Source organism: Patella vulgata, chromosome 6 (assembly GCF_932274485.2).
Source record: "Patella vulgata chromosome 6, xgPatVulg1.2, whole genome shotgun sequence".
Taxonomy (NCBI): domain Eukaryota; kingdom Metazoa; phylum Mollusca; class Gastropoda; family Patellidae; genus Patella; species Patella vulgata.
Window position 1 is genome coordinate 744,243 of NC_065884.2, and position 72,089 is coordinate 816,331.

Sequence of the window (72,089 nt, forward strand, 5' to 3'; positions counted from 1 at the left end):
TGCAGAAAAGCATTGTTGGTTTATGTACCGGTACAAGAACCTTTAATTTTCCAGAAAATCAGAGGTTAAAAAAATATACGATAAGATGGCCTGCTGGTAGTTGCCATAGAGACTTTGGAAGATTTATATTCCAAATGGAGCCGCTGTGGCTAAGTGTTTAAGACGTTGGCTGGCTAACCTGGTGGTTCCGTGTCTGATCCTTGTGTTGACCGAGAAAGTTCATCCTGTACACATTGGTGTGCACCTAAAAGAACCCGGTAAAATTTTTCCTCATAGCAAGGTGCCACACCCCGAGTTTGAGTCCGAGTCGGGTCCCAAGTCTCCTTAACGAGCCCGAGTCGAGTCCCAAGTCTCCTTAACGAGTCCGAGTCGGGTCCCAAGTCTCCTTAACGAGCCCGAGTCGAGTCCCAAGTCTCCTTAACGATCCCGAGTCGAGTACCAAGTCTCCTTAACGATCCCGAGTTGAGTCCCAAGTCTCCTTAACGAGCCCGAGTCGAGTACCAAGTCTCTTTAACGAGCCCGAGTCGAGTCCCAAGTCTCCTTAACGATCCCGAGTCGAGTACCAAGTCTCCTTAACGAGCCCGAGTCGAGTCCCAAGTCTCCTTAACGATCCCGAGTCGAGTACCAAGTCTCCTTAACGAGCCCGAGTCGAGTCCCAAGTCTCCTTAACGAGTCCGAGTCTTCACAAAGCCCTAATGTGTCAACACTGAAGAATAAATTCAAAAACAAAAGATCAAGAATAGTTTGTAAATGAAATGAAATGAAATGGGGTTTAACGTCCTACTGTTCTGCTCCTAACTCGGGCTAATGAAGACGGGCATACGCCATACAGTGTGCTATGAGGGAAATTTTGCCCGGGCAGCGCCACTATCGCCTACTCTTATATCGAATTCCAACTGCCAAGGGATCAAGAATAGTTTGTATTTTTTAAGCATTTTATTTAAATCTATAAAGTAGTGTAAAGTACATAAATCAATGAAACGGTATCAAGGTGTGGTCGTTAAACATCAAAGAATATATTTACCTGGTCAACTACAATATTGTGAAAGTTGGATCTCTCAATAGTAATATCAACCCAATAAATGGTTCAATTCCGTCCAGAGAGAGATAAATGGGGTTTCACGTCCACTCGACACAGACTAGGTCATTTCGGGACCAACACATGGCTCAATTCTATTTCAATAATTCGCTTGCGCGTAGGGGTCTTCAGTAGTGGGAGGAAACCGGAAGACCCAGAGAAAACCCAAGAGGTTGGACAGGCGACCCTACTCCTTGTCACGTACAACTGGGGAACCGAAACCATGCCAGTTGACTTAAAAGTATAAAAAGCGAGGATAGACTGTCTCAATTACTTATCTCGTGAACATTGTATAGCCATTGGGCTGGGCTGATCAAGACTGATAGCCTACTGTGTCACATACGCCAGATTTAAATCAATGGGGGTGGGGGGGCGCAAAGCCCTGAAATTTTCGACCTTAAAAAATATAGATATACATTGTCCGTCAGTTTTACAGCACCCCCAAGAACACTTCCCGCCCCCCTCGTAGCTCTGAGCTAGTTACAGCCCTGGCCATATATGGAGTCTATCTATTATCGACATTGTGTTGGGCAACTAATCTTATTACAGATTCTTGCATACTTTCCGACTGTCACTCGTCATGTTTATATTTGTTTTGTCTAATGGTACCTCTGATTAATAATCTACAGGTGAGTTGTAATTATAGGTAAGGCAAGGTGTATGGATATGTTATCGTTCTCCAAATAAGGCATGTCGTGCAATTCGCTGTGACCATTTCCATAAACAAAGTTATTTATGAATATTTAAGAAGACAACAGAAAGTGAAAGTACAGTGTTCTAAAAGCAGGTCAGCTACACATATTGACATCATTGAAAATGGAACAAAACATTAAGTTATCATAAATAAACAATGTTCAGTTATCATAAATAAACAATGTTCAGTTATAGTAAATAAACCATGTTCAGTTATCATAAATAAACAATGTTCAGTTATCATAAATAAACTATGTTCAGTTATCATAAATAAACCATGTTCAGTTATAGTAAATAAACCATGTTCAGTTATCATAAATAAACTATGTTCAGTTTTCATAAATAAACAATGTTCAGTTATCATAAATAAACAATGTTCAGTTATCATAAATAAACTATGTTCAGTTATTATAAATAAACAATGTTCAGTTATCGTAAATAAACAATGTTCAGTTATCGTAAATAAACTATGTACAGTTATCGTAAATAAACAATGTTCAGTTATAGTAAATAAACCATGTTCAGTTATCATAAATGAACTATGTTCAGTTATCAAATAAATTTTTTTATTTGTGTTATATGCTTGATAACGACTTGTGAAATCTTGTTGAAACGTCGCAGTGAAATAAACCACAGTAATTGTTATCCATAAATAGTGTGTTATTTGATTATGTTCCAATTACTAAATGCCATTTAAAGAATATATGTTCAGTTATCATAAATAAACTATGTTCAGTTATCATAAATAAACTATGTTCAGTTATCATAAATAAACTATGTTCAGTTATCATAAATAAACAATGTTCAGTTATCGTAAATAAACATGAACTTATTGTACGGGTAATTATCATCGTAAACAAAATATTAACTTCGTTATCGTAAATAAACATGAACTTATTGTACGGGTAATTAGCATCGTAAACAAAATATTAACTTATCGTAAAACATTAACTTATCATCGTAAACAAAACATTAACTTATCATAAAACATTAACTTATTGTAAATAAAACATACATTAACTGTTTCAATAAAACATTTAACTTATCATAAAATATTAACGTATCGTAAATAAAACATACATTATCATAAATTAACAATACATAACTGTAAAAACAATTAACTTATCATAAATTAACAATACATTACTGTAAAAAAAATTAACTTATAATCAATAAATAGGCTTAAACATTTACAAATGTTATCACAAACAGTATTTCTATGTCAATATTTATTTCCATTGGGTAAAATAACAAAATATGTCTCGTTTGAAGGGAGGCACTTGTACTAAACTATAATATAACATACAGGCTAGTATTGAACTATAACATACAGGCTAGTATTGATCTATAACACACAGGCTAGTATTGATCTATAACACACAGGCTAGTATTGATCTATAACACACAAGTTGGTGTTGCACTATAACACAGAGTGATATTTATATCAGCTTTTTAAATTGGGATGGTATAAAAGTACTGAATTATAAATGTAGTATAAAATACAGATGACAGGTCCTGATTATTATAACTGATGACAGGCCCTGATTATTATAACAAATGACAGGCCCTGATTACTATAACAGGTCCTGATTACTATAACAGATGACAGGCCCTGATTACTGTAACTAATGACAGGCCCTGATTACTATAACAGATGACAGGTCCTGATTACTACAACAGATGATAGACCCTGCTTACTTTATCTACATCTATTATGGTTATTTTACAACCATACTTTATCAAAGATTTATATAAAAGATTCTAAAAACATACCAATACAATGGTTATTTTACAACCATACTTTATCAAAGATTTATATAAAAGATTCTAAAAACATACCAATACAATGTTACAACGAAGATTGAGAAGTTTTATCTTATAGAAACCGATTTTGTAACCAGAGATTTTATTTAAGATTTTACTCCTTTTTTATACGTCCACATTCATAATGTGAACGTATTATGCCGTCGCCCCTGTCTGTGTGTGTGTGTGTGTGTGTGTGTGTGTGTGGTTCGCCTACAGGGCGCAATTCTTCATGGATTTTCTTCAAACTTGGTATACTTATTCCTTATACCCCAAGGAAGATCCCTATTGTTTTTGGTGCATGCCCGACCCCCCGGGGCAGAGCCACGCCCATTTCTAGTATTTGTTTGTTTGTCGTCTACAGGCCACATTTCTTAACTAATAATCTTGAAACTTTGCATACACATTCTTTGTACCCTAAGGAACATCCCTATCGTTTGGGGTGCATGCCCAACCCCCAGGGGCAGAGCCACGCCCATTTTCTTTTCGTGTGTCTTTGTGTCGCCTACAGGGCGCAATTCTTACTGGATTTTCTTCAAACTTGGTATACTTATTCCTTATACCCCAAGGAAGATCCCTATTGTTTTTGGTGCATGCCCGACCCCCAGGGGCAGAGCCACGCCCATTTCTAGTATTTGTTTGTTTGTCGTCTACAGGCCACATTTCTTAACTTATAATCTTGCATACACATTCTTTGTACCCTAAGGAACATCCCTATCGTTTGGGGTACATGCCCAACCCCCAGGGGCAGAGCCACGCCCATTTCCCATTTTCTTTTCGTGTGTCTTTGTGTCGCCTACAGGGCGCAATTCTTACTGGATTTTCTTCAAACTTGGTATACTTATTCCTTATACCCCAAGGAAGATCCCTATTGTTTTTGGTGCATGCCCGACCCCCAGGGGCAGAGCCACGCCCATTTCTAGTTTTAAAAAGTACCATATCAATCAAAGCAGGAATGTGGACGTATATTGCAGCGGTAGCGATGCTCTTGTTATGACTCCTTGTAAATAATGTTAATTCATTCAAGCTGTCTATAATATCTTCTTTCTAATCAATCTGTCTATAATATCAACTTGTAAATAATGTTAATTAAATCAACCTGTTTATATGGATGTTAAATTTATAATAAACAACAACAATTGTACATCTATACAGTAAAAAGGTCGGAGTATCATGAAATATAAGATATGTACATCTATATAGTAAAAAGACTGGAGTATCATGTAATATAATATGGGAGTAACACTAAATATTTCCCAATAAAAATTAGACAGTGTATTTTATTGCTTAAAATGTTCATGTGCATGTTAAAACACTGTACATATGATGCCTGTGTGAAGAATCTTGAATGTTGTGTACATAAAATGAGATGAAGTGAGGGTGTTGCCGAGGGCTTGGGTCACTGCTTTCTCAACTAGACCATCGCAGGTATGATTCATATGGTAGTCTAATAGTAAGTGCAGGGGGACTGCACCACACATAATTTACATAAAAACAAATATACCAACAATGCATAATATGCAGAAATCACAAACAAACAAACATATCAAATAAAGTGAATGGATCCGGGGGCTAGCCGTAAGCGTCCCGAACCTTTGAAATTTGAAAACAATCAGGAATAAAACCCAGGGAAACCATTGTGTAATGCCAGCATGAGTCATGATCTGCTATATGTTATAGCATAGGAATGTTCAAGCAAGCCCTGTGCTGACTTGAGCCCCTTACCGCCCCCCTCCCCCACCCCTACACTGAGATGGATTTTCTAATATGGAATTAAAATACAATAAAACAAGATATCAATTAAAGAATTAAATATACAAATAAAATTATAAATTGTTGGCCTTGGCAGTGTTTGAGATTATTACTAATATTGCTGAATGTAACCATGATGGTAACCAGGCCATTGGGTAACCATGATGGTAACCATGACGATAACCAGACCATTAGGTAACCATGACGGTAACCAGTCCATTAGGTAACATGATGATAAAAATGTATCAACACACAACCTGGTTGTGATTCATAAACGTGTATATAATAGTGAGATTCAGTGGCATGCCATCACGCTTTTTATTTAATTATCCAGCAACACCTACAACACGTTTTTTTTTTTGCCTCTTTTACCAATGGTTTATAAGCTTAATGTGGTTACGACTGTATCAGACTGACGAGTCAACGTGTTTCAGTAGACATGAACCAGACAGGTCCCATTATATTTCTACACAATAGGCTTGAGGTGTTTAAATATTAGAGGACTGAAAGAACCGAGGAGGACAGTGATCAGCCAACCCTTTACCTCAATCATTATCTTCTTTAATCATATTCATCATATTATATTATTCATGAAATGTGGGGAGCCATTATAAACTGAATGGACTGTGCACATTATTGTTGATTCAATGACAGACCTTATGATACAGCGCCCACACGTTAACCAATTTCCCCCCCCCACCCCCACCCCAATTATCTATTGATACTAATACATGAAAGCATTAATTATTTAAAATAACGTAAAATAAATCGTGTATAAAAGCACCCATTTCATGTTATTGCTAAAGTAAATATTACAAACATAAAATATAGCATTAATGTTGCTGATCGTCATTCCAAGTCGAATCTCTAAAAAGGAATATCATTACAAAAATTCTATCTTCATCAGCCCAGTCGGGACAGAACAGTAGGACCTTAAACCCTATTTTATTTCAAAAACTCTTGAATTCCATTCAGCATAGACAAAGATATATTGAATAAAAAACTTTCGCAACTTTCGTCATCCTCGGCAGATCGTGTAAATACGACAGTTCCACAATTAAATATTTGGTAAAAACAATGATAGGTTACCAGGCAACGAAACATACGCCCACAGTAGCTAAATCGTCCGGGCAGTCAACAAGAGTTGTCGCATATTTTTACTTTTTTCGGTAATGAAATATTTATAATACACTAAAATCTGATAAAGAGCAACCTCTAGAGCGTCCACAAGATTTTTCAAAGTGATCAAGGGCCATAACTCTGGCAGTAATTATCGGAAATCGCTGACGGATTCTTCGTCTCATGACCTTAAACACTGTGTATAAATTTCAAGTCAATCGAATATGTACTTTGGCCTCTAGCGCGTCCACAAGATTTTTTGAAGTGATCAAGGGCCATAACTCTGGCAGTAATTATCGGAAATTGCTCAAAAACAATTGCTTGTGGACGCCGGACAGACGGACCAGGTCGACAACAATATACGACCACATTTCAATGTGGGCGTATAAAAACCTTTTGATGGACCACACTTTTTAATCTACTGTTGATTTTTGTTTTAATCGTAATTGAATTTTAAATAAGAGAACTGAGTACATTTAAATGTGGCTTAAACCGTGAGAAATTAGATAATTTCCAAACCATGCCAATGAAGATCAGTGGCCCGAAACATGGAAATGACAATCAGAGAACTGAACCATTCAAATGAAGATCTGTAACTCGAACCATTCAAATGACGATCAACGACCCGAACCATGGAAATGACGATCAGCTGCCTGAACCATGGAAATGACGATCAGCGACCTGAACCATGGAAATGACGATCAGCGGCCTGAACCATACAAATGAAGATCAGTGATACAAACCATACAAATGTTTTAAAACATAAACATAACAAAGATAATTATCATTAGGTTGAAAGCTATATTCATGCTATCTGCTTATAAAGCATTATTTTGTTTTGATATTAATACTTACATTCATTAGCTATATATATGGATATATAAATAATGATGAATCAATTCCAAATCTGAACTCTGAAACCAGGAACCAGAGGTCAAGCATAAATTTGAAACTTGAACTCCAAGAATCTCACTGATCAGGCCTAAATGAATGAATTAATCTCCATTTAGTATCATTTTCTTAAACAATACTTTTATTCAGGTTGTCTGAATGAGATTGGGGAACAGGCTTAGCCTATGTAAAACCCCTCTCCATTTCATTAATTTCTAAACTTCAGTAATTTCACAGACTTATTTCTTCATGTTTGGAAAGAAAATTAAAATTGAGCACTATTTAATCAATTTTTGTAATGGCACCAATAAATTCCCAATATACATTTTAAAATATCCGATGTTGAGCATTTGTATAATTTAAAACCCCAACCAGGTATATCATCTATACCGTATACATCATACTGTAATAACTTTTATTACAATCAAATCTTAAAGAGGAATTATACAAGAGCTAAATCTGTCTGTAACAGCTGGATTTTCTAGCTTCAAATCTTTTATAAATTATTATCTAGGCATTATGTAAGAGCTAAATCTGTCTAATGCAGCAGTTTTTTTCTGGCTTCAACTTATATAAAATATTATCTAGACATCAGTTAACATGCCAAGCCTCAAATCAACTCTCTAGGACATTTGGATGGCAGAGATTTAAATGGATTTGAACCCCCGTAAGATTAAAAATTTAAAGATAAAATGGATAATCAAGACTTAACCTTGGTTGTCAAGTACCATTGTTACGATAATCTACGCTACATCTTCAAACACTCATAACATCGCTCAGAATAAATTAATTTGAATTAAATTTTCAATATCTTCATTTTTCATTATCTATTATTAAACTATTATAGCACAAATGGACAGCTCTTTCTTTATCTAAATCTTACATAATCCTTTATTAACTTAACATTTGGTCTAAATGACCATACTCAGCTGCGATATTACTAGATTTGAATACGTTTTGTGATGGATGATTTAACATAAAAATGATCAATTGCCACTTTATTTATTATGGTACCAATGCTAGTAGTGACGATTGAGGCTAGCCTAAAATTGAATCGCTAATATCTAGGTTCAGAGTGAAGCAATTTGACTGAAATTTTCAGCATATTTTGTTTACATTATCTATTATAGTGTAACTATTATAGCGAGAATTGTCAGCTCTTTATCTAATCTTACCTAAAGCTCCTCTAAGATTGCTCTGTTTCATTTCTATTCTCTATAATTAACTCTAATTCTGGTTGGGATTTTTAAACAAAAACAGTAAATAAATATCATTATATATAATAAAAACAACAAAGCAAAAAAAGTCAACAAAAAAACAGCCAAGGATTAAATATCCAATTGTTAACAAAAAACCCCCTGATAATTATCAAAGTGTAAAATATTGTACCATGTTATATTATAGAGTTTCCTCCCCTTGTTGATAATGGTCGTGATCTTTTTGTATTGTGTTGACAATCGTGATGACATTACGCACGACCTCGAGTTGACTTTGTGGTGAAACAGATCCTGTTTTTCCATTGGATGACGTATGATCTTTGAGATATTTTTCCTTTTCACTGAAAAACAAATTGAATTTACAGTTGTACTGGGCAAGTAACTGCCTGGTTTTCAAGTATGGGATGGAGGGACAACATATCGTCGATCGGAGAAAGTTAATCAGGTCTTTCCAGCATGGTTCCGTGGTGCTGGACAATGTATAGTACTTCAGAGGGGAGGTAAATTCCAGGTCTCGTGTTCACATTGCCGTGTAAACAAAACAATCCTTGTCAATTGGAATTTGAAATAACAGTAGGCTGTAGTGACAGAGTCTGGGCAAAACTTCACTCAAAAACATATTGCATGATGTATGTCCGTCTTCATTAGGTCAGTTGGAGCGGAACTGTAGGACGTTAAAACTTTCATTTCATTTATAATGACCTATGGACAAAAGCCATCTTGAAAAAGAAAAATTATGTGACCATGAAAGTGAGAGAGAAATGACACAAAGTAGGTCATTCCAAGACTAACATATGGTTCAATTTTCATTTCACCAAATCCGCTGATGTTTCATTAGCAAATGGAGGAAATCGAATACCTGGACATGTCGCACAAGGTTGAACAGGTGACCTTACTCCTAGTCACGTACAAGTGGGGAATCGAAACTACTCCTCTTGATGACAGACCTTATGATCCATCAGGCTTGCTTTGAAACAATCGTCCACCCACCCCTAACCCTAACCCTGTACTTACTGTAGTTTATCAAGAGATTGTGAAAACTGAGATAATATAATCTGTGCTTCACGACCCGTGTCCAGTGAATCTTGCCAATCACCGATAATGACACCATGGTACGTCTGATTACAACCAGGGGCTGAAGAAAATAAAATAAACAAAATTTCTGCTGTTCAGTAGGTAATTGGAGTTATAACATGAGAAATTTCCACTGGTCAGTAGGTAAGTGGAGAATCACAGTTACCTCCCTTGTAATACAGATGATGAATAATAGCTAAAGATAATGATCTGATGAATAAATTCCAATCCTATTTCGCTTCGTTTTACTTGTCTTTACTACACTAGGATCTGGAAAAGTTGTTTTATAACATGCTTTCTGGTTGATATGAAGGATTAGCCATTGAAACGGTCTGTTACAGTGAGTTCTTGGCGGTTGTAGTGGAAGGTCAGGTCAGAGGTCATACGAGCGACTCTTGACCCTATGATGTCGGACATTTGATTAACCAATCAGCATTGATGTTTCTAGTGGGTTACCCACAGTTTCGTGCTCTTCACGCCAAAAACTCGCCTAGCCTAAAGAGACCGTTTTATCGGCTAATCCCTCACATCATCCAGAATGCAGGTTACATAACAACTCTTCCAGATCCTAGTGTAGTAAAAACAAGCAAAACGAAATTTTGAACTATAAAAAAATGAAACGAAACAGGATCTGGGTTTTAATCAGATTGCATAATATTAAAAGTAAACCTATATGCATCTTCAATAGAAGACTCGATCTTGCTTTAACTACATACATCTTATCAAGGCCTTCACGTAATACCCTGCATTCTTCGGCACTAATTACGATTGGGGATTCACCCTGCTTGGGAGCCTATCAGATTCCTCGATCATCACAAATACCAAGTCTCTTGCTTTCCAGCTAAAGTGTGAAAAATGTGATAATCGAGGTGCAAAGTTCAAGGTTCGTTCAATGTGAAGGTTTCTGTGGAGGTGGCTATGTCACAACCTCTGATTGGACGCTACTGTTCATATGTCTACAGATAATGTAGCTATAAGTTCGTGAATTCTAGCAACATCTAGATGCTACGGTGGCTAAGTGGGTAAGACGCTGGCTTGCTAGCCTGGAGGTCGCGTGTTCGATCAGTGCATTGGCTAAGAAAGATCAGCTGTCTAGTCGTTCGGATGGGACAAAAAACCAAGGTCCCGTCTATACCTTGGCATGCACGTAAAAGATCCCTTGGCAGTTGGAATTTGATATAAGAGTAGGCCATAGTGCCGCTGCCCAGAAAAATTTCCCTCATAGCACACTGTATGGAGTATGCTCGTCTTCATTAATCCAGTCTGAGCAGATCAGTAGGCCGTAAAACTCAATTTCATTTCTACTCTCACCACCTCAGTTGTCGTGACTGACAGAACTATGACATGACTGAATTCCACGTCACTTGATGGTAATGATGTTCTTTGAGGACAGTCTGGCCTGACAATCAAACATCCCCTATATGCTTACACTGGATAACCTGATGTACTTGTGAGAGAGAGAGAGAGAGAGAGAGAAATGGGGTTTAACGTCCACTCGACACAAACTAGGTCATTTCGGGACTAACATATGGTTTAATTTTATTTACATAATTCGCTTGCGCGTAGGGGTCTTTAACAGTGGGAGGAAACCAGAGGCCCCGGAGAAAACCCACGAGGTTGGACAGGCGACCCTACTCCTTGCCACGTACAACCGGGGATTCGAAACCACGGCAGTCGACTCAATGACAGACTTTATGATACAGCGCACGCACGCTAACCATTCAGCCATCCAACCGCCCTGATGTATTAGAGCAGGTTATGATATAAATAAAGGGAGATAACTAACCTGTTGATTTTATTTTATGACAACAGGACCACTTGTCGTTTTTATAAACACCAGGATGGTAATAAGGAACAAGATATTTATTATAATGACAAGTTTTACGTAAAGTTGATATCCAACTTGTTAGTTCATTCACATCCTGAAATATATAATATTCACAGAACACCTAGTACCACTCCTAACCCTATATAGTCAACATCCTAGATATATCAGAACCTTGTAGTCCACTTAGTTGACACCACACTGATCCACACTACACGCAAAACAAAAATCTACAAGATAAACCTGCGGACAACACAGAAAATATACATTGCACCAAATAATTAAATATCAAATGAAGTGAATGGATCCGGGGGCCAGCCGTAAGCGTCCACTGCGCTGTACAGTCCCGGGCCTGTAGTGACACAGACTTCACTCAGATTTGAAAACAATCAGGAATACAAAAAAGACGTAACATAAATATTGCGCCCAATCTTGACACACACTGATCAGCAGTGAATTTTCGCTAGGCCGCTACAATCACTGATAAGGATGACATTGATGCGACGTAATGAGCCACAAATATTAACTTTATTCCTCCCTCAAATTAAATTCTAAACATTTTTTTATGTCTTAGAAAAATAATTAAAGAAATATTCCCTATTTAGTGTAAATGGGTATTAAAATGCGTAAAAGGCACCATTCTGCCCGAACCCGGGAACGTCTTATGTAAAGCACGCACGCTCCATTGAGCCAATGACCTGGAGAAAACCCACAAGGTTGGACAGGCAACTCTACAAGAGGGGAATTGAAACCATGCCAGTTGACTCAATGACAGACCTTATGATTTAAACCACAAGCACAAAACAATTAGACCCCTCCCTCTCGTTTTTAACAAAAGAATGAAATTTTAATGTAAACAAACTACTTTTAAATATAAAACCATTTGTTACCTTGGCATGAAAATAAATATAAAACCATTTCTTACCTTGGCTTGAAAATAGAGAATATCCTGGTCCCCTTCCGGTGTTTTTAGGATAATTTGTCCAATATTAGATTTTCCCAGGGCTCCATAATCTAACTTTTCTACGGCACAAATCATTGTAGCGTCAAGATATTTCGATCTACGGACACCCTGTAAAAAATATCCTGACATTTATAAGATAGAGATTATTTTTTTAAAAAACCAAAATTAACATTATGTTACCGTATATTTCTTTAAAACATAATACACAACTTACATCATCAGCCGATGTTTTAGAATAATGTAGAGAATTTCTGGTCAACCAGAAAAAACGTTTCTTGAACACGAATGACCGTAGCAGACGTTTTGGATGGTATCGACATTTATGTAAAACTCCCTGTCGTAAAATGATGCTGTTTTCTTTCTCTGTTAAAGATCGACCACTTGATACACCTTCTGTATACTCTATAAATACACAATATAGAAACAGTAAATACGGTAGTCATGATAACAACTAATGTAATTACAGTTGTCACCATGGTAACTACAGTTGTTACTATGGTAAAGAAATGTATAACCATGGTAACTATAACTAATGTAATTACAGTAGTTACCATGTTAAATATGGTAGACATGGTAACTAATGTATTACAGTTGTTACCATGGTAAATGCGATAGTCATGGTAACCATAACTAATGTAATTACAGGTGTTACGGTGGTAAATGCGATAGTCATGGTAACCATAACTAATGTAATTACAGTTGTTACAGGGGTAAATACGGTAGGCATGGTAACTATAACTAATGTAATTAAAGTTGTTACCATGGTAAATACGGTAGGCATGGTAATTATAACCAATGTAATTACATTTGTTACCATGGTAAAGAATGGTATAACCATGGAAATAAAGTCATTACCATGGTGAATGTAGATCCTACTAATCTTGCTATCTGGTGTAACCATGGAAACTAATCAAAATCTAATCTTTCTATCTGATGTAACCATGGAAATTAATTAAAAACTAATTTTACTATCTGGTGTAACAATGTAAACTTGTTAAAACTAATTTTACTATCTGTTGTAACCATGGAAACTAATTGAAAAACTGATCTTTCTATCTGTTGTAACCATGGAAACTAATTAAAAAGTCAATCTTACTATCTGGTGTAACCACGGAAACCAATCTGTCTATATAATGTTTAATTCTAGGAACATGAGATTTCATCATGGGCACCAATGGCTGGAACCACTCCTCTTTAACTTGAAATGATGTGAGATTACCAATTAACTGAGTCAACTGGAAAAATAAATAAAAAAAACATAAAATAACCTTGTGGTATACGGTGTTCTAGAAAGATTAATCATACTCTGCCTATTGCACAACAACCATCATCATTAATGGCTGAACGGAGGTTAGTTTGGATTTCAAATTGTTTTTCAATTTCAGATACATACAAAATACATTTGTCAATTGATGGATTGGGAGATGGGTCGGAATCAACCACATATAGATGAATTATAAACAAATTTTAATTCTGCTTACACATTTTTTTAACACAACAAAAACTTGTTAGCTACTTGATCAACAAAAACAAGAGTAGTATATGAATCAAGAACTGACCCTGACATCATTCGAGAATAGTAACGTTATCAACTATCGATAAGAAATTGTACAAAGATCAAACACATCCTGTTTTACGTTGATTGTTCTCAAAATTGGTGGAGCCTGTGGCTTTTTTTTTTTTAAGTGCATCGTTTCAAGAAGAAGAGGAGGGGAGGGGGAGGAATGGGTGTTTTACGTCCACTCGACTCAAACTAAGTCATTTCGGGACTAACATATGGTTTAATTTTATTTCAATAATTCGCTTGCGCGTAGGGATCTTTAGCAGTGGGAGGAAACCGGAGGACCCGGAGAAAACCCATGAGGTTGGACAGGCGACACTACTCCTTGTTACGTACAACCGGGGTTTCGAAACCTCGCCAGTTGACTCAAAATTGGTGGAGCCTGTGGCTTTTTTTTTTTTAAGTGCATCGTTTCAAGAAGAAGAGGAGGGGAGGGGGAGGAATGGGTGTTTTACGTCCACTCGACTCAAACTAAGTCATTTCGGGACTAACATATGGTTTAATTTTATTTCAATAATTCGCTTGCGCGTAGGGATCTTTAGCAGTGGGAGGAAACCGGAGGACCCGGAGAAAACCCATGAGGTTGGACAGGCGACACTACTCCTTGTTACGTACAACCGGGGTTTCGAAACCTCGCCAGTTGACTCAATGACAGGCCTTATGATACAGCACACACGTACTAACCACTCGACCATCCAACCCCCCTCAAGAAGAAGAAGATTATCGATAGTATGCTGCCTCGTTCAACAAGGGTGGTTGGGTTGTCCAGTGTTTTAAAATCATAAGGTCTGTGATTGAGTCAAGTGGTGTGGTTTCAATACCCTGCTTGCTAAAGACCCCTATGTGCAAGTGATTTATTGAAATAAAATTGAACCATATGTTAGTCCAGCAATGACATGGTTTGTGTTGAGTGGACCTAAATCCTCTCTCTCAGCTAACAGAGTTAGAGTTTAACTTATTTTATCTAAGGGTTCTTACCGTAGCTAACAGAGTTAGAGTTCGACTTGTTTTATTTAAGTGTTCTTACCTTAGCCAACAGAGTTAGAGTTCGACTTGTTTTACGATTAGGGTGATGATCTTGTAAACCAAATAATTTCGGTGATAAAATGGCCGGAGCAAAAAATCGTAAAAATATAAAACCAATAACTGCTTGATACGGGCTGTCCTGAAAAAAAAAAACAATACAAAAAAATATAACACCAGTTACAGTTTGATACAGACTGTCCTGAAAAAAAAAAAAACAACCATTAAATGAATGATCTAAAAATAAAACCTCCAGAAAGATGCTCTTGTGAATTTTATAAATATCCAATTGAAAGCAAAATTGTATTCAGATGCTATTTTATTTACTGTTTAAAGGAGCTAAATCACTAATACTTTGGAACTAGAAATTGGTACAAATGAGTCGCAACACATATAATAATGTAATATGAATTTATATAAACTGTTTTACATTCAATCGTGTCCGTTTTACTGTGAATTGTCATCAGTTATGTTCAGCGAAATACGCCAGAAGTCTCAACCGCAAGTCAGTTTCTAGCGTCTGGTTATTCCAGTCAATACCGATATTATTTATTGCGCATGCTCTCCAAATAAGAATATGATATCACCGTTTGACATGACTTGTGGAATATTTCTAGCCTCATTCTTTGAGCACCTTGTTACAAATGGCGCTGAAACGCATTATGGTGCACGATTCGTGTACCAATGGTAAAATGTTTATTTTGTCTTAAATATTGGATATCAGAAGCCCATCTTTTCCAGGTAAGTTCACAACACCAATGCTGATTTAAATTGCCAAAAAATTCGTGTTTTCAATGTCAAAGTTTTTGGATGATATTGAGTTACGGACTTAGCTACTTTAAGGAATGGTGGCTGAGTGAGTAAGTGTAGCACCATGAGTCGTCTGTCAGATGTGGAAGGTGGGCCTCCGACAAACCAGTCGCCACATCCGACATATGACCCATGCACTCTTTTTTTTTACTACATATCTTGAAACATATCTTGAAACATATCTGGGAACATATCTTGAAACATATCTTGGAACATATCTTGGAACATATCTATATCCTTAGGATCCTTTTAATGTTTCTTTGACATCTCAAGTGTGTATCTTTTATCAGTCCCCAAAATATCGTAAGATTAACAAATAAGATGACAGGAACAAAAGTACAGTTTCTACAGTTTTATATCAAGCTGGATACATAGGTTACAAGCTTAGATTAAAAATAATCTCTCTATCTCTCAACCCAGATGCTGCAACTTAAACCTCAACAGTCATTCCTCTCTTAGTTAATTTGCATTTTAAACAAACTCATACCATAGCTAATATACTGACAATGGAGAACAATTAGAACATATGTATTTATCAAATTAAATCAGATCCTCTATGCATAAATCCCTTACTTGCACCCAGGAGGCAATCAAATGGGGTTTAACAGCATACGAGCATATGCCATACAGTGTGCTATGAGGGAAAGTGACTTAAACAAATGATATTACCTTATGTTCAATTTCTGGCCATTTCTCTTTCACTCGTTGTGTCAGGTTTCTAAAAACTAATCTCATTTTTAGGGGACAATCATCGACTGACGTGTAAATGGCCTCCATGATTTCTATCATATACGATAATAAAATATCTTGACTAGATTGTATAAAGTCTGATTCAGACTCTTTATGTAAACTATGGCGTCTGAAACATAAAATTAAACATACATCATGCACGAGTTAAATCTGCCTATTGAGCTAAATCTGCCTATTGCAGGTCTTTCTTTAGGTCTGATATGTTATCTAAATTATTAATTAGACATTAATTAACTTATCCAGGCCATAATCAACTCTCGATGACATCGGATTTCTCCGATATTAAACAGTTCAAGTATATTTTGATTTAAGCTAAAAATGGATGAGCGAAACATAGCTCCAACAACCAGTACGGTGGTTGAAATTAATATCTTCGCTCCCAATAGAGTAATTTGAATGAAATTTTCAAATTATTCATTTTACATTATCTTTTTTCGAACTATTATAGCAAGAATGGCCAGCTCTTTATCTAAATCTTACATATAATGTATTTTTAAAAGTATATCATAAATATTGTGTGACAGATAACTTTGGTTTGGAAAATTAGAATCACAGAACTAAATTATGGCATCTGAAACATAAATGTTCAAAAATTTCAAATTTTATGCAACAGATAACTTTGAGACGAAATATCAAAATTAAAATTACAAGTTAAAATAAACTATGGCCCTGAAATATAAATGTTGAAATTGTATTATAAACTTTCTTCGACAGATAACTTTGTGTCAGGAAAATTAGAATTTAAAAAAATAAATTATTGCGTCTGAAACAGAAATTTTAAAGATAATATCAATTTGTATTATGAACTAACCAGAAGCTAAAAAAAACATTCCAAAATAGGGTCAATGCACTTAAATACAAATGTTGTATTAGTAGGTTAACAAATGTTATTTTAAACAACTGTTATTGATGTTATTATAGGGTAGTTAAACAACTGTTGTTGATGTTATCAGAGGGTAGCTAAACAACTGTTTTTGATGTTATTATAGGGTAGTTAAACAACTGTTGTTGATGTTATTATAGGGTAGTTAAACAACAGTTGTTGATGTTATTATAGGAGAGGTAAACAACTGTTGTTGATGTTATTATAGGAGAGGTAAACAACTGTTATTGATGTTATTATAGGCAGTTAAACAACTGTTGTTGATGTTATTATAGGAGAGGTAAACAACTGTTGTTGATGTTATCATAGGATAGGTAAACAACTGTTGTTGATGTTATTGTAGGAGAAGTAAAGGACTGTTGTTGATGTTATTATAGGGTAGTTAAACAACTGTTATTGATGTTATTATAGGGTAGTTAAACAACTGTTGACAATATTATTATTATAGGACATGTAGACAAATGATGTTAATGTTATATTTTGGGACATGTAGCAGACAAATGTTGTTGATGTCATTATTATAGGGTAGGTAAACAAATGTAATTATCATTATTATTATTATTATTAATAGTAGTAGCACAGAGTTTGTTTTAACTGAAGAGTATGCAAAACATAAGCACAAACAGAAATAGACCTCTACTTACAGACTATTGCACAGTGCTGGTCTGAAACTTAAAGGTGCAGAGTAAATATCTTATGTTTCGTGAGTAATAAACAGCTGCTATTATTATATATCATTAACCACCGTTTTGTAATAAGGTACGTAACTTTTAAGTGTGCCAGAGGTTTGACACCATAACGTCATAAAAACTACGTTTTTGTGTAGGCCTAGACAATATCATCGTTATATTATAATTATTCAAGAAGAAACAGTATGATTTTTAACTGTCAAAATGTCAGGAAGTAAACAAGTGAAAGTTGTGTGTTTATAAGGGAAGTAACTCTCATAACGCCAGTAAAGTTGCATTCAGGTAACCCGTTTTGTCGATAAAAGTCATCGTGGGAACTTAACTGTAATGTTATAAGTGTCGACAAAAGTCGACTTGGGTCAGCTTAGATTTAAAAATAATATGCCCCAGATGTTATACTACTAATAAACAGTGTTCAATGAAGACCTAAAAAAATAATATGTGCCAAAAACAAAATAAAATTAGGCTGTAGTAAAAGAGAGTTTAACGTCCACTTGACACAAACATGGTTATTTCAGGACTAACATATGGTTAAATTTGATTTCAAAACTTCGCTTGTACGTAGGGGTCTTTAGCAGTTGGAGGAAACTGGAGGACCTGGAGAAAACCCACGAGGTTGGACAGGCGACCCTACTCCTTATCATCTACAAGCGGGGAATCCAAACCACGCCAGCTGACTCAATGACAGACGTACTGATCCAACGAGCATGCGTTAATCATTCGGCCACCCAACCCCACAACAAAGAGAGGGAGTGCCATATCTAGGATCACATCAGCACATCAAAAACAATAAAATTGACAATGCTATGTTTTGTGTCAAATGAAAAGAAGTTTAAAATCCTACTGTTCTGCAATCGACTTGGCTAATGAGGTCGGACATACGCCATACAGTGTGCTTTCAGGGCAATTTTGCCGGGTCAGTAGCACTACAGCCTACTCTTATATCGAATACCAACTCTCAAGTGTTCTTTTAAGTGCCCTGTCTTCATTAGCCCAGTTTAGAACAGAACAGTAAGACGTTGAACTCCATTTCATTTCATTTCAGTGCCCAACAATGTGTACAGGGGACGTCCGGGTAGGAGACCCAACGTCTTCCTTACTGACCTACAGCAGCCCCCAAAATAAAAGGAGAATGTGCCGTTATAAATCCTTAAAATAAAATCCACGTACCTTCTGACACTGTTAACGCGATGTGGATCCAATTCAACTAATTTCTTATCTGAGTAAACTTGCTCGATACAAGAATTCAATGTCTGATGTAAATAAGGCATACCGATTATCTGTAATAATAAATAATCACAATTGATACAAATATGGGGAGAGAGAGAGAGAGAGAGAGAGAGAGAGAGAGAGAGAGAGAGAGGGGGGTTAACGTCCACTCAACACAACCTAGATCATTTTGGGACCAACACATGGTTCAATTTTAACTGTAATTACTCACATGTTCAAAGGGGTCTTTAGCAGTGAGAGGGAACCGGAGGACCCAGAGAAAACTCATGAGTTTGGACAGTAGACCCTACTCCTTGTCATGTACAACTGGGGAATCGAAACCCTGCCAGTTGACTCAATGACAGACCTTATGATACAACGCGCACGTGCTAACCATTCAGCCATCCAACACCCCTTGATACAAATAGGAACGTTTATGGAAATACCTCCTAGAACTGGCTACAAAATAAACCTTGGTTTAACATCCACTCACACCACGTTGCTTTAAAGCAAACATACAATCAATCTTTATATTATTTTATACTGTGGTTATCTTGTGGTATAACCCATGACTGCATAGATGACTGATTTAAGATTCAGATGTACCCCTTAGTCAGTCAGCCTGAGGTCTTGGGGTAGATCCAGATGTTGGATGGGAAAGTTCCTCGGGATTTTCCTTTGCAGTTTTCCCGTGTCAATTTTGTAGGACAGACGAATTGACATCGATTGGACGATAAATCAAGGTCCAGTGTACACGTTGGCGTGCACATGGAAGAACCATCAAGACTTAGAGAGAGAGGTCTTCAGCAGTGGGAGGAAACCGGAGGGCCCGGAGAAAACCCACGAGGTTGGACCGGCCACCCTACTCCTTGTCACGTACAACAGGGGATTCGAAACCACGCCAGTCGACTCAATGACAGACATTATGATACAGCGCGCGCACGCTAACCATTCAGACATCCAACCCCCCTCCATCAAGACTAAGAATTCAATGAATCCATAGCACAACAAATGGCATATGCTTATCTTTATATGCAGAAATGCTGGACTTTAAATGACCATTTCATTTCTTTTGTAATGGGTGTAAACCATTCCTTCTTGTTTATAGAGATAGAGAGAGAAATGGGGTTTAATGTTGACTGGAAACAAACTAGGTCATTTCGGGACTAACATATGGTTCAATTTTATTTCAATAATTCGTTTGCACGTATGGGTCTTTAGCAGTGGGAGGAAACCGGAGGACCCGGAGAAAACCCATGATGTTGAACAGGGGACCCTACAACCGGGGATTCGAAACCACGGCAGTTGACTCAATGAAAGACCTTATGATACAGCGCGCGCACGCTAACCATTCAGTCATCCAACCCCCATTTCTTGGGGGGGTGGGTGCGCTAACCATTCAGTCATCCAACCTCCATTTCTTGGGGGGGTGGGGGTTGGATGGCTGAATGGTTAGCGTGCGCGCTGTATCATAAAGTCTGTCATTGAGTCGACTGGCGTGGTTTCGAATCCCCGGTTGTACGTGACAAGGAGTAGGGTCGCCTGTCCAGCCTCGTGCGTTTTCTCCTGGTCATCCGGTTTTCTCCCACTGCTAAAGACCCCTGCATGCAAGCGAATTATTGAAATAAAATTAAACCATATGTTAGTCCCGAAATGACCTAGTTTGTGTCGAGTGGACGTTAAACCCCATTTCTCTCTCTCTCTCTCCCAATTCTTGGTTATAAATATATAAATTATTACTTTCATATACTGATCCATGGCTTTAGAAGCCAGACTGTTACCACGGAACAATGTATTCGGATCATCTGAAAATAAAACAACAAAATATTCACACAAAAAAACCCATATAATTAAAAACAACAGTTTTAAATACAAAACAGGATGTGTTAGATTGCTAGCCAGCTGGAGGTCGAGAAAGTTCATCCATGCAGGGATCTTTTCTGAGGGAGTAAAGCAGAGTACCCAGGGTCCTTAGGGGTGGGAGAAAAATGGAGTACCCAGGGGCCTTAGCGGTGGGAGAAAACTGGAGTGCATAGGGTCTTTAGCGGTGGGAGAAAACCGGAGGACCCAGAGAAAAACAAAGTATTTGGACAGGTGACACTACTCCTTGTCATGTACAATTTCGATTGGAAACCACAGAGCTTGTGAATGATAAAGCATATGATCTAGAGTGTATTCGTTGGACCACTCGACCCCCCAACCAAGGCAAAAACAAGGGGAATAACTGTACCTGTCTCGTCTATATCCTGTTTTGTGATACAATCTAGAAATGAAATATCTGAATCCTGACTGAGATAGAATCTAACCAGAGCAGCTCCTGTTTCACCAAGATCTAAACGTCGAACATCATTCAATAACATCCAAAATGGTAGACCAATTTTCTTGTGCTGAAATCAAAATGGACGTATGATTAATCAACTGTTTTAATGGCTTACTTAATAATTGAACTGAATATTCTAATGAATACAACAGTGGTTTATTACCGAAAAAAGTTGGATTAAATTATTGATATACATCTCAATCAGCTATTGTCTGTCTTATAGTTTAGCTGTCTGTCTATACCCTACCTTATATAGTTTAGCTGTCTGTCTATACCCTACCTTATATGGTTTAGCTGTCTGTCTATACCCTACCTTATATGGTTTAGCTGCCTGTAGAAGGTAATCTATGATTGGTTGATAACATGTGACTGGTAAAACAACTTCTTCTAATAAAAATATCTTCAATCGTATTTTACCTCGATCTACTTTACTGAAAAACAGATATTTAAAACTATCATCATTAATTACTGAAACACAGATATCTAAACTTATCATTTGTTCAATCTTTTTATTGTTCAAAATTTTGTTTCAGTTGTCTTTTGCAAATGTAGGATCTGAAACAATTGTTAACTAATCCATGTTTTGGTTGTTGTGAGGCATTAGCCAATCAAATGGTCCACTTAGTCGAGTTCTTATAGTCTAGCACAGGGAACTGTGGGTATATATATCTGTAGCGATAGAAAAACATTGTATTTCCGAACACCCACTTGACACACCAACGCTAATTGATTAACTGAATGACTGACGTCATAGGGTCAAAAGTGACCTGTATGACCCCTGATGCAACCTCCCACTACAACTAGATCTGTAATTTATTCAGGTTTGGGAGCCACAGTGCCTCGTGAGTAAAACGTTGGCTTGCTAAATTGGGGATCAAGTGTTCAATCCCTGTGTTGGCTGGTTGATTCCCAAATGTCAGTGGTATAGTTCTCCGGATGGGACAAAAAGAAAAAATGAGGCTCTGTGTACACATAAAAGAAACCTTGACAGTTGGAATTCGATATAAGAGTAGGGCATAGCACCAATGTACGAGCAAAATTTCTGAAATGAAAAATGAAATGAAATGGAGTTTAACGTCCTACTGTTCTGCTCCTAACCTGGGCTAATGAAGACGGGGATACGCCATACAGTGTGCTATGAGGAAAATTTTGCCCGGACAGCGGCACTACGACCTACTCTTATATCGAATTCCAACTGCCAAAGGATCTTTTACGTGCACGCCAATGTGTACACGGGACCTCGATTTTTCATCCCATCCGAACGACTAGACAGCTGTCCTTGTCAGCCCCTCCGTCCTGCATTTCTCTCATAGCACACTGCAAGGCGTATGTCTGCCTTCATTAGCCCCGTTTAACCCCATTTCATTTCATTTAATCAGATTGCATATTTACCTTCCTCTTCTCTCAGACGTCGTACTTCTATTTTCAGTTTTGTGGGCCACAGGATGCCATTTTTTAGTTGAATTGAGGGGAATTTGACTTAAAGGCAGATGTATCTAAAATAATCAGAAATAAATGATCATATTTGTAGTCATGGTGATGGGATACTAGTTTGTTTTGTCTATATGTTATTTAGCAGTTTTCCTGTACAATCTGAGGCTCGTTTCAGGGCGTGTAGATTGACCGATGGATCCTGAGACATTTTGGTCAAACATGGAGAGTTGATCTGTTCGTTAAAGATACATTATGTAAGATTTAGATAAAGAACTAGCCATTCTTGCTATGATAGTTCGAAAGTAGATGATGTAAACTGAATAATTTGAAAATTTCATTCAAATTACTCTATTGCAAGCGAAGATATTAGCCTTTGAAGGTTTGACAGATGTGTGCAATAATTTCAACCACCGTACTGGTTGATCGAAGCTAAGTCTCGATCCTCCATATTTGATTAAATCAAAGTATCGCTGAACCATTCTAATCTATTTAATATCGGAGAAATCTGATGCCATCGAGAGTTGATTAAGGCCTGGATCAGTTGATTAATGTCTAAGTAATACTTGAGAAAACATTTCAGGCCTAAAGAAAGACCTACAATAGACAGATTTAGCTCTTGCATAATGTATGTTTAGCTCAGTTTTACGACAGGAAATACAATGTTTGTATTATCTCCCTTGAGATGTAATTGATCTAGGCATCATACTGATATTGAACTGGGAAACTTTGGGCATAGAGCATTTGTTGTTGTCGCTGCTGTCAGATGGAATTCACTCCCAGTTGAACTGCATTTTGTGAATTCTTTCTTGAATCTCAATTAAAGATACATTATGGGAGATTAGATAAAGAGTTGCCAGTTCTCACTATAATAGTTAAAAACTAGATAATGTAAAGGAGATATGCAGAAAATTTCAGTCAAATTGATCCACTCTGAACCGAGATATTAGCTTTTAGCCTCGATCATCATTACTAAAGTCAGTACGATAAAAAGATAGTCTCGATTATCCATTTTTTTTATATAATCATGAATGAGCGATGAGCAGCAGGTCGGATCCTAATCCAGTAAATATCGCAGGCTAGTGATGATTATGTTTTGGATAAGTTAATTAAAGTCTAATTAATAATTTAGATAACATTTCAGGCAAAGAAAGACCTGCAATAGGCAGATTTAGCTCTTGCATAAGCTATGTTTAAAAACTCATTTTTTTAAAATTCATTATAATAGAGCCAATGAACTTTTGTATATAGTTTTCATTTGAGCTTAAAGCATGTTTTGTGGATCTGTAGCTATATATAGAGAGAGAGACAAATGGGGTTTAACGTCCACTCGACACAAACTAGGTCATTTCGGAACTAACATATGGTTCAACTCTATTTCAATAATTCGATTGCGCGTATGGGTCTTTAGCAGTGGGAGGAAACCGGAAGACCCAGAGAAAACCCACGGGTTGGACAGGCGACCCAACTCCTTGTCACGTACAATCTTATGATACAGCACGTGCGTGCTATCCATTCGGCCATCCAACCCCCCCCCCCCCCCCGGGAGCTATATAGACATATTATTATTATTATCAACCAACTTGTCCCATGAAATCATCAGCTCGTAACCTGTCCTTGTCATAAACTGTTATCACTACGTTCTCTCCATCATAAACAGAGGGCAAATCAAATTCAAATATTTCATTCCATTCAGGAAACCTCGTCTTTTTCTGCCTCTGTGATATAAAAAAAATAAAAAATAAAATAAAACCGAACCAAAACAAACCAGAACAAATATTCATGAATACAACACCTACAGTGACACAGTCGACTCAGAGTGAGAAAGACATAACTGGAATTAGCAATGAGTTCTATCTTTAATTTACCTAATATCATAGATTTTAGCAATAATTGAATTTCTGAAAATGAACTCTCCGTGAGTTTTTGATCAATATTAATATCTTAGATTTAAAACGTCAGTGGTTATGTAGTTATCTCTAGAGTACTTACAGATGTTGCTTTAAGATCACCCAGACATGCAATGGCAACATATGGATCAGAATATCCAGTCTTATCTTTTGGTGCTAAATCTCTAGAGAAAAAAATAACATAAATGACACCAAGTCTTTTTGAAGTACAACCTGACATAAACACGGGGTGAGGGAATGTGTGTTGTATCATAAGGTCTGTTATTGAGTCAAGTGGCATGGTTTTGATTCCCCGGTTGTACGTGACAAGCAGTAGAGTCACCTGTTCAACCTCGTGGGTTTTCTCTGGGACCTCCGGTTTCCTCCCACTGCTCAAGACCCCTACACGCAAGCAAATTATTGAAATAAAATTGAGCAATATGTTAGTCCCAAAATGACTCTCTCTCTCTCTCTCTCTCCCTGACCTATAACAAGCTGATTATTAATACACTTCAGATAAAATTAGAGATTTTGACACATCGGCCATTCCCCCCCCCCCCCCCCCGACCATATTCAATAAAGAAAACAAAATGAAAATGTCAGATAATGTCCAGGCTTGGATTCAATCGGATTTAAAACTGGCCATCTTTAAATTTCCGTGGTTAACAAAATGGCGGCGGACTTAGTGAATAGCGAACAGCTAAATCAATGACATTTCAATTCATCATATCTTTGTAAATAACGAACCCAACTGAACCTGTTTTAAACTGATATTCCTATTAGAAATCCATCTTTCATAATATTGTAATTTGTAATTGATTCCTTTTGCTTAAAATAGTCCATAAAAAAATATAAATTTTAAAGTGTAAAACGTGTAAGACTGGTGATTATGTATAAAATATTTGTGTATTTTTTCTACCTGCCTTCTATGACTGTAAAACCGTGTATAAATCATGTATAAAATATTTGTGTATTTTTACCTACCTGCCTTCTATGACTATTATATAAAACTGATATAAACCAGGTTCGCTTGTTGACGGACGAATTCCATATTCTAATAATATTTCTCCTTGAATTTCCCAATCTTTGTCCAGTTTCTGTAGCGGAAACCAGTTTTCTAATCCTAAAATAAAATAATTAGTAGTAACCCTTAAACAATCAATTGTATTAGTTTACCAATCAAACTCAAGATAAATAGAGAGAGATAGAGAGAGAGAGAGAGAGAGAGAGAGAGAGAGAGAGAGATGGATTTTATCATCCACTCGACACAAACTAGGTCGCTTCAGGACTAACACATAGTTCAATTTTGTTTGTTTCAATAATTCGATTGTCAACCATGTGTAGCAAAAAACAGCCAAATAAAGTGTGTAAACTGTAAGATGTTATTCTTTGCCACCACAGGCTAACATGTGTTGAAAAGAAATCACAGTAGCCAGTTTTCCCCGAGATATTCATATGATATATAACTACAATATATCATACCTCAAGGTTCACTAAGCTGGTGTATAACTACAATATATCATATCTCAGTTGGTGTATAAATACAATATTTCATACCTCGTGGATCACTCAGCTGATGAATAACTTCCCTGGTTATAGAAACGCTTCCTATTATATCATCACCACTAAAAATATACAAACAAATAAAAACAGCTAAGGACAAACAAATAAAACAGCCAGGGTCAAACAAATAAAACAGCCAGGGTCAAACAAATAAAACAGTTACGGACACAATTCTTGTGTGTGACATGCTAAAACTTTAGGTTTTAGCGTTAGTATTCGCTGTTTTATGTTTTAATAATAACAACAACGAGGATTTGATCAACAAGCGAGGCAACACCCAATCAATCAATTTGTTGGTTCGGTCATCTTCTTAAAAATGAATGAAATCAGGGCAGACTGGGCAGCTCTGGGTCCTGGGACCATATTGTTTCATTGGGCCTCGATCGGAATGAAGAATTTGTGACATGATGAGAAAACAAACGAAAATCTACTTTGATTCACCTTTACCATATCCTATCCATTCATCATTTTTCTCCTCAGATTAACGCCATTGTTTTGTTTCACTGAATACAAAGATAAATTTTATTTGAAAAAACTATATATTATTTTTTTATCAAGTGGACCATGTCCAACGTTCAGAGGCCCAGTCCACCTCTGAGTGACAAGATATATATCAACTTTTTTTCAAATGGGGCCGATGCACCCTAGGATCATGTCCAATGGTCAGAGGCCCAGTCCACCCCTGAATGACAAAATATTTACCTGACCCTGTCTTCATCGTAAACATTTACAGATAAATCTTGAAATCCAAACGGCATATGTAAAGTGTATTCTTCTCCCCATAGTGGCTCCAAGTTCTTATAGACAGTAGCAGTGCTTTAAAATATAACAATAAAGGTACATGTATATATTCACATCTTTGAACCTATACAGGAATAGTATATCCCCACCCCAAAAAATAAAATGAAACGGGGTTTAACGTCCTGCTGTTGATCTGCTCCGACTGGGCTAATGAAGACGGGCATACGCCATACAGTGTGCTATGAAGGAAATTTTGCTCGGACAGCGGTACTACGGCATACTATTATATCGAATTCCAACTGTCAAGCGATCTTTTACGGGCACGCCAATGTATAAACGGGACCTTCCTTGTCAGGTCCTCCGTCCTGCATCACTGACAAGGGGAAACCATGACGGAAATCTAGACGAACTTTCATGGCCAATGCAGGGATCGAAGACCTAACCTGCAGGCTAGCAAGCCAGCGTCTTACCCCCTTAGCCGACACAACCCCATATCCCAAAAAACCTACTCTTTGAACCGGGGGGTTGGATGGCTGAATGGTTAGCGTGCGCGCGCTGTATCATAAAGTCTGTCATTGAGTCGACTGGCGTGGTTTCGAATCCCCGGTTGTACATGGCAAGGAGTAGGGTCGCCTGTCCAACCTCGTGGTTTTTCTCCGGGTCCTCCGGTTTCCTCCCACTGCTAAAGACCTCTACGCGCAAGCGAATTATGTAAATAAAATTAAACCATATGTTAGTCCCGAAATGACCTAGTTTGTGTCGAGTGGACGTTAAACCCCATTTCTCTCTCCATCTTTGAACCAATACAGTTTACTGATACTTCATTTTTTTTGATTCAAACAAATCTTACATGTAGGTAATGAATAACAGTGACAGTTGTTGTGTCCGAACGTTGGGGGAGGGACTAACTCTACAGTCTAAACAAACCTTGATGTGACAGGTGTTGCGATCCTAGGATGGACTACATGTAACTGTACAAACTCATTAAACCTAGATGTGTCAGTTGATGTGTCCGAAGGATGAGGGAGGGGCTAACTCTACAATCAAAACTAGAATATTTTATAATCAAAGCCTTTACAGGTAGTTTTAAAATAAAAACAAAACGTAAAACTTACCGTGAAATAATCTCATTATCAACTTTTATAACACAATATGGATCACTTTTACCATTGCTATAAAAATATAAATTACAATCAAGTATTTGTGTCTGATAGTTATAGAAAATACAAGCCCCACTGAACCACTTCCTGATCACTTCTTGAAATGTTGGGGGGTTCGATGGCTAAACGATTAGAAGGTCTGTCATTGAGTCAAGTAGCTTGGTTTCAATTACCTGCTTGTACATGACAAGAACCTTGTGGGTTTTCTCCGGCTTCCTCCCACTCCTAAAGACCCCTATGCGCAAGCAAATTATTGAAATAATATTCAAACATACATGTATTTTAGTCCCGAAATGACCTACTAGTTTGAGTCGAGTGGATGTTAAACCCCCATTTGTCTCTTCACTCTCTTGAATTGTCAGAAAGGACATTTGAATTGCTACCCAGTTACATATCTATTTAGTTTCATGTTATAATATGGTGTCTATTTTGCAAAGAGTCAAGAAGACATTAATCCACTACTCGTGCAGAGTGTATTTTTTTCCTCTTACATTAATTGAAATAACATCAAATAAACATCTGAAGAATTGCTGCTGTTTTGACCCCATCCCACTCTAAATGCACCTAAATCCAAATGAGCAGACAAATTGTCTCAGAGTCAGACCTTCGGATTTTACCAAATTCTCAGGCAATTCCTCAGACCACTCACCAAACTTGAGGTTATCTCCACTTTGGAACCCCTGCTACACAAATTCCTGAACCCCACCCCCTATGAACTGGCTGTTTACTCGGCTGAATCCTCAAATCACTGATAGAACTAACACAATTCACCATTTTTATTTCCCCCCCCCCTTTAAATCATAAGCTGAGTAATCTGAATAGTTATCACTCAACCCTCAAAATTAATAACATCAAAGATTAAAAATATAAAATAAAATGGGGTTTAACGTCCTACTGTTCTGCTCCGACTGGGCTAATGAACACGGGCATACGCCATGCTGGGGGACATTTTGCTCAGACCGGCGCTACATTCTACTCTTAAATGTTGTATTTGTATTTTGTATGTCAGGGGTTCTTTTACGTGCATGCCAATATATACACGGGACCTCGGTTTTCCGTATCATCCGAAGGACTAGACAGCTGTCCTTGTCAGACCCTCAGTTCTGCACCACTGACAAGGGGAAACCAAGTCGGAAAATGTGTAGATAGAATCTCGATTTTTCGTTCCAACTGTAGGACTATACGTTGTCCAGTGGCGGATTAAGCTCCACCAAGGCCTGAGGCGGCAGTTGCTGGAGGGCCTATTTAGTTTTTAAAGTTAGAGCTAAGGTAGTTGCTAACATTAAAAACGTAATGTAACTTTATATGCCCATAAATGAAGTCACGTGGATATTGATATTAAGCAAGACATAACCGAAAACTAACAAGGGTTTAACGTACATTGTAGGCCTACGTTTAAAAATTAAGATCAGATCTCCAAACAATAGGGCCTATTTAAAATGGCGTGGGCCTAATTAATTTCGGATCAGGGCCTATGTTGATTCCCGTTGGGCCTAAATCCCACCCCCCTAACATTCATTGTCTATGTGTTTTTAATCGTATCAGACAAGTCTAAAAAAATTTTTTTTACAAAATCTTTGGGCCTGAGGCTGCAGCCTCATCAGCCTCACTGATAATCCACTACTGACGTTGTCCTTTGCAAGGCTCTCTGTGATAAAAAATATAAGAAATCTCATTATACTGACTGACTATATTTATTCACGCTCTTTTCAGTGTTTAATTCATACCTCACAGTGATGTTAACAAAACGGCATGTTCTTATTGATTACAATTTCAATCAATAACGTAATATTGTATTACATACAGGTCAGGTATTGTATTATACACACGCCTAGCTATTGTATACAATGTATTACGATCAACATAATGTTATCAGTGAATGTTTAATAGGATTTGTGATGTGGAAACTATCAAATTATTCTTTGTTTAAAAATTGAAATATTAGTATCATTTTGACACTCTATGTTAATAGTGAATCTGAACATAGGTTGATCTTTCAACCATTAAATTTTAGGTCAACTGTTGAATTGGGTTGATTTGATCTGTAAGACAGATTATGGGGGAAATTATAATATATATATCATATAATTTTATTTAAAAAGATTGTGTCGTTAGTAGAATAGAAAATGAGCTGATCTTATCTCTGTTTGATAATGGGCCAGTAACCCAATACCCCCTAGTGTTAGTTTTTCATGAGGTACGGTATTTGGTAGGTATTGGGAGTTATCGCCCCATGGAGCAAATCATCCTGTCCAATATAATGTTTTATTTTCATACACGTAAATTTCTTTTTAGTTTTTGATCAAAAACTGTATGCAAGAGAATTCTGGATAAAGCGCAGGTATTTTAGCAAGACACTGTAACGATGGTATTTGACGGTAGAACGATTTACCCAAATCCACCATTATTTCAATTTCAATTTTAATTGTGGTTGGATGTGGCAGAAATATTATAAATAACAATAATCAGTCGTTGTTTTGATGAAAAATATTGTCAATTTTATTACTGAGGCCCGGTGTGATTTATGTTGGGATTTGCTACGTGGAACTAAATAGCACCATCTCTTATCTCGAAACACGGAGGGTTGAGATATGAGGTTTGTTATCTAGTCCCTTGGGGCATTATTTACACAAAAACACTATTAAAGTAAAAAAAACGGTATACCAGTAATATCAATAATCAATATATGTGATGCGAGTTGAAGTAATGGTGGATCTAGGTAAATTGTACTACACACAATTAGATCAATAAAAATAGGCCTCATATTTTCAGTGAATTATTAAAGGTCATTTTAGTCCTTCTGCTTATATTCTAGTCTATATTTCTATAAAATGAAAAGGGGTTTAACGTCCTACTGTTCTGCTCTGAACTGGGCTAATGAAGACAGGCATACGCCATACAGTGTGCTATGAGGGAAATTTTGCCCGGACAGTGGCACTACGGCCTACTCTTATATCGAATTCCAACTGTCTTTTACGTACACGCCAATGTGTACATGGGACCTCGGTTTTTCGTCCCATCCGAACGACTAGACAGCTTTCCTTGTCAGGCCCTCCGGCCTGCATCACTGACAAGTGGGAACCACGCCGGTAAATCTGGATGAACTTTCTCGGCCAATGCAGGGATCGAACACCCGACCTCCAGGCTAGCGAGCCAGCGTCTTACCCACTTAGCCACGTGATCCTCATATACATCTATGAGCAGGACTAAAATGACATAACGGCTTGTTTATTGCTGGAAAGTTACGATAACTCATGGAGAACGGCAAAAATCTCTAATGTTGAAATTTACTTGTAACATTGACATTCGGGTTCGTGTTATACTGATGGAAAGGATATGTTGACATAATTGCTTGTATTATTTAAATAATTTATGAAGTTTTTCCGGTGAGCTTTAACGGGTCTGGGTAAACGGGGACTTTGGGGAAATTGATTTGTGTATTTTAATAAACTGTTTATTCTTGTCTCTGTAATAAAAACTTTAGTTTTTCGAAATTAAACAAAAAATCATAATAAATATACGGTAATCTTATAAAATAGGCTAAATGGTTTTGATATACTCTTCGCAAATAGTAATGTTATGGTACCATATTTAAAAAATAATGCTAATAAGCCTCTTGGTTTTCTATGTTGTTTTGTCCTAAATTAAATTATTCTGTCGATTTTGTTAAAAACTGATTTTTTTACAGACAAACAATGTACCAGTGGCAGTAATCTTTTAAAGGCATTTAGTAAATGGATAGAGAAATAAATTTTGTTGTTAAAATATTTTGGGTGGGTTTGCCTTACATATTTGTATTACTATATCAGCTTGACAACATTGAGAGTTAATACCCTTCGAAATGTTGCCCAAATAAATAAAACAAGATCTTTAGCGGTTTTCCATAGGTATGTGTTATTGTACTCATAGGCGTACGGGGAAATTTTTTACTGGGGGGGGGGGGCGGTGGTGGTTGGTGCCCCAAAAATGTAGTTAGGTTCTTAGTATGTTACATAATAATCATAATATCTCTTTTGCGATGAATAAGTTCTTAATTTCTAAATCATCAATAAAAGAGAACTGAATTTTATTTACTTGTAATATACACAACTAAAAACAGTTGTTTATGTAACTGTAATTCGTGGCTTACTGTACTCCAAACAATAGAGGGTTCGAGTCTTAAGATTTCTATTTAATTTCCTGACTATAGACACTCTGAATTTAAATTCGTTTTTAAATTGGACCCATTCAAGAACACAATATTTTTTTATACAACTTTTACAAAGTACAATTGTGTGCCCAAATTTTCCCAGCATTTGGTGCCCAAAATGGGGGGGGCGCTCGTACGCCTATGATTGTACTTGTACATGAATTCCATAGAATTGTGACCTGTTTATAGGTATGATATAGCACTAAAATGATAGATACAGGATTACACCCCCACACACCGATCCTTTAAGCTCGATGTGATATGTGTATGTGCATTGTTGTTTGAGGTGCCTGTATATTGTGTCCTGTTACTATAACAAACTTTGTGACTTATGTTCGTCTTCGTTAGACATTAAACCCAACCTTTATTCTATTTCAAAATTGTCACTGCAATCATCCCCATCGAATGACAGATAATGATAAGAGCTAGTAGATAGTTAATCAAGGCTTATGGCAGGCCACCTCATTCATCTGATTGTTGTTGAATGTCTGTTTATTGTATCCTGTCTGTTGAACAATCAAGTTCTCCTGTGTATTGGTAATTGTTTGTGCACTTAATAACCATTTGAGAGTAAATGAAACTGTTTGAAGTTTGCATCATATAATGTATCATAATAAATAATAGACACATTTATCTCTCACAGGTAGGCCTAACTCTAATTTCTACACATCAAAAGTTAACTGTTCAACAAATTCTAAAGCATAAATAAAACACCTTTTTAGAATAATATCTGACAATCTAAGTTATTTGTAAATGAATTGGCCATGCAGCTCTTTCACTTCTCTTATCAAGATGTTATTGAGCGACAGTGTAAAGTCATTGCTCATCACTGACATCGGGCGCTGAATATTGCACTTTTACCCCTTTATTACTTCCCGTGGTCTAGATACTTGAAACTGTCAGGGGATGCTGCGGATGACTAGAGATGACCTCAAACCAAATCTAAGTCGATTAATTAGGTCAATAGCTTTTAGTTTCCCCGTAGGTGATGTACTGCCTAAAGTCGTTTGCGAAGTACGAGTCTAGTTTACCGTCCACAAATTAAAACAAGAAAATAACAAAAAGAAAACAACAACAAATACTCACAGATCTTTTGGCAGCAAGTTTTTAGCCTCGGCAATTCTAAGATATAATGTCGTGTGTTTAGATGCCATGGTTAGATCAGGAACGAATATAAAATTGATTAATTAGTACAAACGCGGTAACAGCTGCCATGATTTGTTTTGGTTAATAGAGTTATGTCCCTTGAATAAGGAAGATTTGATCCACAGGTCGTATTGTTCTCGCGTATAAGCTCAAATTACAATTCACGCATGGGTAGCCTCGAGTTGTTGCAGTATATTGGTTTTTATTATAATTTGATGTATTGATAAAATTTATAATTCACATTTATCTGATTTTAAGATTGCCTTGACAAGGGTAGAAAGTGCCCGGGGGATTTTTTTTTTCTTATCTAAGGATCATTTTCGGTTATTTTTTTTTTTTAAGAAGATATATAAAGTTAAAATGCCTGTTAATCTGTGGCTTAACCTCAACTTGACACAAACTAAGTCATTTCGGGACCAACATATAGCAGGGCATAGGCGTACGGGCTCGATGACAGTTGGGGGGGGGGGGGGGCGGAACCCGAAATGCCCGAAAAAATTTCGGGTTTACAGACAGCGGCGCCGGTCTTCCTTGAGAGGCGAGGGAGCAGAGCTTACCACGTATGCCCCCCCCCCCCTCTCCCAAGAAATTTTTGGAATATTTGACGGCTGCAAACACGTGTTCCTGTTATTTCAGCCCGTGTACAAAGCAAAATCAAAGTGGTCTAATATAGCCTTATTAAGGTGGCTGACTCGAATTCCAATCAATCGTTTACAGTCCACGAAGACGGGTCCGTTGGGAGAAAATTTTGTAAATTTAACTGCCGCAAACGCGTTTTCCTGCTATTCCAGCCTGTGAATAGAGCAACTTCAATTTGGTCCAATATAGCCTACCGCGCTGACCCAAATCCCAAACAACCAATCAGTATGGGGTATGGGGGACTCGCGCTCCCCGAGAAAATTTTGAAAATTTAAACGCCGCAAATGCAGTTTTCTGCTATTCTAGCCCTTGAATTAAGCTACTCCAAAGTTTCCAATCGGTTTGTAACCGAAATCCCACGCTATGCTGACCTGAATTCCAACCATTCAATCAGACTTGCAGCTAAATTCACAAATTAAATAATAATCGATGCCCGAAAAATGTCAAACAAAGTAGGGTGGCTCCAGAAAAATTGCGTTAATCCATTGTAAATTCAGTACAAATTCGTGTAAATTAGTGTTTTATTAGATTTCGGGCACTTTATTTTGCCAACTAGATGAAATAATAATTTTTGTTTTCACCTTACCCGTTTGCCCAAAAAGTCAAATTCCCCCCACCCCCCTGCTCGTACGTCTATGGACTCGGAGAAAACCCTCCAGGTGGGGTAGGTGGCACACAGCCTATCACATTGGCATAAGGGGTTGGGTGGCCGAATGGTTGAACGTGTGCTCAATAGATCAGAAGGTCTATCATTGACAGTGTGTCAAGTGGCGCGGTTTTGATTTCCCGCTTGTACTTGGGATCGACGAAACCACGCCACATTGATTCAGTGGGCTAAATTGTAAATAAGCTGAAGCCTAGGTACCCACCAAAAGCAAGGGCGCATGAAACCCACCGCAAACACACCCTACATGTCACGGAAATTATAGGAATTCTTTTTGATACGAGAAACGCTAAGGCCTATACTAAAACAAATTATAGTTCAATTTATGTGATATTATGACGCATTGGCTGGGCAGGGATCGATTGAATGATTTTATTTCCTTTGTTATTCCATTCGGTCTATACTTATTTCATTTGTAAAATTATTCTAATACAGGTAGTGCCAATCTGATTAAAATACAGATCTATATATTTCGTTTAGTTTTTTTATACTTTCGATGGCCTACACTACATGAAGTACATACACATATAATGAAATATTGAACTATAAAAAAAACGAAACGATATAGGATCTGTGTTTTAATCAGGTAGATCAGAATGCAGGAACAAGATGGATGGAATGTAGCGGCGTTCTCGAAGCCTATATAAGGGCCCTGCCGACCGTTGGTTAATCTCGCAGTGTTTCGTTTGACTAGACCTAATCCCATTAAACAGTTTCAACTGTGCCATCTTTGACATGTTGTTATTTAAAAGTAAGAATTATAGACACGAACCCCCCAAAGACGTGTCATGTCCGTGGTTTGACATTGTTATGGACATTAAGCTCAATCTGAACCAGGGGCCTGGTGACCCATGATTTTGCACGACGATCAAGATTCCCCCCCCCCCAAAAAAAACAATGTGTGCGCGGGGAAGGGGCTGGGGGGGGGCAGCCCCTCACAATGCCACCAGGTAATATTGAGCTGTGTGTGGAGAGAGAGAAAGAGAGAGAGAGAGAGAGAGATATGAGGTCATTTCGGCACTAACACATGGTTCAATTTTATTTCAATAATTCGCTTGCGCGTAGGGGTCTTTACTAGTGGGAGGACACCGGGGGACCCGGAGAAAACCCACGAGATTGGACAGACGACCGGTGAATCGAAACCACCCCAGTTGACTCAATGACAGACCTTATGATACAACGCGCACACGTAACCATTCGGTCACCCCTCCTCCCCACCCCCTTAGATACGAACAAGCTGTGACATTCATATACCCGACCAAGCACACGTAGGTACTGCGTACATTGGACAGCCCTTCTTTTATTTCGTTCGTATTTACACAACAGTAATAGACTTTTACGTCTAACCGGTAACGAAGTGGTTAGAGGAAACCATCAGATCAGAACAAAAAAAAGGAGATCTAATCATAATAAGATGGACGAAGCTATTTACCAAAACAATAAACAGCCACTTGGTAATAAGTTGTAGCATAAATTAAAAGACTACTGGAAATAGACAGAACACAACATCCAGCTACATACAGATATATCACATACTTTCTTATTTTATCACCTGTAATAACAACAAGCACAATTATTTACTATCTATTATTTCTTATGAAATATCCATGAATATCTGAAAATGCGTTGGAGCATTCAAAAGAGGCCAAACGGTGTGATATTATCAATTCCTGCTACAATTATAGCTGTATGTATAATTCTCTGTAATAACAACAAGCACACTTATTTACTATTTATTATATCTTACGAAATATCCATCCATGAATATCTGGAAATGTGTTAGAGCATTCAAAAGGCCAAACGGCATGTTATTATCGATTGCTGCTACAATTATAGTTGTATGTATAATTCTTATCGCGGGTTCACTGTGGGGTAGATATGGAAATTGACATCATGATATATTTCAGTTTTCAATAATGAAAAAAAACAAACAAAAAAACAATTGTAATCCTCTTTCCATTCGGGTAGACTAATCACCGGAATTCACTTACAACAACACCGGAATTCACCGGAATTCCCTTTGAAGATATCAGAATTTGCCCGAAAAATCTTCCTATTTACTTATATTTTCCATTAATATTAATATTGAATTACTTTAAAGCACATAAAATCACCGGAATTCACACTGAAAACATATAAACACCGGAATTCACTTACAAAATATCTGAATTTGCACTTAAGATCTTCGTATTTACTTATATTTTACATTAATAATAAATTACTTTAAAACACCGGAATTCACTTTGAGAAAATTGGAATTCGCCCCAAGACAATTGTATTTACTTATATTTTGCATTAATATTAATACTAGAATGTATCCACTGTAAAACGATAATCCCACTCCATGCCGACCTGAATTCCAACCATCCAATCAGACTGTTGCCCGGAAAGTTAGAGGAGCAGGTAGGTGCCCCCCCCCCCACGCCGCCTGGCTCATACGCCTATGTAGACTAAGTTCACGTGTTGTATAGAACAACAAGAAGCTTGATCTTTAAGTTCACGTGTAGTGTAGAACAATAAGATGTTTGATCTTTTAAGTTCACGTGTTGTATAGAACACGATGAATAGCAGTTGGAACACAGTCCCTGGTCTAAAAATATACTTCATTATTTTGATCAATCGACTGAGTTTAATCTTTTTATTACCCCCCCCCCACACACACACACAGATGCAGGACAGATGGCCCGACGAGGGAAATGTATAGTCGTTCGGATAGAACGGAAAACCGAGGTCTCATGTGCACATTGGAGTGCACGTAAAAAGATCCCTTGACGGTTGGAATTTGATATAAGAGAAGGCTTGAGCGCCGCTGGCTGGCACACTGCATGGTGGATGCCCGTCTTCATTAGGCCATTCGGATGAGAACAGTAGGATTATAACCCCATTTCATTTCGCTGTTCAGGAAAAGCGTCCTCCATAGCACACTGTATGGCGCATGCCCATCTTCATTAGTCCGCTCAGGCCAGAACAGTAGTACGTTAAACCCCAATTTCATTCCATTTTTGTACATCGTTTTGTTTTATTATCAAGCTACCAGGTTCTATAAATATAGATATTATTTATGTATTGTCGGCCTATTTGTTGAAAGTTAATATGATTTGCTTTATAATATAATATAATTTAATATCTAACCTACCAGATGTCACGTGTGATATAAATACATTAAAGATACTTCCGTGTCTAACTATTATTTTCTATTCAAGTAATCATGTAATATTCTTTACATAGGCTACTAATCCTAACCCTAACCCTAGTAAAGAAAGAAGTAGCGTTCAATGCCCACTAGACACAAACTAGGTCATTTCGGGAATAACATATGGTTCAATTTTATTTTAATATTGCGCTTTTGCATGGAGCCACGGTTGCTCAGTGAGTAAGACGTTGTTTCGCTAACCTGGATATCCCGTGTTCAATACCTGTGTTGGCCGAGAAAGTCCATCGGATGTTCCGACATGGTTCCTCTCTTATCAGTGGTGTAGGACGGAGGGTCTGTCAAGGGATAACGTATAGTCGTTCGGATGGTACTGAAACCCGAGGTCCTGCGTAAACATTGACGTGCACGTAAAATAACATTGGCAGTTGAAAAACTTTCCCTCATAGCAGACTGCATGGCGGATGTCCGCCTTCATTAGCCAAATCGGATCAGAACAGTAGAGCGTTAAACCCTATTTCATTTCATTTCGTTTTCGCGTAAAGGTCTTTTAGCTAGCAGGAAACCGAAGGACCCACAGAAAGGCCACGAGGTTGGACGGTTGACCCTACGCCTTGTTATCTATTGGGTTTTCCTCGGGTCAAAGCGAATCGTTGAAATAAAATTGAACCATGTTAGTCCCGAAATGACCTAGATAAACTCTCTCTCTCCCTCTCTTTAACGTCCTACTGTTTTGCTCCGAACTGGGCTATTGAAGACGGGCGCCCGCCATACAGTGTGCTATGAGGCGAATTTTGCCCGTACAGCGGCACTAACTTCGTGAACAACTTTCGCAATAGAAATCTTGGTGCCGATATCTACTCCTTTAATACCGAATTTTTCCGACTTGGTGAGCAACGTTCGCGATAGACATTTTGGTGCCGCTATCGATCTCTTTAAAGGGACAATAACACTCTTGCTGGCTTGACAGCTCCAGAAAATAAAAAATAGCCTTATTCTAAGTACTAGATGTGTTCGTGTCCCACCTGTTGTGTAAATTTTCCATTAAATCCTATTTTACTTGTCCAAAGGGTTCAAAAATATTTTTAGATCCAAGTCACATTTGAAAAGCTTTACGTAAGGCTTTTCAAATCATTTAGTTGAATTTTTCCAATTTTTTTTAAATTAGGTGTGTTAAGATGAAATTTGTATCATCAATTAATTGGAATATTGTAAAATAGTACAATTTGTTGACCAGAATAAAGATTGGGACATATTATTCAGTTACAACAAGAGTGGTATTGGGCCTTTAATATCGACCACCAACTGGTGCAGGTTTCTGAATTACAGCAGAAATATTTCACCACTAAGAAAACTCATAAATTCTTAGTAAATAATAAACAAGATCAATAAATACGTCACGAAAGGAATGTGAATGTTATTTCATTCAATAATTGACTGTATTATACATGTTTCAGATGGTGACTAATAGATCCATTGATTAAATATATATGTACATACATGGTTCTGATAATGACTATTAGATTTAATAAAAATGGTGTGATATCTATTCACTGCAAGAACGCTAACGCAATGTGATCTTGGAACACACTCTATTGGGTAATGTAACTAGATGGTACCGTATTGATAAAAAGGCATCAGTATCTGGAATGGGATCGAATTGGTAACTAGAATCACATCGTATTGGTAACTGGATACACATCGTATTGGTAACTGGATACAGATCGTATTGGTAACCGGATACAGATCGTATCGGTAACTGGATACAGATCGTATCGGTAACTAGAATAAGATCGTATTGGTAACTGGAATCACATCGTAACTGGATACAGATCTTATTGGTAACTGGATACAGATCTTATTGGTAACTAGAATCACATCGTACTGGTAATTAGAATCACATCGTATCGGTAACTGGATACAGACCGTATCAGATAGTACTGGTAACTAGAATCAGATCGTATTGGTAACTGGAATCGCATTGGTAACTGGAATCACATTGTTAATCGGAATCGCATTGGTAAGTAGTTACCCATGGCACATGGGGCCACCTTCGAACTAGTATATGATTTCCCGCCCAGGATGCACTCCACCGACCATCAATTCATGTCGAAATTTCAAAAACCTTCTCGGGGGGGGGGGGGGAGGACCCCCGGACCCCTAAACTCCGACCGATAGGAGAGAGCTCCAATTGCGCATACCTCCTACATTTTGTCACTGAATTGTTCTGGGGTTTTGTTATTATTAGTTCGGACTTCTTTGTCTTCTTCAAAACAAAGAAACGCACAGTCCATTTTTCATCATTTTTCTATATTTGAACGAAAATTCATTATTGGTTTTAAATGTAGGGTCACTAATTCTGACTGGTCATACTTTTTGCCGAAATTTGTTTTCACTTGATTGCAGCAAGACACACGAATTTAACAACTCCGCAAGCTTTTCGCATAAAACCCAAATCTAAGGCCTTTAAAATCTCGGGATTCTCGGTTTCAAAATCATTCTCGGTTTTGTTCAGCGACGATTCGTGGTTCCTGTTACAACGTGGCGATGGTAGAGCGAGACTATACCGACGACGAAATGTCACTGTGCGTTTCTTTATTTCCATATGATATTTATTTAAACTTAAACTATATTGCCATCACTTTAAATTATACATTAGTTTAATATAACATTTATAACTGTAATAAAATAAATATAAAATCGATTTTAATATATCCGGCGTGAATACAATATATTGTATTAAAACAGTGATGATAACACGTCATAGGAAAAAATCTAGTCTATCAAGGTAGGTCCATTAAACAGCATTAAACTAAATAGCATGAAATGAAATGGTGTTTAACCTTCTGACTTTCCTCGGATGGTTTAACGCGTGCGCATGAGCTCATAAGGTCTGTCATTGCGCAAAAGGGCGTGGGTTGGATTCCCCGTTCTTACGTGACAAGGAGTAGGATCGCTTGTACAACCCCCCCGCCTGCACTACTGACAGTGACACTGGAAAACTGGACAGAAAACTTCTGAAGATACTGTTTAGACCAACACCATGATATCCATGACCACTAGTTTACTAATGCTTTTTCTCGCCAATATTTTACTTGCACGTAGGGATCTTTAGAAGTGAGAGGAAACCGGAGGACCCGGAGAAAACATCTTGGGACTAACATACGGTAAATTTAGTTCAATAATTCGCTTGTCGTCTTATATATACTATTCAAAAAAAGTAGGGGATATTTGATTTTGGGGGCATAATACTAAAATATGCAAATGACTACGAAAAAAGTCACTATAGAACCTAACAGAAGAAACATTTCAAGTTACATGTGACGCCCAAACGCACCAATAGCTACCGCGTGGAATGCAGGTGATGCTTGGGATCATCATGGGGGTCCAACCCAAGATTTGCACGACTCTGACTTTGAATGTTACAGTCATTGTGGCATTGAATTCCAGGGTGGAAACATCAGTTTAATTGTTTTAGTGACCAGAAAACAAATTTTGATATGCGTCGGCTTACCCAAAATGAAAGGTTACGTGCCCTTGGCATGCTACAGATCGGCACAACACAGGCGGTTGTGGCGCGGACGATGAATGTTTCTCAGTCTGTCATAAGCAGGCTATGGTCCAGATACCGTGATACACAATCTGTACAGGACAGACCACGCCCAGGTCGACCAAGGGCGACAACTCAAGCCCAGGATCGATTTATCCGTACCTTGGCCTTGAGAAATCGCGTCATCACAGCAAATCAGATCAGCGCTCGTCTTCAAACAGACACTGATGTGAGAGTGAGTGGCCAGACGATTCGGAATCGACTGCATAGGGGTCACCTTCGCGCCCGACGTCCTCACGTGATCCCTTGTTTGAGAGATCATCACATTCAGGCAAGACGTCGTTGGTGTAGGGATCGTCAACACTGGGATAATCGACGCTGGAGCAATGTGATGTTTTCAGATGAGTCAAGGTTCACTGTTGATTTTTTGGACAGACGTAGAAGGGTGTGGCGTCGTCGAAACGAGCGCTTCCAAGACGTTAACGTCATCAGACATGATCGATTTGGGGGTGGTTCTGTTATGGTGTGGGGAGGCATCACTGTTGCTGGAAGAACGGCTTTACATGTTGTTGCAGGGCGTGTTACAGGCCAGTACTACCGGGACAACATCTTGGCAGTCCATGTTGTGTCGTTCGCACGACGTCATGGCCGCCGTTTCATCTTCCAGGATGACAACGCAAGATGTCACAGGGCCAGGATCGTTACAGGTTACCTCCAACAACAGAACATCACCACATTACCTTGGCCAGCACTGAGTCCCGACCTCTCCCCCATCGAGCATGTCTGGGACATGCTTGGACAGAGGTTACGTCAACGTCAACAACGTCCTGCCAATGTCCAAGAACTTGCTGCTGCGTTGCAACAGGAATGGGACAATCTGGACCAAAACGACCTTAGACGTCTCATTAGGAGTATGCCACGTCGGATCAATGCTTGTTTGGCAAACAGAGGAGGATTTACCCGTGACCCCGGGTATCATTTTACCCTTATAATGGTCAGTCTGTGCCTTACTTAGTCATTTGGAATAAATCGATGAATGTGAACTTCATTTCATTTTGTCATTTGTTTCTTCGTCAGTTTCATTAGGTGACTTTAATAACACTTAAAAATCAAATATCCCCTACTTTTTTTGAATAGTATATCTGTGGGAGTAAACCAGAGGACCCGGAGAAAACCCGCGAGGTTGGACAGGCGACCCTACTCCATGTCACGTACAAGCGGGGAATTGAAACCACGCAACTTGACTCAATGACAGACCTTGTGATCTAGCGCGTACATGTTAAAGCGTTCTCCCCCCTCCCCCTCAAAGCGGGATAGAACCTGGGACCTCCTGGTCAGCGTGCCAGTGCCAGTGTCAGTGTCAGGTATATTAATCTGAGTCATAAAAGAGAGACGCTATGGATAACATCTTTCTGGTTGAAATGATTTTATTGGTTGAAACTGGATCGTTAGTTAAATTAACGATAATCGCTGAGATACATAGAAGCTATAGTTTATAAATTCGCTGTACAATTTAAGGACTTGAACGACTCATTTGAATCGCCATCTCGGTTGCTTTAAGTATAGACTTGTTATATATTTGTGTAATAATCGACAACTGTTGTCGTACAGTGTATAACTAAATATCATATATTGCTTGTCTCTAATCCGATACATATAGAGATAATCCTCACAGAAGACCGGAGACAACTTCTCATTCTTATCATTAGTATTATCAATAGTATTATTCCTGCTTAAATGACTTACTGTATTGACTGTAGGTTAAGATGGTCTGAGACCAGTGAGAAATGATTATCCCAAAATAACAATGATAATTCCATTTTCATAAAACACCGTAGTTAACAGAAAGATATAAAAAACGTCTTTAGCCAAATTAATGAAAACCTGTTGGTGTGATTCTATTTGTGGCAATTTAAGATGGCAGCTATGACATCGTGTCTATTTCTAGTATATAAGATGGTTTTAATAAATGACAATCAAAAGGTCAGATCAATCGGACAACCAGACAATATGACACACTTGGAAAACTAGACAATATGACACACTTACTAAACACTTATACGTGGAGATCCAAATGCTGAGTGGGCACAATTCCAATTATTTTTAGTTACCCCCCTGGCGTATATTAAACGCGTCCATTTCACAATAGGTCCCCATAAACAGAATGAATATTCATGATGACGGTTCGATCCGGTACCCGGTTTGACTCGGCTTCAATGTTTCCTTACCAGCCGTTTCAACCGGAAGTAAAGTGCTTAGATTTTAAGTAGACTTTGCATTCAGGTATACTTATCTTATTTTCTGCACCCAGAAAAATACTTAAGAACGTTCTTAAGCTTAGATTTTAAGAAGACGTCAGTGTAAGCACAAGCACGTTATTATGTATTCCCAAAAAAAACTTAAGCACAACTTCGATCTTAAACATTGTCAATCTAAGGATTGTCCCTAGCAAGGTATACGGCTTGCTTACCAACCTTAAGCCTGTTTCTGCTTCAAACAAGATGGCTGACCGTAGAGTTATTCGACGGCATTTCCTACATCTTTTGATACCAAAGAGACAATTGAATGACAGAGAAAATCCATTAGAAACATATTCTCGGGAAGAATGCTATTACTATAGAAAATTTCGCTTCTACCCTGAAACCATTTTATTTATTTACAAATTAGTAAACAACACAAAAACACAGTCTACTTTAAAGGAGCTAAGTCGCTAATATTTTGGACCTAGAAATTGGCAAAAATGGGTCGCAACACATATAATAATGTAATATGAATATATATAAACTGTTTTACATTCAATCGTGTCCGTTTTACTGCGAATTGTCATCAGTTCTGTTCGGCGAAATACGTCAGAAGTCTCAACCGCAAGTCAGTTTCTAGCGTCTGGTTATTCCAGTCAACACCGATATTATTTATTTCGCATGCTCTCCAAATAAGAACATGATATCATGTTTGACATGACTTGTGGAATATGTCTAGCCTTATTCTTTGAGCACCTTGTTACAAACGGTGCTGAAACGCATTATGGTACGCATTATGATTCGTGTACCTATGGTAAAATGTTTATTTTGTCTTAAATATTGGATATCAGAAGCCCACCTTTTCCAGGTAAGATCACATCACCGATGCTGATTTAAATTGCCAAAAAATTCGCGTGTTCAATGTCGAAGATTTTGGATGATATTGAGTTACGGACTTAGCTACTTTAAACCGGCAAATAAATCGTGTTTTCAATGTCGAAGATTTTGAATGATATTGAGTTAGACTCAGTTAGAGACTTAGCCCCTTTAAGATCAGACGTTCTCACAATTATTTCGTCTGTTTGCATGTGCTTTCGTTTTTTACATGTGTATAGGGGACATGTCAAATGCATAAAAATCGACCATTTGCCGGGAAGTTAATGTCATTGACCTATTTATAACTCTATGCAGCGATCAGTTTATGGCGTTATTCGCATACCAAAATTGTTTTTATGACGTTAGAGAGAGCATCGTAGGTCTCAGTTTACCAGTCACAATGTGCTTAGACTCATACTTGACTTGTGCTCACGTAAGAACGGTCTTGCGAATTTTCTAGACACTGTATTTTATAAATTTTCTTACGTAAGAAAGAGTGAAGCATAACTTTGTGCTTACTTTTAAGAATTTTCTAGGAACCGGGCAAAATTTCCCTTAGGCACACTGTATAAGACGTTAAACATATTTTCATTTCATTTTCAAGCGTGTTACAATCTGTTAGTCGATCATAGTTGTTTAGTTTAGATAAGGTTGATTTATTCAAATCTAAAATGACGTTTTACCATAAAACTATTAAATATTTATAACTCTATTCTACGTTTAACACATAGAATTGTTAACACTCAATTCTTGATGTGTCACAGGGAAAGACAGTGATTTTATCCAAGTGTCAAGGTATGGATTGGTTCCTTGTTCTATGTCACAATAAATATATCATTGAGTTTCAGTTAACAATCTTGTAACGGGAGAGCAACCTATGAAATTAATCAAGTCGTGTGTTCGTCAAGACGTACCTTGATAAAGATGAGAGGTATCCTCGTCGAAATGTCACTTAGTATTAAACTCAGTAATTGTGTATCTATAAAATTGTACCCTGTGTTAATATATTCAATTACTAAATGCCAATCAAAGACGAAACAAGTACCTGATCTACCTCAACTAACAGTTATGGAGAATAGTGGAGTTTAATCACACACAACTGTCTGACACTGTGACGATTAGTGGTTGCCGTTTGACGACCTTCTTGAAATGCAGGATGTTAAATTTGTAGAATACAATACCGTGATGTTGAATTACAGAACCAGGTTATTGTGCGTTTATTGATGATTCTGTTTAAATTTATTGTCATTCCAGCTAGCGTAATTGTTTAAAACAATATTCGAATATTTTTAATAATTATACGGTAATATATGATATAGCTTTTATAACCAGAGGCGTTTAAACAATCAGAATATTATTGTTTTCCCATTTATGATTTTAATTAAATTGATCGATCGAAATTCAAGCTAATGGAATACTTTAAAATAATATTATAAAACGTTTAACAGTGTGATGTGTGACAGTCATGTAACCAATAATTTGTTTTTTTAACCAATTGTATGCCTATTGGTGACTTTCTTCAATTGTTCGTGTTTTCAGCTTACGTAATTGTTCAAAATCAAACGTTTAACAATATGATGTGTGACCACACAGGAATGTAACGTTTATAACCCGCAACATTTTCTAACCAACAGAAGATTATTGTAGGATTACCGATGACTTTCCAGCTTACGTAATGGTTTAAAATCATATTTAAAAATGTTTAATAATTACAGTGATGTGTGACCAGAAAGTGTGAACAACGATTCGATTATTTTACTAAATAACAAATGACCAGTGTAATGATGACCAGTTAAAGAGGAAAAGACATTCCTCCAACTTCAGAATGAGGTGTTTCAGAAAATGTGAACACTGCATACCTGATTCGATATATCCATATATATTAGTTTTAATAACAATATTAGTTTATATACCAGTAGCCGGACTCGTACAAAGTTTCGGAATTTTTCTGGAACAACTGAACGAGGAATTTTGTCCGAATGACTGTGTTCAACTTTTAGGTAAGTAGTTATTTATTGATTCTACCTGCTTGTGTTCATTATCTAAAGGGGGTGACGTCGGTGTCTTGGTCAAACAATAAGGGTGTTAATTTTATTTGTGTAAGGCATCAGATTTTTTTTTATTTTAGGACAGTGTTTTATTTGTTAATTTTGTGAGAGGTAGAGGTGTTTTCTGAGTCTATATTTGTTGATAGTGTCTGTGTTGATAGTGTCTGTGTTGATGGTGTCTGTTTTGACTGAAGAGACTGGCTTGGTTGTTTTGATAGTGTCTGTGTTTTGATTATTAAAGAGTTGCGTTGATGGTGCCTGTGTTTATATTTTGGCTAAAGAGGATGATGTGGTTGTGTTGAGTAACACAAAGAGAGGATTTATTTGATTAAATAACGCGTCTGACATTAACCAAATCAACAATTATTTTTTATTTGTTGATGATTTTTGCGTTTATGACCGATATCTGTATGTATGATACATTGTTGATGATTTCCGTGTTTATATTTTATAAATATTAATGATTTCTGTGTTTATATTTGCAGCATGGGTAGGGGCTCTAGCTCTAGGATTAAACAGGATATTTTGTTGGGTCACCGTCATTCTACAGCGATTCATATCCTCATTTATTCTCTTCTTATCTGGTGTGTTGCTTTGTTCATCCGGTCTCTTTATATCTTCCTACTTCCAACACATCGGCTGGATGTTCTTGACTTATTGTATAGCGTTTGGTATTGGATCCAGCCTCGTTATGAATTCTCCATACAGCCTGATAGAATACCATTTCCCGCCATCCCATCGTTACCACCTCCTAGCAACCAGTATCATGAACGTCGGAGCTCCATTGGGTACGTAGAATACAATTTGTTCGACTGGCGGGAAAATTAAAGATTATCTAGAACACCTGATACCACGTATAATTTAAGGGTTCACATAGATAAAGGAAACGCGAATAGTGGCCATTAGCATTAGTTAGATAATATAATAGGCATTTGCTTAACCTTACACCATTTTGTATTTAAATATATTTTATAGCGTGAACGAATAAAGGTTGAATTAAAAACCATACAAGATCAAAATGATCAATTCTAATATGGGCTCGCTAGCCGGGAGGTCGGGTGTTCGATCCCTGCATTGGCCGAGAAAGTTCATCCAGATTTCCCGGCGTGATTCCCCCTTGTCAGTGATGCAGGGCGGAGGGCCTGACAAGGACAGCTGTCTAGTCGTTCGGATGGGAAAAAAACCGAGGTCCCGTGTACATATTGACCTTCACGTAAAAGATCCCTTGACAGTTGGAATTCGATATAAGAGTAGGCGATAGTGCCGCTGCCCGGGAAAAATTTCCCTCATAGCACACTGTATGGCGTATGCCCGTCTTCATTAGCCCAGTTTAGGAGCAGAACAGTCGGACGTTAAACCCCATTTCATTTCATTTCATTTCATTTCTAATATGGATTCTGGGCATTTAACGTTTAGGTTGATTTCTCCCCTCCACGTCGATATTTCTTAAACAAACCAAGTAATAATGTCAGCCCATTTTTATTCGTGCATGTCAGCCAATTCGTATGGAGGATGTGGTTTCTTACAGTCTTCACAATTAAAATAATACATTTTTGTAGACGTGAGAGATGGTTTAAAACAATACTTTATTCAGTGTTGGGGAACAGGCTAAACCTATGCAACGCCCCTCTCCCTGTGAAGGTCAGGCTTGTTTAGCAGTGAACATGCTTTATAAAATTATTGTGCTTCGTATTTTTTCAGGTTCGTTTATAATGAATCCTATAGCCGCGTATTTTGACGCAGTGGAGATTCACACGTGGCGTGATACGATGAAGATCTTCTCTCTAGCAATACTGGTTATTGGTTTATTCTGTAGTTTATTTATTAGAGATAACAAACCGTCAGATTTCCACAGTTTAGACGAGGAAACGATAATAGACACCGATAAAACTCACAAAAATGTTGACGAAAAAAGTAGTGACGTGGGAGCTATAAATAATGACGTAATGGACGAAAAGACATCAATCAAAGATGACGTCACTGACAAACAGGATGAAACACGCGGGGTGATGTCATTAAATAATACGATGGAGGGGCCGGATGAATGGCGCTGTTCGTGGTATTTACTGTACGCTGTCACAATCTGGATATTCGCCATCTTTCTTTTATCTTTCTCGATTTATATACCAAAAGTCCACTTTGTAAGTAAATTCATTTCACAAACCAGGCATACTCCGCAAATTTATGTGCTGTCTACTTTTTACTGATATATGCCAATTAAAACAAGGTATCACAAGCCGCTCAAATCAGTACAAATTCTAAACGACTGATTTGAACATAAAGTTGGCAACTACGGACATTTCCGAATGTTCCCATATAGTACAATTCACGATGCTCTCCCCAAACAGAAGAGGAGCGTGAGTATTTTTTCGTGTGCTAATCGCATGTGTGCCAATCCCTCCGCAACACGCTTTTCATGTGTGCCAATCTCACTGACAGATTATCGACATTTTAAAGACGACCAGCGACAAGGTCGGTCACAATATTTCTGTTACATCTTTCTTGTAAATCATTGTTTTTTTTCATCTTGAGTGAAGGCTGTATCATTACAGGCCCATGTGTAGTGAAGGCTGTATCATTACAGGCCCATGTGTAGTGAAGGCTGTATCATTACAGGCCCGCGTGTAGTGAAGGCTGTATCATTACAGGCCCGCGTGTAGTGCGTTCCACCTGCACTTACTATTAAGAGACAGTCGTGAATGCTGATCTCCCTCATGCATGCTAAATGTCATCGCCCCTCATGCCTACCCCCGCATTAAAAAATACAACACGTATCCCCCATCCTGATTTCGCACTAAAATAGGTAATTTTATTTAAAATGCACATGTTGACATACACTTTGATTTTAATTAAAAATGGAAGAATGTACCAAATAGCTTGCAACAAAAGCTAATTACATGCCCATATTATATAAACCTACTAATGCAGTTTATGACGCATTGAGGGTGCTTTCTCATTTTACTCTAGAGCAACCAATAACACTACTTGTTTTCATAAATTCTGTGCTGTTATTTTTTTAAATTTATTATTTAATTTTAGATCCAATATATGCATAGTTTAAATATTCACCCGGAAATAGCCGCATTGTGTATGTCAATAGAGGGACTTGGCGAGGCTATCTTTAGTTTTCTTATTTCAATATTGGGTAAGAAATTTCATGTAAATATTCACATGTCTTTTTTATTCATTGGAAAGATGATTACAAAAAAGTATTTTTTTCTTCTTTCATTTTTGAAAACTAAAATATATCACAATGTCAATTTCCATATCTACCCCACTGCGAATCCGTAATAAGAATTATACATACAACTATAATTGTAGCAGCAATCGATAATACCATGCCGTTTGGCCTCTTGAATGCTCCAACTCATTTCCAGATATTCATTGATATTTCATAAGATATATATACTATTCAAAAAAAGTAGGGGATATTTGATTTTGGGGGCATAATACTAAAATATGCAAATGACTACGAAAAAAGTCACTATAGAACCTAACAGAAGAAACATTTCCAGTTACATGTGACGCCCAAACGCACCAATAGCTACCGCATGGAATGCAGGTGATGCTTGGGATCATCATGGGGGTCCAACCCAAGATTTGCACGACTCTGACTTTGAATGTTACAGTCATTGTGGCATTGAATTCCAGGGTGGAAACATCAGTTTAATTGTTTTAGTGACCAGAAAACAAATTTTGATATGCGTCGGCTTACCCAAAATGAAAGGTTACGTGCCCTTGGCATGCTACAGATCGGCACAACACAGGCGGTTGTGGCGCGGACGATGAATGTTTCTCAGTCTGTCATAAGCAGGCTATGGTCCAGATACCGTGATACACAATCTGTACAGGACAGACCACGCTCAGGTCGACCAAGGGTGACAACTCAAGCCCAGGATCGATTTATCCGTACCTTGGCCTTGAGAAATCGTGTCATCACAGCAAATCAGATCAGCGCTCGTCTTCAAACAGACACTGGTGTGAGAGTGAGTGGCCAGACGATTCGGAATCGACTGCATAGGGTCACCTTCGAGGCCGACGTCCTCGCGTGATCCCTTGTTTGAGAGATCATCACATTCAGGCAAGACGTCGTTGGTGTAGGGATCGTCAACACTGGGATAATCGACGCTGGAGCAATGTGATGTTTTCAGATGAGTCAAGGTTCACTGTTGATTTTTTGGACAGACGTAGGAGGGTGTGGCGTCGTCGAAACGAGCGCTTCTAAGACGTTAACGTCATCAGACATGATCGATTTGGGGGTGGTTCTGTTATGGTGTGGGGAGGCATCACTGTTGCTGGAAGAACGGCTTTACATGTTGTTGCAGGGCGTGTTACAGGCCAGTACTACCGGGACAACATCGTGGCAGTCCATGTTGTGCCGTTCGCACGACGTCATGGCCGCCGTTTTATCTTCCAGGATGACAACGCAAGATGTCACAGGGCCAGGATCGTTACAGGTTACCTCCAACAACAGAACATCACCATCGAGCATGTCTGGGACATGCTTGGACAGAGGTTACGTCAACGTCAACAACGTCCTGCCAATGTCCAAGAACTTGCTGCTGCGTTGCAACAGGAATGGGACAATCTGGACCAAAATGACCTTAGACGTCTCATTAGGAGTATGCCACGTCGGATCAATGCTTGTTTGGCAAACAGAGGAGGATTTACCCGTTACTGACTTGGTTGTGATGCTGTGGTAACTTTGCTGTTTGACCCCGGGTATCATTTTACCCTTATAATGGTCAGTCTGTGCCTTGCTTAGTCTAACGATCATTTGGAATAAATCGATGAATGTGAACTTCATTTCATTTTGTCATTTGTTTCTTCGTCAGTTTCATTAGGTGACTTTAATAACACTTAAAAATCAAATATCCCCTACTTTTTTTGAATAGTATATATAATAAATAGTAAATAATTGTGCTTGTTGTTATTACAGGTGATAAAATAAGAAAGTATGTGATATATCTGTATGCAGCTGGATGTTGTGTTCTGTCTATTTCCAGTAGTCTTTTAATTTATGCTACAACTTATTACCAAGTGGCTGTCTATTGTTTTGGTAAGTAGCTTCATCCATCTAATTGCGATTAAATCTTTTTTTTGTTCTGATCCGTTGGTTTCCTCTAACCACCGGTTACCGGTTAGACGGTCAGTTGACGACAAACTTTGTTTGTTACTGTTGCGTAAATAGAAACGAAATAAAACCAAGTACGGTCTAATGTAAGCAGTAGCCACAGCCGTATCCTTTTGATTTACATGTGCTTGGTCGGGTATATGACTTCCATTAGAATGACGCAGCTTGCTTGTATTTAAGATCTAGTAATTCTTTAATTAATATAGCAAATTTAAACGTTAAAAGTTGTATACACATCCATTACATACGTGTATACTGCCTGTATATAAACACAGAGATGAGTTAACGACCCCCTGTAATATCCACTGGGGTATTTTCTTTGTGTATACACCAGATCTACTGGTCAAATTAAGAAAACAATGTCAACCTAAAAGACGTAATATAGGGTAGTCTAGAACGACATTTGTCCTGTCCCCTCACTGCTTATAGTCCATTGATTGGAGCAGAATTTAATATAGCAAAATGGTCAAAACACTGAAAGGCCGACCGCAAACAATGGCCAACATTCATCATTTCTGTTTAATATAACAACTATTGTATTTATTATTATTATTTTTATTATTATTATTATTATTATTATTGTAGTGCATGGTTCAATGGATGGTATTATGATGAGTATACTATATCCAGCTTTATCACGACTTGTATCAAATATTACGTTAAAACGTTATATATGGGCGGCTACATTTTTTGTTAACGGTGTAGGACAAATTGCCGGAATACCTTTAGCAGGTTAATTAACTTTAATACATATTAACGTTACGCCATCCCGTGGTTTTAAAAATATATGACGTTAGAAAATTTTTGTTTTTAATTAGACGTCAACCAATGGTTACAAATTATGACGTCATATAATTTCCCAGAACGGTTGGCAAATATATGTATGACCTCACATTTATTTCTGCAATTTATCAGTATTATCTATATATATCTGGTTGTTCTAAAGACATGCTGTCTATCTATAGTCCAGACTGTACGACTAGGCCCCACCCACAATGTTGTTCAGGGTACATTAAACATTGGCCAGACTATACCACTGCCTAATCCACAATCTTGTTCAGGCTTCGTTAAAACACAACCTAGACTTGCCCTCTAGCACAACCTAGACTAGGCTGTTTCCTTCATACTACCTGCACTAAACTAGTAGAAAGCTTTCGACCTTGTGACCTTTCGAGCAATACCACAAAAATAACAATTTGTAAATAATTAACTAGATACAATACTTATTTATTGTTAATATACTCAGCCAAATTAAAAACTTGACACTCGATTTTTGGGACTAGATTTTTAATATTTGGTTTAAGGCAACTATTTTAGTGTTATGTTGTGCACAGACGACCTTGACATCAACAGAAAGCAAGAATACGTCTTGCCGAAAGTCCTTGACATTGATAACGTTCGTGATGTCACAGTACCCCCCAAAATGAAATTCACAGACTTGGAGAACAATCGGAATAAAGTGTTTAGTAACGGTTGTGGCCTCCTCTGGCGTCTCGTACTGCTACACAACGTTGAAGGTTCTGCAACGTCAGTGGTGGATTCACTTGCTTACGAACACGTCGACCCAGTTCGTCCCAGATGTGTTCAATAGGATTAAGGTCGGGGCTAAGCGACGGCCAATCAAGGACTTGGACACCGGCATTTCTGGGTAGCAATTGCTGTATGGGGTCGAGCATTGTCTTGTTGAAACGTTAGTCCAGGCCCATGTCTCTGCATAAACGGAAGAAGAACAGGTTGCAAAATCTGATCCCTGTACTGGACAGCATTTAAGTTCCCTTGGACAACAACAAGAGGAGAACGTCCATGTGCACAAAAAGAACCCCAAACCATGACGCTGCCGCCACCAAATCGGTCAACTTCTCTGACGCATACTTGAGCGTAACGTTCACCTCGTCTGCGGTACACTCGGACCCTGCCATCGGCAAATCTCAAAGTGAATCGAGATTCGTCACTAAAGACAACCGAATCCCACTGTTTTTGAGTAAATCTTATGTGTCTTGTGGCCCACACAAGTCGGTTACGGCGATGAAGAGGTGTCAATATTGGTCAATTATAGGGCCACCGAGCTCGAAGACCAGCAGCCTGCCAGCGATTTCGAACAGATTGTGCAGTTAACCTTCCACCAAACATCTCTCTAATTGTGGAGGTTGCAGTGACAAACCTGTTTCTAAGATGACGTAATCGTATTGCTTGATCTTCCTGGAGTGACGTCACACGTGGCGCTCCCGCCCTTGGGCGGTCGGCAATAGTTCCAGTTTGAAGTACTCTCATTCTAAGATTAATTATTGTCTGGCGTGAACAATTAAAGGCTCTTGCAACAGTGACCACAGACTGACCAGCATAGAGCCTACCTATAGCACGTAGACGTTCTACATTTGAAAGGCGCAGCATTTTCTAACAAAGATGAAAATAACAATTTTAATTTGTTTTTCCAGTTCAAGTTACGTGTTCGTGTTCAGTTTAAGCAAACTTGCATCGATTGACCTCACGAGTTTGTGTTTGCACGTGTTTTTCAGGTTTTTCATCTTTATATGCTCAAAAGTAACGTGATCCACGTGACTTGACAATTTTATGAAAATAAAGGCTTCTTACTACTTACTATCGTTAGAAACACTTTAAATTTGTTGAAATTCATCAGTGTCAAGTTTTTAATTTGGCTGAGTATATGTACAGTGTCCCTGGCAGTGCATGCTTTACAAATCGGAACAACCGGTACTATCGTATATATGTCTAATTAATAATTCAGATAACATTTCAGGCCTAAAGAAATACCTGCAATAGGCAGATTTAGCTCTGGCATAATGTATGTTTAAGGTGACGTCTCTTTGTAACATACATCGTCTGTGCATTATTTTCATCACTATTTGCTTACAAAACTCTAAGAGAATGTGGGGGTTGGATGGGCGAATGGTTAGCACGTGCATGCTGTATCATAAAGCCTGTCATTGAGTCAACTGCCGTGGTTTCGAATCCCCGAATGTACGTGACAAGGAGTAGGTTCGCCTGTCCAACCTCGTGAGTTTTCTCCAGGTCCTCCGATTTCCTCCCACTGCTAAAGACCCCTACGCACAAGCGAATTATTGAAATAAAAAAAATGTGGTTTTAATTGTAATAGTATTTATACTCCATGTTATGTTATTGCCATTGTTACGTAGGCCAACTGCCACCCAAAGAAAATATATTGTACATTTCTATTATTAGGTATGGTGTATGACGTCACGAAATCTTATAATATCGTCTTCTTCGTAGCGGCAGGTGTGTTTGGATCAGCCGCCATATTGTTTCTGTTGCTAGCGCTAAAGACCAGAAACAGCCAGTAACCGGAAGTTGACTGTGAACGAACAGTCACAAAGAGCCAGTAAATCTTGTAAAGAAACAGGGGTACAAAAACATTTCAATTCACATAAAGTAAATTATTTCTAAAGAATATTCTTGTTTTCTGATTTAAAAAAGAACTACGTTAAAGTTGTATCTATCAGCAATGTCTCCATCGTTATCGTTGAGAAGGCCCGGAGCAGGAGAAAGAGGCGGGGCCACATGGAGTAGGGTTGGATTTGTTTACAACAAATACGTCATAACTGGAGTACCAATGTTTTCTAACCGACTTAATTCTAACACAGGGGTTGGGTCGCGTGCGCGTTGTATCATAGGGTCTATCATTTACTTCCGCGCTGATGCGTGACAAGGAGTTGCGGCGCTTGTCCAACCTCGTGGATTTCTCCTGGTCCTCTACAGCTAAGCAAAATATTGTAATAGAACATCGAACCATGCTAGTATCGTTTGTGTCGAATGGACGTTAAAGCCCAGTTCTTTCTCTTAATTCGAGCCTTTAATTTCTGGAGAGTATTAAATACGTACACCATCATTATCGGGAAGTGATTCAAATATCGAAAATTTCTACAGCAATAGCACCAATTAATAGGCAGACTAGATGAATCTCGTGGATATCACACACAGACGTTAAGAGCAGAAAATGACAGGTGTCACCATTACCCCAATAAGAACCAATCCTTGCGAACTATCCTTAATAAATTATATATAGATAACTAATCTTTGTCTAACATTACATAACTTATAGCACATTATATAGCACTTCGAGCACTCCCCCTTGCGTCTTTACAACTTACAGTTCCATATATAGCACTTTCAGCGCCTCCCTCTTGCGTCCTTACAACTTCCGGCACATTATATAGCACTTTGAGCGCTCCCCTCCTGCATCTTTACAACTTCCGGCACATTTATAGCACTTCGACCCCTTCCCTCTTGTGTCTTTACAACTTCCGGTACATTATATAGCACTTCGAACCCTTCCCTCTTGTGTCTTTACAACTTCCTGTACATTATATAGCACTTCGAACCCTCCCCTATTGTGTCTTTACAACTTCCTGTACATTATATAGCACTTCGAACCCTCCCCTATTGTGTCTTTACAACTTCCTGTACATTATATAGCACTTCGAACCCTCCCCTATTGTGTCTTTACAACTTCCTGTACATTATATAGCACTTCGAACCCTTCCCTCTTGCGTCCTTACAACTTCCAGTGCCTTATATATAAGTACATAATTAAATATAATAACCAGTGTATTGCTCCGAACATTGTCCCGTTTACTCCATCTCCTGAAAAAGGTGTTGAAAGAAGTTGTCATACGACTCTTTCGGATGCAAATTGTATTTTGTTAAATGGTAAGCTGAAACCATCACTACGGAATATCCAAACTGGAAACAGTGGTGTACATCATTCAATAGTCACGATTTTAACAACTTTACCGTATTGATATGGGAGCGTTTTAATTTCCATCGTGTTTATTGCTTCAAATAATATACAGGATAGCACACGGTTTACCTTGCATATTTTGAGTTGTCTCCCATCAAAGAATCACAAGATCAAAACTTACTAGTCCATGGTAGATTTTCATCTCAAATTGGTTTAAAAACACGCTCCTACCAAAGGTCTCTGCTTCATAGATTTAAAAGGACATTGAAATATGCTGTCTCATTCAAGCGACTTTCGGACAATAAATTCACGAATGTCTCCTATACATCTAATGAATGAATTTCTGGTGTCGACAAGAGCATCGCGTTAAATTTATCCTATTTTGATGAAACTGTAAAAAATATGTTTACATCACAAAGATCTCGGCTCCTTTCGATATTCGTGCATTTCAGATCCGAACCTTCTGGATTATGGCCCCTGGTTGTTTGAAAAGTCAAAGTTTTAGCCTGTGAACCCTCCAGACGTCACAATTTTTATTCAATTTTAAAAACATTTTAATTATATCACAGTTACACCGTATTGAAGTTTGAGTTCGAATTTCGGGAGAAACGAAACTGCCCGACTAAATGGCCGTTCCGTGTACGCAACTATGTAAAAGTATGTAATACGAAGGTTATGGACCCTCTTGAGGTCACAGTTTTTGTCCGATTTTGATGAAATTTAAAATGTATGTTTACATCCCAAAGGTCGCAGTTCCTTTCGATATGCATGCCTGTCTTCGTGCATTGATTTTCGATATTAACCTGATTTCATGTCTAAATATTATTTCTCGCTTTCCTCCCACTACTAAAGATCCCTACACGCAACCGAATTATTGAAATAAAATTGAACCATACGTTAGTCCCGAAATGACCTAGTTTGTGTCTAGTGGACGTAAAACCTCATTTCTAACTCTCACTCTTTTGTTTTTCGTTCCATCACTTTGGCAGACAGCTCCGGACACGGGCCGTTTCAAACAGTAGGAAACACAAGGTACTTCTCTGCCGACGTCTGGATTTCCGGTCGTTCGACTACGGTGAAGTGTGAACCAAATGAAATGCCAAGAAACGAATAAAATTGCACATCATCGTGTATGTTTATTACATTCGTATAAAGTGAAACAAAAAAACCTGCACAATATTAACTGTCAAAATACAAATCAACAAGATTTGAAAAAGTTAATTTCTTGGCAAACTTCAGAAATAAGTAAAATTGTGTTTACTGTTTAGGCCTGTATATTTTGTGTAAAATGTGTATTGTCATATATGTTTAGTTCATTAGTCGTCTAAAACCTTAAATGTTTAAATAAAAGAAAATCTATAAATCAAAATTTGAAAATAAAATTCTTATGGAAGCTTCACAGCCAATTAAAATTGTATTGTACATTTTTTATAAAATGTATATTGTTGTTTCTATTTCGCCTATTAGCCGGCTGAAACCAAATAACCTGTAAAAAATACAGTGACTGAATTAAAAATAAATAAACCTATCAATCAACAAGATATTTAAACAAGTTAATTCTTAGGCAAACTTTACAAATAAATCAAATCTAAATAGACGCAACAACAAAATAAAAATCATTATTTATATAAATCCAATTAAGTTCTGATCATTACATTGAACTTCTGGGAGTTGAGTAAAAATACTTAATTTTTTCACTTAACTAAGTGCGTTACCTTAAATCGGTATTCAAAGGCTGTATGTTACATCTCCTTGGTTATGTGAAAAACGCAACCGTACACTGTCCTTTGAATAACGCAAGGGAAAATCTTATACTTAACATTGCCTTTGAAAACCACTTGCCTTTGAAAAACCACTTACCCTTAACTTACAGGAAGCTACATATGTTTAAGTGAAATCTAGTAGTTAAGTGACTATCCTTTGAATACGGAACCTGAGATATTGTGAAATGAAATGAAATGTGGTTTAACGTCCTACTTTTCTGCTCCTAACCTGGGCTAATGAAGACGGGCATACGCCATACAGTGTGCTATGAGGGAAATTTTTGCCCGGGCAGCGGCGCTACGGCCTACTCTTATATCGAATTCCAACTGCCAAGGGATCTTTTACGTGCACGCCAATGTGTACACGGGACCTCGGTTTTTCGTCCCATCTGAACGACTAGACAGCTTTTCTTGTCAGCCCCTCCGTCCTGCATCACTGACAAGGGAGAACCACGCCGGAAAATCTGGATGAACTTTCTCGGCCAATGCAGGGATCGAACACCCGACCTCCAGGCTAGCGAGCTACTGAGACATTGTGGAAGAGCCTACCTTGTTCTTACTTGTTTCTAGTCACGTGGCTCCCGACTTCATCCCGCTTATCGTTACATTAGCAGGCTTTTCGTCTCGATTCCAACAAGTAAGTTCGTTAATTCTGCGATCGGCGATTTTTATACGCCCACATTTTCACGCGGACACTCTACAGGACATAATTGTTGTCCAAATTGGACGAAACTTGACATATAAGTTTTTATCCCAAAGATCTCCACTTCTTTCGATATTGCTTTTTATTGGACTCAATCTGATTACAATACAGATCTTTATTTCGTTTCATTTTTTTTATACTTTCGATGACAAGTTGTACTGAAAGGTCGTGTCAAGGGTCGCACGAACGGCTTTTGACCCTAAGACGGCATACATTAATTAACGAATCAGCGTTGACGTTTCTAGTGGTTTACTAACTCACTGTTCCGTGCATGGCACGCCAAGAAGTCGCCGTAACAGACCATTTCATTGACTAATCCCCACTTCAACCAAATCACCGGTAACACAGATCCTAGTGTAGTAAGACAAGTAAAACGAAATTTCGAAATATAAAACGAATCGGGCTGTAATTTCATGGATCATAGCCCTGAACTGATTGTACAAAAAATCACGTGTTTAGCTCGTGGACACTGTAGAGGTCACAATTTCTATTCGATTTTCATGAAACTTAAATTATATGTTTTTCACACAGATCTCAGTTCCTGTGGATATCGGACCATTACTTCCTGGATTATGACACCTGTTTGTACGAAAAATCGTGTTTTTAGCTACTGGATAAATGTCACAATGTTATCCCATTAAAAAAACCTTCAAATATATCATCGTAACACCCTGACGACAATTGAGGTCGAATTTTGTGACAATCGGACCGAAACAAAATGACCGCTCAGTATGTAATATCAAGGTTGGTGGACACTCTAGCGGTCATTATTTTGTTTTCGATTTTGATGAAACTTAAAATATATCCAAAAGATCTCGGTTCCTTTCGATATTTGCGCGTATTGGACCGTAACTTTTTGGATTATGACCCCCTGATTGTACGAAACATCGCCCTTCTCTTGCAAAATGTGGGCGTATCTTGCATGGCAACCGTTTGTTTGATTTGTAAAAAATCGTAAAGTCATTTGTTTGTACTTTCGATGCTTGTTTCTCTGAAATATTTACTGGCTGTTCGATAACTTGTTTCTTCGAGCGTTTGAAAAACATGAAGTGTGTTTTACAAAAATATAAAGTTAGTTAGTTCGTATACTGTTTGAATGGCATTTATTAATTGAACACATTAAATTAAACACAGCAGTTATGTGGATAACAATTACTGTATTTCTATCAAAGCTACGCTTCAACAATGATTCTCTTGTTAATTGGTCTTTGTATCGATCTTTACTGGAAGGCATCCAGTGTACTTATTCCTATACAAGCTTTGTTTCTCACCCACGGTAATAGATATTTGTCTTTGTATTACTACGCCATTAGCCCTTGTTTACTGTAATTAACGAAAATAGTACATGAATTTAAACTGGGTTGATCGACGAGTGTGACACGAAGTTGCTCGGGCCGCAAACATTTTAAAAGGCTGGCGTAATTGTACAATCCACTTAAAGACCAGCGATTTTCAACAAGGTTTCCATAAATCTTAAAAATATATTGATAAATAATCCCCACTGTAAAACAAGCAAAAAAGTTTTTTGTAAGCGAGAAATTAATTTTTATTAAACCGGAAGTGACATAGTTGGTTCAACACGCTCACTGGTCTCCATAGTAAGCATACAGATTTGGCACAAATAAACACGAATTTATGTTTGTTTTAACGATTAGTACACTAAGCCATCGCGGACATTCACTCATACTGAACAGTACGCCGTGCCCCAATTCACGCCACATGGCTAATTGTTTACACCACGTGGTTTGACTGACAGCTTGCAAGTGAGACATGTTTCGTCTGCTTGAATGTTTTTGTGCGTGCTGAGTCTGCTGACATTGTTTTTATTGATTTCAACGGACTTGTGACACATATATATTCAAATAAATATATAAATTTCCAAAGTATGTCATCGTCAAACATCAAAGTATTGGAATATAAAATATCTCTTCTATGGCCCTACAGTAATGCCGTATAAAAATTCGACCCCAGCCATTTTCAAGAAGAAATGGAAGAAAAAAGGAAAAGCCGTTCACGTCGACATTCCAAAGTAGGTCATCGTCAAACATCAACGTATTGGAATATAAAATATCTCTTCTATGGGCCTACAGTAATGCCGTATAAAAATTCGACCCCAGCCATTTTCAAGAAGAAATGGAAGAAAAAAGGAAAAGCCGTTCACGTCGACATTCCAAAGTATGTCATCGTCAAACATCAACGTATTGGAATATAAAATATCTCTTCTATGGGCCTACAGTAATGCCGTATAAAAATTCGACCCCAGCCATTCTCAAGAAGAAATGGAAGAAAAAAGGGAAAGCCGTTCACGTCGACATTCCAAAGTAGGTCATCGTGAAAATGTACTATATTATATGTCTTACATGCCCATAATTTTGATCTGTTTATGTTGGAAAAAGGTGTCAGCAAGCACAAAAACATCGAAGCAGACGAAATACATGTCACTTGCGAGTTGTCAATCAAACCACGTGATGTAAACAAATAACCATGTGGCGTGAATTGAGGCACAGCGTGCTGTTCAGTATGAGTAAATTTACGCGGCGGCTTAGTGTACTAAACGTTAAACAAACATAAATTCGTGTTTATAATATCCAAATAAACAACCCATTTCATCAGATTTTTGGCCAAAGGGCGACGCGTGAACACAATACAGTTGTAAACTTATGCCAAATCTGTATGCTTACATAGAGACCACTGAGCGTGTTGAACCAACTATGTCACTTCCGGTTTTAATAAAAATTAATTTATCGCTTACAAAAACCTTTTTGCTTGTGCTACCGATGGGATTATTTATCAATATATATTTAAGATTTATGGAAACCTTGTTGAAAATCGTTGGTCTTTCCCTTTAATGGCAGAGCCATCAAATAGATTTTGCTCTGCCCTATATTGAAGACTGCATGGACACCTTGCAAGGTAAAAGTATTTCTGCACATTAGGTATGGCTTCTAGCTACTACCAAATAGAGCTTGGCGATGGATATCGTAAAATAGACTACGTTATAGGCTATAGCTATATGAACAGGACTGAATGGGGTTTGGGTTATGTAATGCTCCTTTCATATTCCGACGCGTAATGCAGTTAATGTTTCGTGGATTCACATGGAGGGCTGTTTTAGCTTACATCGAAGACACAATATCCCACAGTTCATGTAAAACATTCAAATTGTGCATCAGCCGGTAGAAGATATTTAAATTCTGATCTTGTTTCCAAGAACCTTGATTACATTGACTGATGTGATTGAAACTTGGCAGGTGTGCAAGCAGAGGATCTTCCTTGTGGAGATTGTTCCTTCTCTCGCAGAGTTCATTTTCTGTGGGAAAGATATAATCATGATCTTGTACCATTAACTGTAGAAACCAAGATCTTAAGTGGTTTAAAAGCTGACCCTTACCCTAACCCTAACCCTATTGGTACATATAGGGCCATCATGATATATTTGGAAGATGTGATGCCTGTTCTAGATCGTTTAATTATATTCCTGATTAATGATATTCCTTGTTTTAGACAGCAAGGTTGCGATTGTAAGACGTTTAAAAGCTGAGATATTGATAAATATAGGGTTTTACATTGCAGAAATCTTGACAATCCCAAGATGGTCTCCATAGTATATTTTAGAGGAAGTGGCAACTATAAAAAATAAAAAGTTAACACAATGCGTAACATCTGGGAACAAGTGGCGCGTTTGTCCAGAAAGTTCACAACAATTTGCTAACCTGTTTAACTCAACAAGCCATTTAAACTAAATGATGTTTATGACATCTAGTTATTGTTTTAATGTTGTTTTTTTTGAAAATTCTGTAATAAAAATAATCCAGTCTGGGCGCGAATTCATTAAACACTTTACAATTCATAACGGAATTTGAAAAATCGATGAAAGTACTTTAGTATAGAACAAAATTTCAGAGCGTCAAAGATATTTTTTAAAAAAAATCCATTATGCTTTCTTATTGTTACGTCCTTTGGGTTTTTCATTAACAACTACTTTTATTTCTACTTGAGGCGGGAGAACGGATGATGAACGTGTTGAACAAGTCGCTTTTGTCTGTTTTGTTGTCCAGTAGAAGCGCTACATGTGTCGTTAAAGTACCTCGGGTTGAGCCAAGCATTAGAAGGGTTATTGTAATGGTTTGATCATGACACGTCAGGTAAGTTGCCACGTTCATCTGTATAAATTTCTTCTTACAGGTAAGCTGCTATTACAGTGCTTTGTCACGTCGTATTTATGAAAATGGAATGTAATGGTGTTTATCGTCCTAATGAAGACGGGCGTGTGCCATGCAGTGGACATTTCGACAGGACAGCGGCGAATTCCAACTGCCCAGGGTTTATGTCCACGCCAAAGTGAACACGCGACTTCGAGGTTGGCCCAATGCGACAAGACACTGGTCCGAGCCACTGACAAGAGGGAACCAGTTTGAAATAACGGGGGGTGGGTGACCGCACGGTTAATGCGTGCACGTTGCATCGCAAGGTCTTGCTTGTATGTGACAAAGAGTTGGTCGCCTGTCCAAGCTCAAAGCTTTTATACGGGTTCTCCGATGCTAAGGACTCCTACGCGCAAGCCGTCGTCGTTCTTGACGAACTTTCACGGTTCAGAAAAATCCGCATTCTAGACGAAACGCAATGGTTAGTTCATCATGAAAGAGTGCACTGTTTGAAAGTGTTGATTGTTTCTATCATTACGCTTTTATTCGACCAGTCAAACAGTGCTTAACAACAACTGGTCTATTTGAAGGAATGTGTTTCGATATAATTATGAAAAAGATTGTCTAAAATAGAATTAAACCACCGCGGAATTCACTTATGACTTTAGAGGGTCCAAGACGTTTTCGCGAGCGGGTTCGTAATATACAGTTTTGGACTACGCTTATGAAAATGTGGCAACAATCCTAAATTATTATCGATATTGTTTATGCTATATTTTAATTTATGTGTCCATAATGTTAACAATTGCAAATTATATTTTACAGATTTGTAGTGGAAACTGAAACACATGGATTGGGCTGGATCGACTATATAATATAGTCGTTGTATCTGCTCAACCTTCTGGATATTTGTTACTTCATCTATTGCCCACGCAAAGATGGGACAACACGATTACCGTTCGGTGGACCCTTTAAAGGTTTTCATATCAGCCAATAAGAAAAGGTGTCAGTGAAACTCGTCTAGTTTATATATCGAACAGTGATATTGGTTGGTTCTATAGCAGTGTCTATATATACTGCAGTCAATACAACATGTTTCCAGATCATCAGATTCTTCTGACAATTCTTCTCATTGGATACCAGTTGAACAATTTAAATTGTAGTTGTCCAGACTATTGGTTGGGATTTAAGCGTATTGTTAAAAACGTGCTACCACACTCAGCACTTGAAATGATGTCGAGAGATTCAAAATTGATGTGCGCCTCGGCTTGTAAAATTGAACCTCATTGTGTAGCTTTTGCTTTTCATCGACAAAGAAAAGAATGTCATCTTTATACCAGAAATGTGGAAGAACTGGGAAGTGATCCCGACCCTGGAATGAATGTTTTTATGGTGAATACTGGTAGGCTAAGTTTTATTTTCTATCTAGAATGGAAACGTTCACCTGTGGGGATTTTGTTGAGGCAATCTTATTAAAACACAGATCCTATTTCGTTTCGTTTTTATAGCTCAAAATTTTGTTTTACTTGTCTTTACAATACTGTGATCTAGACGATTTGTTATTTTTTTGCGTGTTCTGGATGATGTGAGAGATTAGCCAATGAAACGGTCTGTTACGTCGAGTTCACGGCCCTTTGATTCACGGTACTGTGGGTAAACCACTAGAAACGTTAACGCTGACTGATAATAATAACTGTCTGACGTCATAATGTAAAAAGACGCTCGTTTATCCCGAGAAGTGACCCCCCCCCCCCCTCCGCCCTTACCTTGTCAGATTTTCATGCAGTGTAGGCCATCGAAAGTATAAAAAACGAAACGAAAAATAGATCTGTATTTGAATGAGATTGGACTTGGGGCTACATCATTTGTTATCACATACATTGCGAATTGGAACAGAAATTTAATTATATCAAGACTAAATTCGGATTTTATGAATTTCTTTTTAGCTCAAGAGTTTGTTATCCCGTACTTCAATCCAACTTCACCTTTAAACCTAATAGCAAGTTCACTGGCATGAAAAATGTCTCTCTTTACAGCACTGGTGGCCAGGGACTTCCATTACTTTCCTACCACGTCACTTCCTGGTTACATCAACTTCTCCCTTTTTTGAATTATGTAGTACAGTGGTAACCTTAATGAATAGCCCAGTGCTGGGAAATAATGAGATTAGTCGGAAGCATTAGGGCAATGGTTCTCAACCTTTTTTTGCCAACGGCACACCTTGGAACACATGAAAAAATAGCAGCACACCTGACTACATATAAATGAAAAATATATATTTGAATTTTGTAAAATAAAAACATGGCAAGTCATAGACAACATACAACCGTAGTCATAGACACATAGGGTTACTCAAACTAAATAAAGAAAAACACAGCTATGAACTACTCAATTGGGATCACGTAGTTTTTCTCATTTTCTTAGTGTGCCATTCAAAATTTCGCACACTGGTTGAGAATCACTGCACTAGATCTAACCAACGCCTAGATGTTGTCTGTCTAGTTGCATTCATTATATTAGCTACCGTGGCCGTCTTTTAATTTTTCAGATTAGTATATAACTATGCCGCAATATTACTGTGTGCCGAATTGTCAGAAATATGGGTGGACACACTTTACCGAAAGATCCAGACATTATTCCAGTTTGAAGTTTCTTCTGTAACTATGGCTACAATTCCTCCAGTTAGATGTAAAATATCTGTCCTCGAATGCAAATGTTACGGCATTAAACATCACGTATGGACCAGATTATTGTCACTGTTTAGACTCGGGATTAAATGCACACCTGTCAGCTCAAGGTCAATCGGATTAAAGTACAGATCTATATTTCGTTTCGTTTTTTTTTTATACTTTCGATGGCCTACACTACATGAAGATCTGACCGGTCATAATGGAAGGTCGCGTCCGGGGTCATACGAGGGGCTTTTGACCCTGTGACGTCAGACAATCAATTAGCGTTGACGTTTCTAGTGGTTTACCCACAGTTCTGTGCACCGCACGCCAAACTCGCCGTAACAGACCGTTTTATTGGCTAATTCCTCACACCAACCAGAAGGCGGGTTATATAACAACTCTTCAAGATCCTAGTGTTGTGGAGACAAGTAAAACCAAATTCTGAACTATAAAAAACGAAACGAAAATAGTATATGTGATTTAATCAGATTGACACAAGGCTAATTCAGATTTTAAAATGTTTAAGGGTTAGCCCTGCAACCTGTTTATATATAAGGTACTATACAAATTCGTTATTATTATATTATTATTGTCTATTTTCATTACCTATATATACAGATCGGAGTAATACGGCTAGTTTAAATTTGATATCAACGAGTTCTATTGCTGTATTAAAACCCGCCACAGCAGCTCTAGATAACGACCCAAATACCTGTTTTCAAACACAGAAAGAAGATTATCAACCCTGGTTACTTGTTGATTTGATGGAAACATTTCTAATTCGTTTTATCCTGGTGTATAACGAGGCTGTGTATCGTAAGTATAGATAATTTATGTTGGTCTACATGGTAGATAGTAAGTAATCATGCTGTTAGTCTACGGCCGTCTTGATTATCGTAAGTAATAATGCTGTTACTTATCGTAAGTAATAATGTTGTTACTTATCGTAAGTAATAATGCTGTTTCTTATCGTAAGTAATAATGCTGTTACTTATCGTAAGTAATAATGCTGTTACTTATCGTAAGTAATAATTTTGTTACTTATCGTAAGTAATAATACTGTTACTTATCGTAAGTAATAATGTTGTTTCTTATCGTAAGTAATAATGCTGTTACTTATCGTAAGTAATAATGTTGTTACCGTAAGTGGTAATGTTGTTACTAATCGTAAGTAATAATGTTGTTACTTATCGTAAGTAACAATGCTGTTACTTGTCGTAAGTAATAATGCTGTTACTCATCGTAAGTAATAATGCTGTTTCTTATCGTAAGTAATAATGCTGTTACTTATCGTAATAATGCTGTTTCTTATCGTAAGTAATAACGCTCTTACTTATCGTAAGTGATAATGTTGTTACTTATCGTAAGTGATAATGCTGTTTCGTATCGTAAGTAATAATGCTGTTACTTATTGTAAGTAATAATGGAAGTTGGTGTTTTAAACTGGTTCATAACAAATGGGCCCCATTATTTTTTTTAGTAAACATGATTGTAAGTAAACAATTTTATGTCCGTTTATAACGACGAGACTGTTTATTATACGTACACAGGTTTCGTGTCTTTTTGTAACGACGAGACTGTTTATTGTAAGTAAACAAAATGTATGTCCTTCTATAACGATGAGACTGTTTTTTTGGAAGTAAACATTAATTGTGTCCTTTTATAACGACGAGATTGTTTATTATAAGTAAACATGATTTATGTCCGTTTATAACGACAGGACTGTTTATTAATAGTAGACATTGAATAGTTTCCATGTAAACTCCAACATGAATATATATTTATTCAATCTGTATTCCATGTTGTTGCTTATGTTTAATTCCATTGAATAATGTTGTTAGTTACATTTATTTCCAGCTGAACGCCTCCATGACGTTAATTATGAAGTCTACGATTCTTATCCAACGGTAAACAACTCTTCAGAAGGTAATTGTTGTGCTTCAGTGGTTGATTACAATACAGGTAAAAACATCATCAGGTGTAATGATGGCGTCTATGGAAGATTTGTGAAGATTTCTATCGAAAATTCAAATTTCTTAACTCTTTGTGGAGTGGAAATATACGGTACCTCTGGTAAGTATTCGATTGGAATTGTGGGATAGGTAACATGTATTATTATTGTGCTAGGGTTTGCGGTAGTTAGAATATTTCAAAAGATTTCAATTCTCGAAATCTAGTTGAAGCTTGGGTGGGATGACGAGAGTGGAATGACTGTTAATCATTTGTTGTGTTTAATTTGGATAAGTGCACCTTTGATATCAGAAATATTAAATACTGTTTTGGGGATTAAAGAGAGAGTATAATTTTCTATGTGACACCCCCACCCCACCCCGATCTGTATTTATATTGAGTATAACTCCTCTATATGATAACCCGACCCGACCCCACCTGTTACACTATTTGTTCTTTAATCAAGTTCTGGATGACAAGACTAGTTTAACATCTTATAATACTTTTATTCTCTGCTTCTTCTAACATATTATCTACAAAACTTAAAGACTCCATAACTAACTTGTATTGAGGGAGCCATGTCCTAGCTTGGCTAGGCACGAGTGTGCCAACTCCAATACGCTCTCCCTCATTCCGTCTCGTCTGTGCCAAGGCGCTCATGGCCTCTGCGCTCGTGTCCTGTCCGGACCTTTCTGTTTATTTGTTTGTTAATCTTGGTTTATAAACCACTCCAAACAAAGGAATCTGGTTGATGTATCATGTATCATATCAGGTTTAACATTTGCTTATCATCAAAAAAAGTTTAAATAAGACATGCCATCAAGGTAAGGTTACATAATCACATAGACCAAGAACTCCAGGGATGTCGATAGTGAACAGGTGTCAAGTTGGCAGGAAGCGTCTATAAAATCAGATAATCTGTGATTATGTAACACACCCCACCCCCGATCTGTATTTATATTGGTTATAGTTTTGTATTTAATAACTGTCACTGATCGAACTGAATCAATAATATTTAACTTCATTTTAGTGAATGAAACGAGTGACACCTGTAATAAAAGATATGAATGTAAGAAATTACCAGGTAAGATCAGACATATTACACACATTTATATAAACTAACCAGGTAAGACAGATTCATATTTATTTGAATATATATTGGGGTCATTGAGGAACAGGTATGGCCTATGGTAAACCCTTTCCCTATCAGGTACTGTGGAACATGTATAGCCTATGGCAAACCCCTCTCCCAATAAGGTAGTACAGATACATTTATATATTGGGGAACAGGTATAGCCTATTGTAAACCCTTCTCCCTATCAGATATTGAGGGACAGGTATAGCCTATTGTAAACCCCTCTCCCTATCAGGTACGGCTGCGTGTATATATTTACAATACAACAGTAATTGACTAAATGTTTTAGTTAAACCCGGAACCTTCTTGTCATTACGAAATACATATTTCGATTGCAGTTTTATATGAAAATACATAGTGGGTTGAGTTCCAGAATTTGTCCTTTCTATACTTTCAGGGGGTGACAACATTGCTTTAGGAAGACCAACCACACAAAGCTCCTTATATCAACCTTCTAGTACTTCTAGTAAGGTCGTGGACGGAAACAAAGATGGCGACTTTTATGCGACCTACAGTTGTCAACACTCTGCTTCCGGTGACTACAATCCGTGGTGGCAAGTTGATCTAGGATGGATGTTTGACATCACAAGTATAACTGTATCTAACAGATATGAAAATAAAGAATGTAAGTCTTTATAAAATTCTTTAGTCTTCATTTACCCAGTCGGTGCAGAAAAGTAGGACGTAAAACCCCATTTCATATCTTCGACTTACACAATCACCATGACAACCTTCAGAATACCTTATAGTTGAATAACCTATAGTTGTGTCTGCGCATTGACTAAAGTTGAATCAAGCTTCACGACCATCATGGCAACCAACAAAATGATGATAAGTAAAAACATAGACAAATGTAAAATTTTATTAAAATGACGCAACACAGGTTCGATAAACTCTTGGTTGTTGGGTAAAGATTCTAAATGAAAACAGGGTATGAAATCAGACCGGGTACCTGGTCAACCTACATCAACGGTTCTCTCATATCATGGGTGGGGTGTAAAGGGGTGACAATGAAATTTTGAAGGAAGAAAAATGATGTTCATGTACAAATTGGCATTCGACGAAAATGTACTATTAATATTTTTATTATTATTATTATTATTACCTCAAGGCGACACGTAATTGTTGGGGCAAAATTAAATACATCCTTTGAGGTTGAAAGAACGGTCCCTTCTCGTAAAAGATAAAACGAACCCCTTCAGTCTGGAGTTGTTTTTGTATTTATTTCAGTTGATGGTGATAGGTTAGCTGATGTGACTGTAATGGTATATGATACAGATCCAACTGTCGGTAATCCAACTTCTAAACTGTGTATATTTATACCAGGAGTGTTTGGATGTACCGTGAGAACATTTGAATGTGATGAGAAAACAGTGGGCAGGTTTATCAGGATATCAATACCAACAGAATATCTTTCTATGTGTGAAGTGGAGGTGACGGGTATAAAACAGTAAACATTAACTGTTACAGTCAGAATATAGTGGAACCTGACTATTATAAATATTAACCGTTACAACCAGGATATAGTGGAGCTTGACTAATATAAACAAATATTAACTGTTACAGTCAGAATATAGTGGAACCTGACTATTATAAATATTAACTGTTACAACCAGGATATAGTGGAGCTTGACTAATATAAACAAATATTAACTGTTACAGTCAGAATATAGTGGAACTTGACTAATATAAACAAACATTAATTGTTAGAGCCAGAATATAGTGGAACCTAAATATTGTCAACAAACATTAAATATTTTACAGGCAAATATTGTTAATATTTCTGCGATATTCGCTAGTTGTATCATGTATTGGGAATCTACCTAGTTTAAATAAAGCTAGTTGTAACATGGACTGGGAATCTACCTTTGTTATCATGAATGAGGGAGCCACAATGGCTACATCAGTAAGACACCGCATCACTGACCAGGGGGTCTCGGGCAGGGGCGTGGTGACATTTTTACATGAGGAACAAGATCTCCATAAAACAATATGCATATGTGTGTGCGGGTGGGGTCGGGGGTCCCTTCCAGTGCCGTCGGGTAATATTGAGCTGTGTGGAATATGTTATAGTCTATGTGTAGGAGATGTGACTCACGGTATATGTTTGACACTGGTTAAACATTATGATTATGATTATGATTATAATGTTGAAAACCGCATTCGAACCGCGTGATTTGTTGCCATTTGCGAGGGTCCACAAAAACTCAAGGGGGCGCAAAACGTCAAAATAATGACGCGAAGCTCGTTATTGCGTCCCTCTCACTTAGCCCATGGTCCCAGTTTAGTCTAGAAATTTTTATCAACACTATTTAATGAATGTTATTGGCAATAATATCGTGCATCCGTTGGCCTCTTTAGCAGATTGGAAGACTCAAGAGGGAATTCAAGCTAAAAGCGCTATTTTTCGTAAAATCAGGGGCCATATATCAGGAAATTACGATCCGATATACGCGTATATTGAACGGAACCAAGATCTTTGTGATATAAATATGCATTTCAAGTTTCATCAAAATCGGATGAAAATTGTGACCTGTAGAGGGTCCACAACCTTTGTCGTAATAAAGTTAAATCAAGTTTAAACAAGATGTCCAGCTGATTGATGTTTGGTATCATTATTATTACTATTATTACGTAATTTGATAAAGCGCTCTTCTTTCTTAAATGTGTTAAGAGGCGCTTTACAAAATATACATGTATATACATATATGATACATACATATATAAGTATACAATTATGATACGTACATACATATATAAATAAACTAATAAAAGAATAAAAGTTTATTCAAATTGAAACATAACCATGAGAATAAAAACAAATATAAACATTTCAGGTAAACATTAAGAACTAAAATACAAATGCATAAGACATTGATCTTAACAGATTTATATTCATTCCACAATCAATATTAATAAATG

The 72,089-nt window shown here is 37.6% G+C and overlaps 2 protein-coding genes across 7 annotated transcripts; one reads left to right on the forward strand and one right to left on the reverse strand.

Annotated features, from left to right (window-relative positions):
- Window positions 1-5,640: 5,640 nt before the first annotated feature.
- Window positions 5,641-33,841, reverse strand: LOC126823965 (rasGAP-activating-like protein 1). Of its 3 annotated transcripts, XM_056101792.1 has the most exons (21): window positions 33,721-33,841; window positions 28,401-28,457; window positions 27,247-27,360; window positions 26,539-26,606; window positions 25,966-26,104; window positions 25,085-25,166; window positions 24,676-24,810; window positions 23,054-23,157; window positions 21,975-22,092; window positions 21,572-21,728; window positions 21,082-21,146; window positions 19,303-19,412; window positions 18,088-18,114; window positions 16,480-16,669; window positions 15,005-15,142; window positions 13,513-13,651; window positions 12,631-12,818; window positions 12,378-12,524; window positions 11,414-11,549; window positions 9,568-9,688; window positions 5,641-8,894 (listed from the first exon to the last, which is right to left on the reverse strand). In XM_056101792.1, exons 1-21 carry the CDS (start codon window positions 33,786-33,788, stop codon window positions 8,735-8,737), a joined length of 2,463 nt encoding a protein of 820 aa, XP_055957767.1. In that variant the 5' UTR covers window positions 33,789-33,841; the 3' UTR covers window positions 5,641-8,734. The 3 variants fall into 3 exon arrangements, with proteins under 3 accessions (XP_055957767.1, XP_055957768.1, XP_050408995.1); XM_056101793.1 differs by lacking the exon at window positions 18,088-18,114; XM_050553038.2 differs by lacking the exons at window positions 5,641-8,894; window positions 9,568-9,688; window positions 11,414-11,549; ... (4 more) ...; window positions 16,480-16,669; window positions 18,088-18,114 and having other exon boundaries at window positions 18,703-19,412.
- Window positions 33,842-39,753: 5,912 nt separating this feature from the next.
- On the forward strand, window positions 39,754-55,511 carry LOC126823963 (monocarboxylate transporter 14). Of its 4 annotated transcripts, XM_050553034.2 has the most exons (9): window positions 39,754-40,254; window positions 45,749-46,105; window positions 46,440-46,900; window positions 47,434-47,736; window positions 48,650-49,089; window positions 49,988-50,093; window positions 51,888-52,007; window positions 52,668-52,814; window positions 55,284-55,511. In XM_050553034.2, the coding sequence occupies exons 3-9, from the start codon at window positions 46,726-46,728 to the stop codon at window positions 55,400-55,402; spliced, it is 1,410 nt and encodes a 469-aa protein (XP_050408991.1). In that variant the 5' UTR covers window positions 39,754-40,254; window positions 45,749-46,105; window positions 46,440-46,725; the 3' UTR covers window positions 55,403-55,511. The 4 variants fall into 4 exon arrangements, with proteins under 4 accessions (XP_050408991.1, XP_050408990.1, XP_055957985.1 ...); XM_050553033.2 differs by lacking the exon at window positions 45,749-46,105; XM_056102010.1 differs by lacking the exon at window positions 39,754-40,254 and having other exon boundaries at window positions 45,563-46,105.
- Window positions 55,512-72,089: the final 16,578 nt, after the last annotated feature.

What these genes read in the sequence shown, in the direction of transcription:
- LOC126823965 (XM_056101792.1), bottom strand. Translation starts at nt 33,788, where the DNA reads ATGGCATCTAAACACACGACATTATATCTTAGAATTGCCGAGGCTAAA. An exon ending in AACTTGCTGCCAAAAGATCT is followed by an intron (nt 28,458 to 33,720) that starts GTGAGTATTTGT and finishes ATATTTTTATAG; the next exon opens with CAATGGTAAAAGTGATCCAT. An exon ending in ACAGGATATAGACGAGACAG is followed by an intron (nt 21,147 to 21,571) that starts GTACAGTTATTC and finishes TTTTATTTTCAG; the next exon opens with ATGATCCGAATACATTGTTC.
- LOC126823963 (XM_050553034.2), top strand. Translation starts at nt 46,726, where the DNA reads ATGAGGTGTTTCAGAAAATGTGAACACTGCATACCTGATTCGATATAT. An exon ending in TGACTGTGTTCAACTTTTAG is followed by an intron (nt 46,901 to 47,433) that starts GTAAGTAGTTAT and finishes TTATATTTGCAG; the next exon opens with CATGGGTAGGGGCTCTAGCT. An exon ending in TGCCGGAATACCTTTAGCAG is followed by an intron (nt 52,815 to 55,283) that starts GTTAATTAACTT and finishes TTCTATTATTAG; the next exon opens with GTATGGTGTATGACGTCACG.